Source organism: Phragmites australis, chromosome 8 (assembly GCF_958298935.1).
Source record: "Phragmites australis chromosome 8, lpPhrAust1.1, whole genome shotgun sequence".
NCBI classification, from domain to species: Eukaryota; Viridiplantae; Streptophyta; class Magnoliopsida; order Poales; family Poaceae; genus Phragmites; species Phragmites australis.
Window position 1 is genome coordinate 6,872,435 of NC_084928.1, and position 72,089 is coordinate 6,944,523.

At 41.5% G+C, this 72,089-nt stretch overlaps 4 protein-coding genes across 7 annotated transcripts in view; 1 reads left to right on the plus strand and 3 right to left on the minus strand.

Moving 5' to 3' along the window:
• Positions 1–4,323: 4,323 nt before the first annotated feature.
• On the minus strand, positions 4,324–5,249 carry LOC133925810 (zinc finger protein 8-like). The gene has a single exon (XM_062371560.1). The coding sequence runs from the start codon at positions 5,179–5,181 to the stop codon at positions 4,429–4,431; it is 753 nt and encodes a 250-aa protein (XP_062227544.1). The 5' UTR covers positions 5,182–5,249; the 3' UTR covers positions 4,324–4,428.
• A 22,483-nt stretch (positions 5,250–27,732) lies between these two features.
• LOC133926475 (uncharacterized) lies at positions 27,733–30,658 on the minus strand. The gene is made up of 6 exons (XM_062372438.1): positions 30,319–30,658; positions 30,157–30,207; positions 29,973–30,024; positions 29,821–29,879; positions 28,949–28,994; positions 27,733–28,050 (listed from the first exon to the last, which is right to left on the minus strand). Exons 1-6 carry the CDS (start codon positions 30,445–30,447, stop codon positions 27,911–27,913), a joined length of 477 nt encoding a protein of 158 aa, XP_062228422.1. The 5' UTR covers positions 30,448–30,658; the 3' UTR covers positions 27,733–27,910.
• A 9,063-nt stretch (positions 30,659–39,721) lies between these two features.
• LOC133926474 (uncharacterized) lies at positions 39,722–48,783 on the minus strand. Of its 3 annotated transcripts, XM_062372435.1 has the most exons (12): positions 48,437–48,783; positions 47,429–47,472; positions 46,204–46,330; positions 45,045–45,159; positions 43,759–44,276; positions 42,880–43,192; positions 42,142–42,400; positions 41,831–41,935; positions 41,369–41,467; positions 41,262–41,279; positions 40,706–41,155; positions 39,722–40,367 (listed from the first exon to the last, which is right to left on the minus strand). In XM_062372435.1, exons 1-12 carry the CDS (start codon positions 48,627–48,629, stop codon positions 40,029–40,031), a joined length of 2,580 nt encoding a protein of 859 aa, XP_062228419.1. In that variant the 5' UTR covers positions 48,630–48,783; the 3' UTR covers positions 39,722–40,028. The 3 variants fall into 3 exon arrangements, with proteins under 3 accessions (XP_062228419.1, XP_062228420.1, XP_062228421.1); XM_062372436.1 differs by lacking the exon at positions 41,262–41,279 and having other exon boundaries at positions 48,437–48,782; XM_062372437.1 differs by lacking the exons at positions 41,262–41,279; positions 41,369–41,467.
• A 20,125-nt stretch (positions 48,784–68,908) lies between these two features.
• Positions 68,909–72,089, plus strand: part of LOC133926476 (mechanosensitive ion channel protein 10-like) — a 4,448-nt gene continuing 1,267 nt past the window's right edge. Inside the window, exons 1-4 of one of the 2 annotated variants that reach the window (XM_062372439.1) lie at positions 68,912–70,468; positions 70,559–70,682; positions 71,126–71,419; positions 71,509–71,711. In XM_062372439.1, coding sequence (XP_062228423.1) covers positions 69,204–70,468; positions 70,559–70,682; positions 71,126–71,419; positions 71,509–71,711 — 1,886 coding nt within the window. In that variant the 5' untranslated portion in view covers positions 68,912–69,203. Of the gene's footprint in view, positions 70,469–70,558; positions 70,683–71,125; positions 71,420–71,508; positions 71,712–72,089 lie in introns of both variants that reach the window. The other variant, XM_062372440.1, reaches the window with a different exon arrangement.

Here is a 72,089-nt window from a genome sequence, read left to right on the forward strand (position 1 = left end):
AAGAAATAGCCCTGTAATTAACTTTTTCATGTGTACTATTATTTTTCCTACGTAAATTATAGTATAAATAAACTAATAAAAGTGGTTTCACTAATTTTTGAGGTGTGATAGATCAGTTATGAATTAATCTAGGCGTAACATGTTACAATAACTAATTCATGAGTTCATGTATTTTTTAAAATACATAGGATCATATAAGAAGACTAACAAAATTAGTTTCATAATTTTTGGATTAGCAAAGAGTAAACTATGCATTTAACTTGGTTTAACAAATACATTTTCTCACAGAAAATTTTGAACTTTTTTATGAGTATAAATACTTTTATCATGTAGATCATGTTACAAGAAAACCAACAAAATTTGTTTCACTTGATTTGAAGCTCGGATGAATTAGTTATTGATTTTACAAGATTGAGATAATTTTTAGATTTTTGGTTAAACTTCACTAAAAAAATCAAGAAAATCGCTTGATAAACTGAGAAAACCGAACGGTTACCGATAATGCGAAAAATTCAAGAAAATCGCTCGATAAATCGCAAAAATCGCTCAGTAATCGGTCCAAACCGACCGGTTACCGAGCGACTAAAATCACGATTTTTTTTCCAAATTTCAAATTTTGCTAAATAAATTTTGTTTAATTTTTTTTAAATTTTCGATCGGTTACCACGGTAACCGTGACTTTTCAGTTACATCAGAGCTCTCCGGTCGGTAAGCCGAACAGTGGGCGGATCCACCCCAAATCGCTTCGCAGCCAAGGTAGTCTCTCCTGAGCGCCTTCAATAATTTTTTATCAAGAATGAGTAGAGGAAGAAAAAAAGAGATCGAGAGAAAAAAAAAAAAGAGGGAGAGAGAGGTCCTCTGCATCGGCCCCGGTGCATATACCAGAGGTATGGCCTATGGATGGAGGTGGTACCACGTAGCTAGAGTTTATGGTACATGCCTGCTGAACATGCCTGCACACAGAGACGTCAAGCGGTTCGTGCAAGCAGAGTTAACATCGGCACGCAGAACATGTCAGTGCTTTCGTTGCCTAGGAGTACTACTAGCAGTAGTGTGGTTGCTGCTGCTGACGTACTAGCTAGTAGCAAGCTGAGCAGATCTGTGAACTGTGAAAATTGTGAAGGTGCCAGTCAGTCGATCAGCAGTAAATACTTCTCCCATTATAAATACATATAGCTTTAATTAATATCTAATTCAATTTATAAAATTTTAATTGTTAATAATTTTTAAAATATTTATTTAAAAGTTTAAAAATCACACGTATAAAATTATCTTAAAAAATATTTTTATTAGATATTATAATAATATTCTAATAGAAATGTACAACCCAAACTATGAAAAATAAAAATAATAAGTATTTATGATAGGAGGCGTAGTAACCTAGTGAGATCTGTAGATTTGTAGTGTTGAATATCTAACTATAGAGTATATATGTATAAGAAGTATATCATATATATGAGGATATGTACAACACATATTAGACAGCTCTAGATATCACAGAACCAAATCAGCAGTACTTGATACACCTGAAATCAAAAAAATACATACTAGAAATATTTAGACTGGTTACCCAACTCGATACGATAAGTATTCAAAATAAATCTATTTACTTGGACATCAAGGAAGACAACTCTCTATCGACTATAACTGGATAGGAATCGGTACCTCACCCTATATAACGCGGAAAGGCTGAGGGGAGATAACACGACGAAAACAGAGAGAGGTAAGCATCAAGACCCCAACAGAGGAGCTACTTGGCAACTTTAGCTCTAGATTAGATTAGATCCTATCTACTCCTTGTAATAGTCTTAGCTATATTACTTATACTTAAGATCTTCAATATACAGCAGCAACACCCCCACAGAATGTAGGGTATTACTTTAATCGAAGACCCGAACCTATATACATCGTTTATCTCGTCACATGATTAATCCTTACACTCGAAAGTACCCAATCATTTTACGAATATATTATCAGAAACTAATCTTTAATATATAGGTACGCAGTTGACACGTTGTCACGCATTGATTCACCGATTCATCTTTGTTTATATAGAGGCTTTAACGAACCTTGTTTATATAGATGTAACTAGTACGTACGTAGCTAGCTGTGCAGATGTTGCACAATGTACGCACGTCCATGCCGGCCATGGTGTTGGGCTCTCCAGAGCGTACATCTGGCTGGTTCAGTGGCAGCGGTACGTGGAATGGAAGGTGTGGACTCGCACGATTTCATTGCATGGATTGCCTTTCGATTCATTTCAGCAGATTAAGTCGTACGTTCATCGTGCCGACAATCGATTGATCATCATGATTCTTCATATGGTGTTGTCACTACCGACGATTTCTCTGAAGATCGACGGAGCATTGCCAGTCGCTAGCTTGTTGTGAATGTTATAGATTATGGTCCATGCTAATTTTCAGTCATCTGAGAACAATGTTTCGATCAGACAACTGCTAGTCTCCAGCGGCGGTGATGATATCCTTTCACTACTCTCGTTACATTAACCTCTCCGTTTTAAAACCTTCCCACCCAGCACTAACCCATCAGCTATAGATAGATTGGCCCATGGCTCACTCTCGTCTCCTTCGCTAGGCTGATCTACCTCCTCCAAAACTCTTCTAAACCTAGTAATCATGAAACTCTCTAACTCCGAAACCCTAAACCTCACTAGTGGCGAGAAAGAAAATCGCTTGATTGAAACCAAGAAATCAAGCTCCAACCAAAAAAAAAAAGGTGTGCATAAATTATATATATAAATCAGACGATTGACAAATAGCAGAACCGACAAAGCATGTCAGATTTACTAACGTTCTTCATCTAGGATATTATCAAAATTACACTCTCACTATGCATCTGATGATGACTATCCCGTTCTTATCTCTTTCTTTTTCACTATTTCTAGAGCACAGTTGACTGAAAAATGCAATATTTACAGTCAGCGCCGCAGCCGCGCCGGCAAGATTTGGGGGTGGTGGTTCTCTTTTGGCATAGCTTCTTCATATTATCCACAGCAAAACCTTGAAATGCTGATTCTACGGCAGCTTTTGTGAAAATAGAAGCTAGGATTAAATTAAAGCAGAAGTAACGCTAGACGAAAAATTCGAAGCTCACGAGCTAGCTCAGCTCATGTTTGACTTGAATCGTTCCAAAATCTAACGAGTCTAATTAGAATTTTAGCTTATTTAGATAACAAGTTGACTCAAGCCAGTTCGCAAACCAAATGAGCCAGAAAACAGCCCATATAACATTGTGCAGCCCAATAACCCATTTGCATAACCAAAATATACCACTCACTCCTAGAAACCATAACCTAGCATCCCAATTCTATTCATCTGAAGCCGTTGCAACCGGTGCTCCAAAGTTGAGGGCTCGACCGCTCGAGGTATGGGCACGAGGGCTGCGAGGCCCAGGCACCAAGCTGCCAGTGATTCGGTGAGCGGTGAATCAACAACTACATCCTCAATCCATAGCAGTCTTCAGTCCCTTGTCCACGACGTTCGTGCTATCGGCCACCTAAATCCCTATCCACCTCGGCTGCTCAGCGTCATCGTGGACCTCTGTTCATGTCATCGATAGTCCTCCGACAACCAGACCACGTCGTCCTCCATCCTGAGATACCTTGTAATCCTTTCCGTCCCTTTTTCCGTACAAGTCCTGTAGATCTAATGCAACTGTTGTACTGATTTGAGATACATATGTCTATAGAAAATTGTGACCCCAGCTACGAGTTCGTCGCAAGCTACAGCAACGCCAACATCTAATCAAGTCTAAGTTGAAGCTGCAGTTGTTAGTCGTCTTACTGTCATGGATTAAAACTTATAGTTTGATACAATTAGTTCTGTATGAATCAAATTCTGAACACTTATATACATATATGAATATATATGAATATGGATATATAATGTATATCCGTGTACTGAGATAATTAATTTGCAAAATGGTAAGTTAAATTAAACATGGCTAACGAGCCAATTGAACTAGCTCGAGCTTTTAACTAGCCGATCCAAACTATCATTTTTGCTCGTTATATTAACAAGTCGCTCGACTCGTTATCCAGCTCTAAGCAGAAGAACAACACGTTGATCTTATTTTAACTCTTAAACAATGGAAAGATCAACCAAAAAACGACGATCGAATAATTGCACATTCATGTCCGCTTTTCTAGAGATCAAATATCCCATTAATAAACAACATACTTATTGATATAGTTCAAACCAAACAGTCACTAGCCGTTCTAAAATAACACTAGCCAACTGCATGCACGCTTACCTTGAAATAAAGAAAAGTACAGGTCATTCGAAGTTCCAATGAAATGCCTGTCGCAATTTAGCTAAAGAAACATACGAAAACCCTCTCTTCGAAAGAGGAAATGAAATAAAGAAAGAAAGAAAAAGAGATGAGAAGTAACCTAAACAAGAAGGAAAATTACAAACAGAGGTCCAAGCTTATGACTCCATCCTTCTGTCCCAACTCAGGTCTCCCTAACTCCTCCGGTGACTGGCCGGACAAGCACGACGGCAACTCCGACAGTGACGTCACCACGCTCATCACCAACTTATCATCCTTGCCAGCCATCCCTCCGTGCCCCCTGGAGTCTGCCCCCTCGCGCCGGCCGGCCGCGCCAAAAGCACCACTCCCCACCGGCGACGGCCTCCACATCCCCGGAATCCCCATGCCGCCGTACACGGGAGGCCGCGCCACGGTTCCGACGCCGCCGTACATCCCCGGCACGGCGCCTGCCCATACCTGGTAGTGCGGTGGCAGCGTGGGCATGGCCTGCTGGTGGCCGCCGCTGTAGCCGAACAGACCATACACGTGGCCCGGCAGGTAGGCGGCGCGGCAGTGCGCGGCGAAGAAGGAGGCCTCGAGGTGCACCCTGCGCGCGTGCTGCCGCTCCCGCTTGTGCGCGTTCTGGTGGCCGCCCAGCGCCTGCGATGTCGGGAAGTTGCGGTAGCAGTAGTGGCACTCGAACTTCCTCTCCCCGCCCGCTTCGGGCGCAGCGCTGTCCCCGTCCCCGGCCGCGTCCTCCTTGTAGCGCAGCTGGGCCTGGTCGTTGGAGAAGTCGCGACCGAAGAGACGGATGGTGGAGTCCCTCGCCGGCGTTGGAGGCGCGGCGCCGCGTATGAACGGCAGCTGCGCGAACGAGTCGACGCCGTGCACGTCATGCGGCGCGGCCATGACGACGGCAACTGTTCACGTCGCAGTAAACGATGTGCAGTATTTCTGTCGCCGGCGTGTGCAGTGAGCTAGCCAGTAACCAGTGTTTGCAGGAACCGGGCGTGAGTGTTGGTGTGGTTTTAAGGCGACAGACGAGTCGGCCGGCCATTTGCAATGAGAGGAGGGGGACCGAAGTTCGTAACAGCCGGGGCGTTGATTAAAAGCATGTTTGATAGGACTTTTGCTTTAATTTTTTTTAAAGTTAGGTATTTCTTATTTTAAAATAGAGATGAACTATTTTATGTATATTTTAATTTAAAAATAGAGATTTAAACTATTTTATTTTAAAATACAAACTCAATACGTGACAGGAAGCTGAAAGCTAGAGCAGCCTAAAGGCCAACCGTCTCGTCGCCAAAGTACGCCGAGGCAGCTGCGTACTGCACTGCCGACCAGTGCACATGCCCGACTGCCCGTGCCACGGTTAATGCCATGCCTCAAGACGACTACTCGGAATCACTGATCTATTTTTTTCTAGGGAGGGGCACCTTTCCTTTCAATGGCGCCCCTTTTAAATGTTGATGATTAATATCGGGGGAAGATGATTACAGGATGAACAAGGGCAAACATGCATGTCTGAAGCTAAACTGGTAACTCTTTTTTTAGATGAGCTAAACTAACTCTATGTACCTATTGGCGTGTATAGAGCTAAAGCTACATTTGTTTTGGGTTAGAGGTAGTAATACTGTAATAGTAGTATCTCTAGAATGCCTGCCTTTTGCTGGTTCTGTGTGCAGACTGTGAAGTAGTATGATGTGGCATGCATGTTGCGACTCATGGATGTCTCTATGTCTCACCAGATTAAGGGTTTGGTTGCTCATGGTTTAGTCAGACTCGTATTTAATGAGACATGCTAAGTTGAGTTAATTAAGAGATGTAATATGATCTGTTTGGTTGGTTATATGTATTCAGTCAAGTTAAAAAGAGATGTTGTATGGTTGTCCGTATGAATATATATTACATTAAAAAAACTCATTTTTTCACCAAATAATCTAAGGTTAGAAATATTTTATAAAGTATTACATCACATGATAAGAATATAAGTGATTTTTTCTGATTTTTAGAGAATTTTAATTAAATATTAGCTTAGTCTTTTAGATCAAACTAATTAAAATAGGTTGCTAGTGAGTTCTAATTTACTCATGAAAATTTATAAAATTTTTAAACCATTTATATATATATAAATAAAATCAATAGTTAAATAAAAAATAACATGTACGTCTGAGCGGCAACGAGCGAGCCAGGCCAATCCGTTTCCACTGGACCTGGCTAGCACAGTGATTTTGCATCCGGTTAATCAGGCCTACGTGTGCACCCAGCCAACTAAACACTACTACAGAATCTATACAGACTGATCTATAGAGCCACCTGTACAAATAGTACCATAGACGGCTCCAAACTAGAACCGTATGAGAAAATAGCAACGAGCAGTTGCAACAAAGCAGGACGCTACAGTACAAACGGTTACAAACTACAACCGTCTGTACTAAATGTACAGACGGTTCTAGTTTAGAATATATGTACTGTTCTTTTTTACAGACGGTTCTAGTTTAGAATATATGTACCATTCTTTTTTACAGACGGTTTTGAATTAGAATTGTCTGTACTATTGACTGTAATAGTACAGACTGTTCCAAATTAGAACCGTATGTAAAAAAGAACCAGTATATACGATTCTAGACTAGAACCGTCTGTACTAATAATGTCTCACTCGTTTTGAGTGTATATCTTATATAGATTATTTTCATATAATGGTCAGCAATGAATGACAGGTGAGATGGTAAGTAAGGTTCGTGCGAGGTTATACGTTGTGGGTTCGACTCCTAGAAGATGCACTCGTGGTATTTTACATGAAAAATCGTGTGACTTGCGACCGCGTCTATATAATAATATAGGGGCTAGTGTGGGTAGGAAAAATATTTTTTTAGATTTTTTTAGCTCAGAAAACTTAGTACAAACGATTCCAATAATGAACCATCTGTACAAATCATATGTACAGACGGTTCAAAAACCATCTGTACAAATCATATGTACAGACGGTTCAAAAACCGTCTGTACAAAATTTGATTTGTACAGACTTTTTTTTCATAGACAGTTAAAAAAATTATACATACTTTTTTTTTCCATAGATAGTTAAAAAAGTGTCTCACATAAAATTTCTGAACTATTTGTACAAATTATTTTTCTACTAATAAAACAGTCTGGAGCTGCATCCATGCGTGCGAGCCAGGCTCGGTGCAGCCTACCAAACGCGTCCTAACTGAATTTGTTGCTTGGCCAGCCTTGCATGCTTTTCAGTTTTCAGGGCATGGTGTGAGACAGACTGACTGAACCACAGGTGGTGCTTAGGGATCAAAATGAGCCGGAGCGGTTAGGTGTGAGAAACGGTGACATCTTAAAAGGGATGAATTAGAATACTTAGAAACCTAAAATAATTTGGCTTTAATAACTTCACAAGATAAACCTATATCAGTTTCTATCTAAATATTCTCTAGGTTTATCCAGTATGTCTACTCTGCCGCTCAAGAGGATTTCAATCTACTTTAGCAAGATAAATTGTAAGTATGTAAATACGGAAATGTAAATAAAGTATAGAGATAAACTCAGCATAAAGAATTTTTATCTCGTGATATCGATGATATGAATGTCACCCCTAATCCACGTTGGAGCTCCACAAAGGATATGCTCCTGGTCGCTAAGTTTCTTCCAGTCACAGCTCTTGAGTTACCAAGTCACCAAGACAATATCTCAAGCACGATGAGCAATCAAGCCACCAAGGCAATATCTCATCACTAACCACTATTCCGGTCACTTTTCACCGTGATCACTTCGGGGCATGAGCCACCAAGGCAAGGATTTTCACATCCCCGTACACGTATCTTGTCGCCGCTTCACACCAAGTCGGAGGGCCGACAAGCTTGAGCCACCAAGACCAATATGTCGGTGAGTCACTAAGACTCTAAGGTGCTGAAGTACCATTCGGTATAAACTAGAATCACTCTTTGATCCATTCTTCAAGCTGCAGCATCTAGTTACAACTCATTCTAGACCTATAAGCACTAAACACTCTCTAATCTTATTCTTAATTAACTTGGATGATCACTTTAAGCACTTTAGTAGCTTGAATGTCTTCTCATGTATATGAGCTTTCTTTAGACTCCAGCAGCATACCACACCTTCAAATGACTAAGTAGAGGGGTATTTATAGCCTCAAACACTCCAACTAGCCGTTTTTCCAATTGCTCAGAAAAGCTATTAACACCTGATGATACAGTGAGAATTATAATACTAACATCGGATCATCCGGTGAGTACAACCTTAGAAATGAGCCGTTGGACTTCCACTCAAAATCTATGTGAACACCGGACACTTCTGTGTGCCTTCAAATCCATCACCGGACCTTCTAGTGAGTTATTTTAAACCATCTGAGCCTTTGCAGCCTCTCTATATAAAATGCTCCAATGCATTCATCTGATGTTCATTCCATTCACACCAGACTATCCGGTGAGTTAAACATTATCCTTTTTTTTTCCTGGAAATACTCCGGTGCAACTATCTTTGTGATTACCGAACTATCCGTTGAGTTGATCTTCATTTCTTCAACACTTGCAGTCCGCTATGTAAGAAATGGTTCGGTGCTATATTCCGGTGTGCACAAACCAAGCACTGGACCTTCCGGTGGGTTGATCTTCAGTCTTCTATATTTACATTCTTCTCTACAAGAAATGCTCCTGTGTTACCCAGTACAGATCACCAGACTATCCGATGAGATCCTCAGCCTTCTCCCTCTTTATCAGAAATACTCCGTTGAGTTTAACACATAGAACACCAGACTATCCGGTGAGGCTATCAGCCTTTGTGCATAATACTCCGATGAATGTAAACTCCTCTGCACCGGACCTTCCGATGAGATCAATTCTCTTGGGACTTTTTCAATTCAATCAAACTTTGTCCCGACTGCAGTAGCTTCTTGATGTATTGCATTCATAAGACTTACTAATATATATTCTTAATAAACATATTAGTCCCAATGACTATATTATCATTAATCACTAAAATCACAATCATAACTTAATAGGACTATTTTCGCTACATCAGGAAACCTCTAACTATTTTCATTTTCATATTTTGTCTCAAAAATGTATTAAAAACAAAAAAAATCAGAAATGTTTATGAACTTGTAAATATCAGGATATAAAAAAATAAAACAATCCAAACGGAAACACTCATGTATCGATCGATAACCAATAATTCAAATTGAGAATACTGACCCATAGAACCATGTCTTCAAGCATCGACATGATATATAATTAATTCACACCAACAAAAGTAATTCATAAAATACACCGATAAATCATGTAATGACATAAGTTTCAACTGAAAAAGAGACATCGTATCATAACTCGAGTACTCGATATAACATACAGTCACACAAATATTAGGGTTAGGAGCGGCACAAGGGCATGAGCTTGAACAACATCGGTAGGTCGGCAATTGACAGAGATCGGACCACTAGGATCTGGGTGATACTTAGCTTGTGGGCTATATTGTGATATGTAAAATTTAGTCTTAATTAGAAAAACAGAAAATTCCCAATTAAAAACAAAAAAAATCTGAAAACGGTTAGAGAAACAACAAAACTATTTTTGTCCCGTTTCCGCATAAGTTTTGGAAATTGATCAGAAAAAATATAGAAAACAGATAAAAACAGAATAGAATTTATCTCATCCGTTTTCGTCGCTAGTGGTCCTTCTGTCCTGGAGACGGGGACGTGATTGTGCATGCTTCATTGCCTGTTTGCTTTGCTGCTACATTTTGGCACTAGAATACCTTGTCCCATGATTTCTAGCTAGGCCCCTGTGCTCGCAGGATGTTAAAGGTCTTACCTTTGCATTGCTCTGGGTGACCTCTGAGCTCTGGTAGTTCACTTTGTCCCGGCCTTTGATCGATGTTCATCATCATTCTTGGTGTGTTCGATGGATATGATAAGCTTTTTGTGGGATCTACGTGTTGCATGCATCGATCGTTTCAGTGGATCGATGCATGCTTGAATTGTCTCTCTCGCTTTTCCTGCATGCCCGTAGGCCTTCACTGACTTTTCCCAAACTTTCATGCTGTGGCTCTCATGTGCAATGGTACTATAACCCAATTTCATGAAGGTTCCATTTCAACCCTAATTGAGGCCATTTTTGGATGACCCAGGATTTGCGAGCTTTGTCCGTCATGAGCCCCAAATCATGTGGATCCTGCAAGCATATGAGGAAATTCTCCCGGTGAGCACGTACGGCGGCCAGCATCCGTCCGGACGGCGGGTTTACGTGGGCTGCTGCCCTGCAGGGGTCAAAGCAGCTATAAGCACCGCTTAAGCCAGTACCAACTTGTTACTTAATCGTAACCGCGAGATGACCTAGAGTCCTAGGCTAGGCTGCATGGGTTTCTACTTCTCGCTGGCTGGAAGATCTGGATTGCTCAAAAGAAAAGTAATTACACGCCAGTATGTCATGGTAAGGACTGACGGTAATTTAGGTATGTCACCGTCAGAAAAGGGCAGCTCGTTGCTGAACTGCCGAGTTACCTGTCAACTCCTCCTCCGGTCATCCTCAGCGAGAAGCTCTTGGTTGCTTGCCGTCTTGCCGATGGTACTCGATCGCAGTACGCAATGCAAGTAGTAGCTAGCAGCAGCCGCGTGATAACGCCCAATGACGGACGCAGCGAAGTCACGAAGAAAGCTGATCTTTTCCTTCTCCTACACCTTATCTCCTCTTCTTCTCTTGCAAAAAATGAAGAGGGACTTGGAGGGCAGCCGATGAGGCCGGAAGGAGCAGGTAGTTACAGCAGATATTCAGAGGACAACGGCATGTTCTTCCCGCGGTACGGCGCGAGGGCGGCCGCTGCTCGTGTAGTGCTGTCGCGCGCGCGACGTCCCCTTCTTCTCCTTGATTTCCTCCGATCCCCTCTCCCGGCGGAGGTCGGTCGATCGGCTCTCGCCTCGGTTTCGACACAGCAGAGGCTTGGGCGTACGCACGCATGCAACGGCGCCGCGCCGGAGATGATGATGATGATCGACGATCGCCAACCCCGAGTCTTGAAGACAAGATGCTAATTTTCGGGTTTTGATCCGATCCGGTCTCAGAAACTGTGTTTGGAACGCAGCAATTAATTTCACGGTATCGTGTTCCTGACAAGCTCCTTTCCCTTTGTGTGTTCCCACGTGCCACGTTCCCCGACGCCGGTAGTAATACCGTCAGGAAAAAAGGACTTTGCATAGTCAAGACGCACGTACTAACTAATCCAACGCATGCATCACGACTTGGCTTGGCACCGGTAGAAGCCTCTAGCTGCCGCTGACTAACATATTAACGCACGATCTTTCGTTAGTATTAACTTGGTGCATTTGGTACCTAAACAAGCATTCATGTGTGTACAGATTTGTGGTTTATCAATATGTAGCACTACTATGTTTGGTGAGTTTACCGATGATCAATTTCCCAAGCTCTGGAGCCTCGCAGTAACACGTACTCCCTACGCAAAATACATGAAAAATTGCAAAACCACACCTGCAACTTTGGGGTTTTACCTCCCTTACAACTTGTTTTTTTATCGGTTTCTCTCTGCAACTCTTATTTGATGTCAAATACTTTTGGCACTATTTTACTGCATGATATATTGCTTGTGACTTCCAAAACTGCACGGTAGCTTATAGATTATTTTCATATTATTTTGGACCATCAATTTGGATCTGCTACTCTGATTTTACACACTTAAATAGGATGGATATTAAAAAGTATGTGAATAGGAAGTCAAATAATAAAATGTTAGTCTAGTACTTTAAATGGTCTTCTAGATGCCGAAAGCAGCGCTAGATATCACTATACCACTCTAGGAACCTTATGAACTCACGCATGCACCACATCATAGGTCAACGGTAATAGGGGGTATTCGCCACAATAGAATAGTTGCAGTGGGTGATCGGAGGAAAAATAAAGTGTAGGATGGTTTTTGACAAACTGTTAAAATTGCGTTGATTTTTAAATTTTTTCCTAAAATATAAAAGTGCAGCTTGACTTTGTCTGGTGTCCAATACAAATTTTTGACCACAATTTATCTTACATCGTATTGTTCGTAGCAATAAAATCATAATCGTAGTTTCATATGAAATCAGTGAAATCCTTCTCTTTTTTACAAAATCTGCATATTGTTAAGCACAGCTAGTGTGATGGCGAATCAAACTGCGAGAGGAGTCTGGCTTGATCTACACACCAGAGGAACCCAATTTTTTGCAAAAGATCCTTAAACTCAAAACTCTGTGTGCACCAAAGTGACTCAACAGAATGGACATAAGAGATATGAACTTAAAGCCATACCAACGATTTTTCTGGGATCGGGTTAACGCGCAATGAGTCAGGTGGAAGCAAAGCACCTGACCTGCCGCGTCATTTTCCTCCATGTGTCGTCTTCCTTCCAGTCGCCGCCTTCCTACCACCGCGTTGCCCCCATATAGCCGTCGGTGCCACTGTCGGTGACACAGGAACCAGAGGTCCCCGAGTCCTGAGGCCAGAACAGCAGAGTGCCACGTGGTGCCCTCCCTCGGGGGTTATCTCCTCGAGGTCCGAGAAGACCAAGTGCCAGGAAGAGAGTGCTTGGGGCTGCGAACAGTAGCCCCCGAGCACCCAAGTTCCCTGATGATAAGAAAAGCCAAGTTCCAGGAGAGAATGCCCGGGACCGCGAACAGTAGCTCCCGAGCACTCGGTTCCCCGAGGACCCAAGCAGCCAGTTCCGGGAGAGAGTGCTCGGGGCCATGAGCAGTGGCCCCCGAGCACTCGGTTCCCCGAGGACCCAATCAGCCAGTTCCGGGAGAGAGTATTCGGGGCCACGAGCAGTGGCCCCCGAGCACTCGGTTCCTCGAGGACCAAGAAAGGGTATATCCGGGAGAGAGTGCTCGGGGCTGCGAACAGTGGTCCCCGAGCACTCGGTTCCCCGAGGGCCTGAGAAGTCCTTCGCCGATGGTCCCCACAGAGGCCCAGCGGTGAGGTGTCAACTGGTGAGAGGCCCGATGTTGCATTTAAGAGGGCGCGTGGCCTGTCACTTCCAACTACTCCCCCACGCTTGCTGTCAGCCCCTGTCACGGCCTGTCAGGGAGGCATGGAGACATTTAATGCACGGGTCCCATCGCGCGTCATCCGGCGCACCTCGGGATAACGTCGCAGAGCTCGAGGCACCTCGCCTGCCGCCCTGCTGTGTCAGGCTTGCTTTGACCTGGCGGGCATGCTGGGCTGCTCGGTGGCTGCCCGGTGGGCCCTCCCTGCGGCGCCAGTTGAAAAATGGCATGATGACGAACAAGACCGGACGGGGGCGCGTTTTTAACTCTCCCTGTCATCTCGCGCAGCAGCCCATGATGGTTGCTTTCCATTTATGGCGCATTGGAACTCGCGCCATCCTTTCTGGGTACGCTACCGCCCCAGCGGGTATATAGGCGGGGCGGGCTCCCCGGAGAAAGAGAGGTCCAGTTCAGTACAAGTTGAGGCCAAGTTCAAGCTGAAGACAACGAACGACGAGCACCGAGGAACAAGGAGCACGAAGCTCTAGACTAGATAAATATTCTTGTAACTCAGCAGATACTCAGAGAGGCATTCTCAGAGCATTTGTAGCATACACACAGGAGTAGGGTGTTACGCTCAGTGCGGCCCGAACCTGTCTAAAAATCCCCTGAGCATTTACTACTTCCTGCATCCGATCGCTCCATTCCACCTGCATCTCATTTACTCCCATTTATTTCACCTACGAAGCGGATTCAGAATCATCCCCCCGGCCGAATCTCAAAGGGGGTCCCTCCGGATCCCCGCTTGAGGAGTTCACCCTCTGACATCCACAGTTGCCTGCTACAACCCCGCTTTCCCTGCCACCACCAGTGGCCGACGTTGTTCTCATCGCCGCCTCGACCCCACCCTACCCTAACCTCACCGCCGCGATGCCCTCGCCATGACCTGGCCTAACCATCTCCCACGGCCAACGTCCGCGATTGGCGGTGCCCCACCCACCACCAAGCTGGCCTCCCATAGGGAAATCTAAGCCTAGGGGGAGAGTACAGTGATAGCCTGGTTCGTCTTCGTCGTGGGCATCTCATCAGGTCGCGCGGTCGCTCAGATGAGAACAGGTGGTGTGTTAGAGTTCCTCCTTTTTCTATCTTTAATCGAGCACACATAACGAGTGCTCCTAGACTAATTGTTAGTCAATGATTTTTGGAGTTTATAGAATATAAAAAAGAAATGAGGTAAGTACCGTTCATCAATTGAAATTCACTACTACGGGTCTAAAACTAGCATCACTACTGGTTTTAGAATCAGCAATGAAATAGTAGCAGTTCACTACTACAGAATATGTTATCAATGTCAGTCCAAAACTAGCATCACTACCGGTTTTAGAATCGGCAATAAAATAATGGCAGTGATAATCCATCAACATGTAAAAAATACTCTACTGTAAACTCTTCAGTATGAGGATTTGTCTAAGTTTGATCACCCTATACTAAAATATTCATGGTAGAGTATTTACATCTCAAACTTAGATAAATAGGAACGGATGTTGCAAAGCTACCGTACTAGGAGCTATTCGACTTGCAAATGTCGAAGAGCTTTTGGTACAACCGTCTTGCGCAATCTGTTTTACATCTTGCGCTATCTGAGTGACAATAGTACATCTAAATGAATGACAAAAATATTATCATCTTGAAGCAAATTTATTTTTTAGCACTCATTTAGATCTGCTATTGCTCAACTTGCCACTTCTTTAATTAGGGAGACTGGCTCGAGAGACGGGATGGTAGGCTCGAGAGACGGGGTGACAGGCTCGGGAGATAAGGAGATGGGGCTGCAGGCTAGGAAGATGGGAGATGACGAGCTCGGGAGACGGCGATGAGCATGGAGGACATGGAAGTCGGGCCCAAGGGGTAAAGGCAATCGCAGTGGCGACGGTGACCATCGCATCACTTCGACTGCCATTACCCCTCAGGAGCGGCTTTGGGCTTGGTAGATAGCAATCGCAAGGTGGCTCGGGTGGTCACTAGGTGGCTCAGGGAAACGAGGGTGGTCACGAGGTGACTAGGGCTCAGGAGACAGCGATGAGCTCGGAGGATGTTGAAGTCAGGCACAAGGGGTAGAGACGGCCACAGTTGCGATGATGACCATCACACTACTTCGACCGCCACTCTACTACCCCTCGGGAGCGGCTTTTGTAGATTGGGAGCGAAGTGAGATTAGGCGCGGCTGAGGGAGACGGGTTCGGAATTTATAGAAGAAGTATCACCGCCGGTTTGGAATATGAACCTGTATTGATAATAATTAATATTGTCGGTTCATATTTGCTCAATTATCGCGCAGTCAGTGAGCATATGAATTGGGAGTGATAATATCACTGTCAGTGTAAAATACGAGCCGGCAGAGATAAGTATTATCACTGCCGGTTTGTATTAATTCAATTATTGCTCCATCGGTAAACTTTTGAATTAGCAGTGATAGTTACTATCACTGTCGATTCTAGTTACGAACCAATAATGATATTAACCATCACTATTAGTTCTTAAAAACTCACAATTAGATTTATCGATTCAGCTTATAAACCACCGGTAATAAATCAATGATACTTTATCACTGAAATAACCAGTAGTGAAAAGATAGCAGGAATGATTCCTCGTTTTCCCAGTCTCACAGCTCGAATTCACACAGCAGATCGAGTTCTAGAAGAGCATAAGTAGAGTACACGCATGTACACACATTTTGGTTTCAACTTCCAACAGTAGCAAAAGTTGCATTACCGCCCGCTATGTGGACTGTGGTACGTAGCACGTACACATGCACGTACCGTACTTGATATTATCCTAAATCCTCTCACGCACCTTGCCATCGAATCGATCGAGAGTCGAGACATGGATCGGAGGCGCTCTCCCACTCCGACCGAACCCAGTGCAGTACTATATGAGCTAGGTGCGTGCATGTCGATCGTGGGTAGCGCCGGTAGGACAACCCGGTCCTCGACTATACACGAGCATATATAATAGGGTGTTTAGAGTATGTATTTATGATAAAAATTCTTAACCATAATAGCACAATTACTTAGACGGAGGATAATATGTTTACTTAAGTATTGCTATTTATATTAGTGCTAATAAGATAATTAACTATATTTAAGTATATGTAATCTTATTTGTATTGAAAATTACAATTTTTATATAGATGTTTAACACTCTTTTTCTTTAAGTACCTAAACATAAGCATCTAATATTGTTCATACTCTAAGATCACACTTCCTAAGTTAAAGCATATGAAAGCTCGAAAGTTTGTAGTGACCATATGAACGCGTCTAAACTCTAGGAGTTTAAGAGAGGGAGTTACCACCGGCGGGAGTTGAAGGGGGCTTCCTTCATCGCCAGGCTTAGAAGAGCTATTGGGGAAGGAAGGTCGACTCGGTGGAGGAGTAGGTGTGGGAGTGGAAAGACGGGGTGCTACTGGTCACAGGAGGCGAAGGACCTCCGGTTGACCAGTGCAGGACGGGAAGCACGAAAACAAGTTATTAGCGAGGGAGGGAAGACGGCCATAGATCCAGCAGCGCCACTGCCGTTGGAGACGGTCGATACATGCAGGAGGTGGGGAGCGAGCCGGCATCAATTGAAGAGAGGTTGACGGAGGTCGTTAGCCGGAGGTTGAAGACCGCCGTTGGCTAGAGAAAAAAAAACCCCCGAAAAAAACAGACATACGTTAAATATCAACGCCCATATAAGATCTGATCGGAGTTAGACTACGCGTACATCCAAACCACATGCATGGTCCCTTGAGATCTGACCTTGGCAGGATGTGTGTGGCTACGTACGTGCGTACGTACCTCGATCGCGTACGCCGTACGCGCATGCATCCACATGCTGTGCGTACGAGTACACGTACTGCACGCCAACGGCAACGTGCATGTGCTACCTGCTGCTCCATCGGTCGATCGATCTCGAGCTCGAACCAGGAGTACTACTGGTCTGGAGCAGGGAAATCGTTGTGTCTATGAATAATGCATGCTTGGTTCGGCTGATGTGTATTCGTACGTGGTTGTACTGCAGAACCAGTAGAGCTAGAGCCTGATAATCAATACTATATATTAAAGCTTTAAGAATTAGAGTGACTCTAGGTCCAAGGCACTGTAGCTACTGTTTATATGGGTTATATATATGTATATATAGATATGGATACGTATATGTATGTAAGTATATATATCCGTATATTTACATCAATACTATATATTAAAGCTCTAAGAATTGGAGTGATTCTAGTGTCCAAGGCATTGTAGCTACTGTTCATTTGAGTCCTACGTATGTATACATATATGGATACAGATACGTATATATATGTATATGTGTATATCCTACGTATGTATACATGTATATATATGGATATATGTATGTATATGTATATATATGTGTATGTGTGTATATATATGTATATATGGATATACGTATCCATATATTTACATGTATAATATAATTTTTTAGAAATTTTAGAAAAATAGCAAATGGTATAATAGTTATATTAATAAATCGGTTAAAATAATCTAAAATGCACAGAAAAATATCTAAAACCCAAAAAAATATGAAACAAATTTTGTTATGTTCGTATTACTATCGTCTACATATTAAAATTATATGCATGCATAAAAATAATAATTTTTCCCTATAATTAAATGAATGTGTTAAATATTAATAAATTCATAAATAAATATTGAGATGCCCAAAATTTTGGTGAACATAATTTTGTTAGTCTTCTTTTATTATGTTCTGCGGGAAAAAAGGACGCGGCATAGGCGCGCCGATCCGCCTAGTTATAATAAAAAAGGCAAATCTGTCTTAGGACATTTAAATTGTGCGATTTGTTCCTAGGACATCACAATTTTCAATTTTGCCTGGTGCATACTGCCATTTCATGGTTTCATCTGCAGTACACTGCACCAAATAAAATAATTATTTCTAACCAAAAGATATAGTAAAAAGATCATTTTACCCTCTTCCTTTCCTTTCCTTTCTCTCTCCCGGGCCCAAGCCCGCCCATCATCCTCTTCCCCTCCATTTCATTTATCTCTCCCTCTTTCTTCCTGAAGAAGGCACGGAGGAGCACCATTGCATCGACCACGAGAGGAGCCACCGCTACATAGACCCCAACACGCTGCCTATCTTCAACGACATCTGACGCCTATCTGCGCTGCCCTGCCCTGACATCGGTGGACGCCATTTCCACATCCCCTCATCGATCGTGGTCATCGCTCCACCAGCCGCCACTATCCCTTGCTCCACATCATTGCCCTTGCCTCTAGCTAGCGTTCGCACTGTCCTCTCCACAGCCACTCAGCCTCCCTCCTTCCTAACACTGACATCGCCCCCTCCCCCTAAACCTCGATGCAAGGCCGCCACTAAAGATATCGCCCTAACTCTGGAGCTGAGGAAGGCCACTGTCACCCATGTTCTAGATCTAAGGAAGACGCCCATCTCCCCGCAACAACTTTGCTCTGGCACTGGTGTACCATGTCACCCGCCATTAACCTCTTCCACCAGGATACTAGAGCTAAATCTGGTGGACCTTGTTGCCGGACCTGAAGCTGAAACCACGCCGTTGATCTCAATCCTCGAACCATCGCTAACCAAGCTGGTGCGCTTGCAGCTCTACCTCATTGTCCTGAACCTCCCTAGCTGCTCCCGAACTGCCACCGTGGCCACCACTTGTGCCCTGCTCTATTTTGCCACCGCCGACCAATCCAAAGGGGGGAGAGAGAGAGAGAGGAGAGGGTCACATTGCCAAGGGCACTTGCATCATTTTAAAAATTCTCTCTTTCCTCATCTGTTGAATGATTATTTCATTCTAGGTGTTGTCTTGCAGACAAAACTACAAAACCATAGTGTTCACCAGGCAAAATCGATAGTTGCTGTGTCCTATAGATCAAACCACATAATTTGGATGTCCTACAGACAAATTTGCCCAAAAAAGGCCCCATCTAGCCCGCATTGTGACATTTCTAGAGGGGTACATCAACCTTCTACCGAGCCCTCGACTACGCCCACACCATCTCCATCCTCGCCTTCGGCGAGCTTCTTCTCAGCGATGTCACCTCTACCCCATCCGTCTTCCTTGTCTTCGGTGGCTCCTGGTCACCACTGCCCCTCCCTCGTCAATCTCTCTGTTTCTTGACGCCCCCACTGCCAACCCCACCTATCATCCTGCTGCTGCTACTATCTTGCTGCCACCTGTGACTTCCCCACTAAACCCGCCCCACATCCAAACCCTAAACATAAACCTCAAATCCTAACCTTAATCTCACTGGAGCGTCACCGCACCGGAGTCAGGGTAGAAGGTCCAGAGCTGAATCGCGACAGGACAAAAATTTGTGTGCCAGACTCCAAAATGCCCGGGCACGATATATCAAAGCTTGTGTGTGCCTGTTTGTGAGGAACGGTGACGTCCTAAGAGGGGGGTGAATTAGTACACTTAGAAACCAAAAATAAATTGGCTCCAAAAACTTCACAAGATAAACCTATAACAATTTCTATCTAAATATACTCTAGATTTATATAGTGTGTCTACTCTACCTCTCAAGAAGATTGCAACCTACTCTAGCAAGATAAATTGCAAGTACGTAAATGCAAAAACGTAAATAAGGTAGAGAGACAAACTCGACACAAGGGATTTTTATTCCGTGATATCAATAGCATGAATGTCATCTCTAATCCACCTCCATAAAGGATATGCTCCTAATCGGCACGACTCTTCTGATCATGACTCTTGAGCTACCAAGTCACCAAAGACAAGGTCTCAAACACGATAAGCCACCAAACCACCAAGACAAGGTCTCACTACTAGCCCCTCTTCCAGTCACTAGCCGCCGTTATCACTTTGGAGCTTAAGCCACCAAGGCAAGGGTCTCTGCATCCCCCTACATGTGTCTTGCTGTCGCTCCACACCAAGTCGAAAGGTCAACAAGCTTGAGCCACAAAGACCTAAGATGTCTGCGAGTCACCAAGACTCCAAGGCGCCGACATACCACTCGGTACAAGCTAAGATCACTCTTTGATCCTTTCTTCAAGCCGCAGCACCTAGCTACAACTCACTCTAGGCCTATAAGCACTAAACACTCTCTAGTCATATGCTTAATTACCTTGGATAATCACTTTAAGCACTTTATTGGTTTGGATGTCTTCTCAAGTGTGTATGAGCCTTCTCTAGGCTCCAGAAGCATGCCACACGTCAAATGACTGAGTGAAGGGGTATCTATTGCCTTAAACCCGCCAACTAGCCCTTTTTCTAACGGCTCAGAAAAGCTGTTAACACCAAACTCCGGAACTAGCCGTTGGAACTCCACTTAAAACCTCTATGGACTCCGGACATTCTAATGTGCATTCAAATCCATCACTGGACCTTCCATTGAGTTATCTTGAGCCACATCACGCCGCTTCTTCTCTGTGTAAAATTCTCTAGTGCATTCATCTATGTGATCACCGGACTATCCAGTGAGTTGATCTTCATTCTTCAGCAATTGCAATCGCCTCTGCAAGAAATACTCTGGTGCCATACTCCGTGTGCCAAACCAAGCATCGGATCTTCCGGTGGGTTTATCTTCAGTTTTCTGCACTTGCATTCTTCTCTACAAGAAATGTTCCGATGTTACCTAGTGCAAATCACTAAATTATACGGTGAGGTCCTCAGCCTTCTCCCCCTTTGTCAGAAATACTCTGGTGAGTTCAACACACAGAGCATCGGACTATCCGGTGAGGCTATCAGCCTCTATGCACAGTGCTCCAGTGAGTGCAAACTCTACTGCACCAGACTGTTGGTGAGGTCCATTCTTCTAGGACTTCTCTAATTCAATCAATCTAATTCTTGATGTATTGCATCTACGAGACCTATTAACATATATTTTTGACAAACATGTTAGTCCCAATGACTATGTTATCATTAATCACCAAAATCACAATCATGACCTAATAGGGTTATTTTCGCTACAATCTCCTTTTTTGGTGATTGATGACAACAAAATCAAAGCAAGTGGCAAATAATAAATAATACCAATCATAAAGAACACAAAGTCTTACCACATTGCTTGGATGCACGTTCTTATAGTCCCCTTTGTTTTACCTTCTCCTTTCTCCATTGCTATTATCTCTCTTGATCGACTCATGCAAGAGCTTTTCCCTCTTTGTCAATCTAGGTGCCTCATATTGTTTCTTGTATCTTCTTCTCCTCCTCCTTTGTCAACTCCGGTATTCCTAAACATATGTTAAACTAGAGGAATTGCGTTAGAGAACATGAGAGAGATCTTCATAAATCACGATTTAATGAAATGATACCGATTGAAAAGATACCAATTGAAAAGATATATCAATTGTAAAGGATATAATTCATGATACCAATTGTGAGGATATGAGACATTGATATCAATTAAAAAGAAACTCACATGATATAATCTAAACTCCCCCTTTATGTGTGCATACATATAATGAGACTCACTTGTAAATATCACTTGTAGGAATATAGCAATATATACATATCTAGACAATAAGTACATGTACGAAGTTTAAGTCATATCATGCATGGATGTAGCTTAAATGTAGAAATGAATTGACAATGATACTAATTGATGCATTTAAGCATTGTATATCTTCGCGAACGTGTTGATTTCTCCATGAGACTATAAAATATACATCTAGCAACACATGTTAGTCTCAAAATCACAACTCATATAATATACTCTCCCTAAATATTTACATATAAGTGTTGAATACTTATGAGATATATGCACTTGTTATTAATAACAATGAGAAGGGTACCATATAGATTGATTTATGGCACATAAAAGATACCAATTGTGAAACTAGTGCCATGTAAGGGACTTACAACTAATAAATCATGTAAGTTGCTCATATGAAAGAGAGAAACAGAAACAACCTACCATATAAAAACCTACATTAAGCATTGCAATAAATTAAAATATGCACATACAATCCTAGACAAGGCAATGATTCAAAAATATGAACAAAAGTCTAGCTAACATTACCTCATTACTTTTAGATGGAGATTTGGGTATATGATGATCATGATCTTCATCAAAGTGCTCAATCTTCTGCACTTGGCTTCTTCGATTGAACATTCACTTCATCTGCTGAGCCAAGTCTCCAAATCCCAGAGCCACCTCAGGCTTTAAGTCTTCTTTGAAACCCAAACTGATTGGGACCCCTTCATGTTGGTGATGATTTCCTTGGCACCTAAATATGTCAATTCCACCTCCAATTCTTTCTCCCAACCATATATACAACCACCTTACCATTACTCTTCTTCTTGAGCTTGTAGTGGTTGCTCTTGGTCTTGGTTTTGTAGTTGGGCTTAGTGTAGATGTTGGAGGTCTTGTTGGAGAGATTCGTGGTTTTCTTTTTCTTCTTGGTCTCCTTCATAACTTGCTTACAATGGAAGGACTTGTTGCCTTCTTGATGACATTTGAAGTATGTCACGTTGGACCCATCTGCAAGCTTCTTCACAATGGTTGCACGGTTATCTTGAGGAGGTTGGACATGATTCTTGCCCTTTAATCTTTCCAAGTCCTTCTTGAGCTTTTCAACTTCTTTTTTGAGTTCATCATTTTTTGTGTAATAAATTCATTAGATGGTTCTAAAAAATATTCTCAATGCATATCTCATTGCAAAGGGGTGAGATATATATATCAATTAAATCATTGCAAGAAGTGCAAGCATCTACCTTAGGATTAAAATTAAATAAAGAGGTAGATTGCTTCAAAGGGGTATTAGATTGAGATTCAACGCACTCAAATTTTGCCTTAATATCATCATGCTCCTTGTTTAGCAAATTGAATTTTCTCAATAATTATTTATAATTAGAAATAAAAGTAGCATGAATGTCATTGAGGGCATCAAATTTCTTAAACTCTTTTGATTGTTTCTTAAGGGCCATTTGTTGCTCATTGATCAAAATTAAGGAGTTCATCATAGGAGGGAGAATCTCTATCGGATTCATCATCACTTACACCGCTTTCTATACATTTGGCCATAAGGCACTTGTGTGATGATGGCTTGCGTGATGTCGAACTTGAGGAAGAGCTTCTCTTGGAGGAGTGAGTGACGAAGCTCTCATCACTTGAGATTGAATCTTCATCTCCACTCACCCATCTTCCTATACTTATAAATGATTTTACTCTTCCTCTTGTCTCCCTCTTGCTTTATGTATTTTTCTCCTTCTTAATGTGATCAATTATTTTGACCAAGTCATTCATGGAGATTCAATGATCAATCTTGGCATTGATCTTCTTGATGTTCTTCTCCATTTGAGAGATGAGCTTGGCGACTTTGGGATCCATTTCTACATCACTTGATGTTCTTTGCTCATCATCTCCATTGCTCTTTTCATCTTCATCATCTTCGCTTGAGCTTGAGTCTTGCTATTTCCTCTTCATCTTTGTCTTCATATGTGGGCATGGTGCTTGCTTGCTTGTGAGAGCAATGTTCTTGACGTCGGATGAGGAAGTGGCTTCCACCTCCATGTTCATGGTTATGTCATGGGCGGTGATCCTGCCGAGCACTTGACTTAGAGTCATCTTCTTGATGTCATTGTTATCGTAGATGATGAACACTATCAACTTGTACTTTGGAAGAAAAGTTTGAAGTATTCTTCTCACCACTTGATCATTGTCAATTGGCTCCAAATCTAGCACACTAATCTCATTGACAAGAATATTCAAACGTGAGTACATGTTATTAGCACTTTCATTGGTAAATTGTTTGATGTTATTGAGCTTAGTACATGATATTTCTCATTGCGCATATCTTTTGTGCATTCATATATTTCAATGAGATTATTCCAAATATCATGTCCATTGGTGAAAGAATAAACACGATTAAATGCATCAATATTTAAAGATGATAAAAGAATACTCTTCGTCAATGCATCTAATTGGCTCTCCTTGTTGGTAATGCAAGGTCCCATCCCTTTTTCGATGACTCTCCAAACATCTAGACCCTTAGTTTGCAAAAAAAAATAAGACACTAGAATTTTTCAGCAGGGAAAAAATTATACCATCGAAAAGTGGAACACTATGGGTATCCATTCCAACCCCGGAGGTCACAACTCTAGGATGTTAAGCCTATCAAGAGCACTAGGCTCTAATACCAATTGTGAAGAATGGTGATGTCCTAAGAGGGGGCGGACGTGAATTAGGACACTTAGAAATCGAAAACAAATTGGCTCCAAAAATTTCACAAGATAAACCTATATCAATTTTTATCTCATAATATCGATGGTATGAATACCACCCCTAATCCACGTTGGAGCTTTACAAAGAATATGCTCTCAGTCAGCACGACTCTTTCAGTTATGGCTCTTGAGCTACCAAGTTACCAAGACAAAGTCTCAAGCACGATGAGCCACCAAGACAATGTCTCACCACTAGCCTCTCTTCCGATCACTTATCGTCGTGATCACTTCAGAGCTTGAGCCACGAAGGCAAAGGTCTCCGCATCCCTGTACACTTGTCTTGCCGCCGCTTCACACCAAGTCGGAGGGTCAACACGCTTGAACCACCAAGACCCAAGATGTCGACGAGTCATGAAGATTCCAAGGCGCCAATGTTCCACTTGGTACAAGCTAGGATCACTCTTTAATCCCTTCTTCAAGCTACAGCACCTAGCTACAACTCACTCTAGGCTTATAAGCACTAAACACTCTCTAACATTGTGCTTAATTGCCTTAGATAATCACTTTAAGCACTTTGTTAGCTTAGATGTCTTCTCAAGTGTGTATGAGCCTCCTCTAAACTTAAGCAGCATGCCACATGTCAAATAACCGAGCGGAGGGGTATTTATAGTCTCAAACCCGCCTACTAACCGTTTTTCTAACGACTCAGAAAAGTTGTTAACACTGGATGATCCAGTGAAAACAGTAGTACTAACACCGGATCATTCAGCGAGTACAAACTCAAAAACTAGCCATTAAAACTCCACTCAAAGCCTCTGTAGACACCGGACATTCAGAGGTGCCTTTAAATCCATCGTCGGACCTTCCGGTGAGTTATATTAAACCAAACCGCACCACTTCTTCTCTATATAAAATGCTCTGCATCATTCATGTTTGTGATCACCGGACTATCCGATGATTTGATCTTTATTTTTCAGCAATTGCAGTTACCTCTGTAATAAATGTTCCGGTTCTATACTCTGGTGTGCACAAACTAAGCATCAGAACTTCTGGTGGGTTGATCTTCAATTTTCTGTACTTGCATTCTTCTTTACAAGAAATGCTTCGTTGTTACCCAATACAGATCACCAAACTATACGGTGAGGTCCTTAACCTTCTCCTCATTTGTCAGAAATACTCCAGTGAATTCAATACATAGAGCACCGAACTATTCGGTGAGGCTATCAGCTTTTGCGCATAATGCTCCGGTGAGTGCAAACTCTACTAGATCGAACTATCCGGTGAGTTCAATTCTTCTAAGATTTCTCTAATTCAATCAAACTTTGTCTCGGGTGCGACACTTTTTGATGTATTACATCCATGAGATCTACTAATATATATCTTTGATAAATATATTAGTTTCAATAACTATATTATCATTAATTATAAAATTACAATCATAATTTAATATGTCCATTTTCACTACACTGTTGTATATGTACGGCCTGGCACTGTCGTTTTTGTTGATCTCACTCATAACGCCGTTATGTTGACCTCGACGCGGTGTCGGAGATGATTGATGGGAGAAACAAGTACCGGCGTCGTCATTGCTCGTAACACGTACGCAAGGCGTACGTACGTGTACGTTTATAATCTACGTAATGCTTTCTTGTCTTTTTCACTATTGCAGAGTTACTCCCGTACGTGCGATCGATCCGTCTTCACCGCCGGCATATTGATGGCCTTTATGAAGAAGATGCGGCTAGATCGTACGCATGTGTTGAGTAGTTAAGGAGACAGCCGATTGATGAAAGTGCAAAGACGAATTCCTCAGAGATGATGATGTAGAGTACGAAACGGCGGAGGAAAGCCGTTGTCCGTGTTGCGGATTGATCTTCATTGGCCTAACCACCAAATGGCGGTTGTATGTTGGTGTCTTCTCCTCGACGACACCCTTTCAACTTTTATATAAGGTTGTTGCTATATTTCAACCAAATAATTTTCTTATTTTTCAAGCGACCGTTGTGAACCGTTGGATTCACCACAATCATCTTCAACCTTCCGACACTCCACCTCCTAACATCGGCTCTACTGCCCCACCTCTCGCTCGCCTCCACCCGCCTCCAACGATGCTCCCGTCACTAGATCTCCACCACCACACTAACTTGGCTCCATAACAATTCAACAGTTTTCATTCTCTCTATTCGAATTCTATATTGTCCCAGTTACTTTCAACTTTTCGATCTAGTGAGAAACACAGAGGCGCGCGTAGTTAATCTGCTGAGTCCGGATCGAACATACCTATGCGTACGGACCCTGTAAAATGCGACACCAGTAAATGGACAACGTCGATGGTGGTGACACGGAGGACATGGCAGGAGGCAGCGCACTTGGCGCGTACGTCGATGATCACCACACGGCCGAATAGGGAGACATGCGCCACCGCCGCCGATGGCGGTGGTTGTCGCGAGGGAGAGGCCGCCGAAACTGTGTGGTGTGCTACGATCGAGGCGGTGGTGGTGCCGGGCGTTGTAGGGTCAGGCTACGGGATGCGGTGGACGAAGGCCTTCCTGTTATGGTGGAAGCGGCACCTGGGAGAGGAAGGAGGCGCCGCTGGGCTGCTAAGGCCCATCGTCCTCAACTTCGACGTGGACCTCGATCAATCAAGAACTAGGGTTTGTTCTGGATTTTTATTGGCAAATCCGATCGTGCTAATTGACGAGATCAACCAGCGTTAACTAGCCATTTGGGTTGATGCGCAGAGTAATGCTACACCTACAAAGAGTTTTACAAAAATTCCTTTACGTGCTACGTGGACAACAACCACTATGCATGCTCCACCACGTGAAACCTTTCAATCGGTAAGTGCGAATCAACATGTATGGTTATTGTTATCCACATCAATATGTACGTAGAATTTTTGTAAAACTTTTTGTAAGTGTAGCATTACTCTGTGTGCTGTACACGCAAGCAGTATCCATGCAACGAAAGGCTGGGTAGAATTTTTGTAAAACTTTTTGTATGTGTAGCATTACTCTGTGTACTGTACTCGCAAGCAGTATCCATGCAACGAAAGGCTGGCTGATCCATGAATGCATCATAATCTGACGTGAGTTAGAAGGTGAAGCTCTGTCAAATAGGGTTTTAATGTGCCAGGGCATGTTCTTGATCGCAAATAATGTATTTCTCTCGTAATTTTCTGTTTATTCTTACAAGATCATATCGGTTCTCTGCAGAAAGTAAATTTCTGGTGTACAATTTGAGACGACACAACAATTTATCCAAGATAAATTTGTACTATATAATCAGGCCATGCCAATTTAATATCAACGTGGCATAAGCAAAGCTATATAATTCCCTCTATGATGGTAACAGGTTTGAGTGTCTCGAACACCGCAAAACTACCACTGTACGTACTGCAACATGGCAAAAGCAATAAACGAACTTGTATACCATGTACATGGAATCAATATAATAGAAGACTGACTGCAAAATACTCATCTAGATTTCTCGTCAGTATCTGACAAATGAACGCTTTCGATTTGGCGGGTGATCTTTGAAACTGAGTAGTGAGAGCCACTTGATGCCGCGTAGTAAGACGTCACGGTGAGCTGAGCAAACCTTGGAAGTGCATACGCTGCAACAAATAACAGATCATTATATACTAGGCAGTAGAGATATTTCCAAGTCTGGTGCGTGAATAAGTCTGTAACCACATGCGTGGGATGATGTCAGTTTTAACTCAAGGAAAAAAAAATACGTGTAAGTTAGGATTTGCTATGTCAAATTTGACATGTCAGAATCTCCCAAATTTAAGTTCCTTTGAAGAAGCTAAATGTTTCCCTTGTTCATGTGTTCGCCACAGAGTACAGACCATTGGAGGGAAAGAATTTCTGCACAGAGATGGAAGCCTGGACTGGAGCACTTCCAGTTCATCCCGTGAGGACATTAATTGGACTGCCTACCATGCACAAATCCCTAATTTAACCACCTCTATAAAATCTATCTAAACTCTACAGTATTGTAATTTTCATCCCTCTCCTTTGTTAGAAACACCTAACCTAGTTGTGCTTGTTATGCTAGCAAATGATGGCATAGCACCTGATAATCTGACATGCTGGTTAACAAGCACATGAAAACACTAAATAGAACAGTTCATTGAGGCAAAGGTTTGAAATAGCTTTCACAGGAACTTGACTTCACACTTTATTTGGACTGGAACAACTAGGCGAAAGCTATCTTATAACTTGCTTTGTTTCGACTTGAACAACTAGGACAATTTATTTTATATAACAGTAAACCACGAAGTTTATAGGCGCCTACCAATTTTGCACTATTTCTTATAATACGGCCTAGGAAAAGGAAGGTGGAGAGGTTCATGTAGTGTTTTGACAGGAACAAATTAACTACATCTAATCCGACCCTGATGACATAATCCCTACTTCTGTACCCCTGTTACCCCAAACAAAAATAAAGCACTTCTTATAGTTCAAAAAAGTAAAGCACTTCTTTTCACATATTTATTGATGGCTTACCACCAAATACAGCACTGGCACCTGAGAACAACAGAAGTGGTGGCACCTGCACAAAAATAGCAACTTCCAAAGTGAACAAATCATAACAATGCATCCTTTCACAAACTTCTACAACGACAAAAATCATGAATATCTACAGAATCTATTATCAATTGCCACTGAAACACGGGATAGCAAATGCCCAAAGCAAGTATTTTATCACACAAATGCTACAGTACCAATAATCTCATAGTAAACCAGAATTTGCGCTAAGAAGGTTGACTTCACCAAGGCCTAATGTGTAGTAATACCCTGTTAATGCTCCTAAACTCAGCGTTTTTATTGAAAAACCTATGCAGCCAATCAAAGAGCTGGCTTGGACTACTTCTTTGCCTTAAGCAATACTTTTTTTTCAAGAACCCTACAACTCCCCAAGCATATTATTAAATGCAATGGCACACATCCCAGTTCAGAGTTAAGTTGAGCTTGTTGTCCAGCAACAGATGTTTACCAACTTGATTTTAGTTTTCTTGTCTGGATCAAGCACACGATCATCTTTTTCAATAACCAGTATGCACTGCCAACGTTTCTCTGTTAACTTATCCTTCTTAAATCGGATTCCACATAATTACAAAACAAGTAGAGTTTTTTTTGCAATGATTTGCTTACCAAAGATCATCTTGTTATCTAATGATGGATAATTTTGTGCACTACATCTCCTAGCAATACAGTTGCAAAGGACTGGTTGAGAGTTTAGACTTCACATATGTAAGATATTGGACTAGACTACTAGAGCAGTCTTCTCACCAAACAGAACAAAGCTACAAAGGCAGCAATAAACATGCAAGATTTACTCATACATAAGTATTGCGTGAACAAAAATTAAGCCTTACCCCAAGAAGCAAGTGCAGCCACTTCGGCCCCTTCACGTGCTTCTGGACAAACGGGATCCCTGTCCCAAAAAAAAACACAAAAAAATCTCAATTTCAACGCACCTGGCTACCGATTAAACCCCAAAACCGATACAGAGAACTGTGAGAGGTACCTGTGTTAAACCCCTGCACGGCACTGAGCATCGCCCCGGCAACGGAACCAGCCTAAATCAACAGGGCAGACAGGGTAACCAAAATTGAACACAAGTTAATTAACAACAAATCTCCCCGAGTAGCAAGGAACCACGGCCACGCGGATGTTGGCCGCGCCGCCGCGACTGAGAGGTCGCGTGTTACCACGGCGGTGGCGTCGTGCAGGACGGAGGTGATGGCCCAGTCCCCCTCTCCCTGCGCCGCCCAACAAGAGACGAGAACACGAACAACCGGTCAGAGGATACAAACAAGCATGGCTTTCGAGACGGGGAAGGGGAACGGGGAGGAGGGGGAGACGAGACGCACACCGGTGGGGTTGAGGAGGGAGAGGCGTCGCGGGCAGTGGCGCGAGCCGAGGCCGGGGTTGATGGTGGGGTCGCGGTGGAGGTGCGCGCCGCTGCGGAGCTTCTCCTCGTACACCTCGCGCGTGCCCATGCCGGTTCGCCGGCATTAGTGTCGTAGAAACACTTAACATTCTCGTGCCGTGGATATTATAGCTCCGCCACTATCTTCATCATCATATGCATACAAATGTGGAATGTGGTTCCAGATCCTTTAACCTCTCTGTTTGAGATCGATTTCAACCTGCTGATGTTGATGTGCCCTGCACCCCTAGCCGGAGAACTAGCCAACAAGTAGTTGCACATGGACATAAAAAATTTGGAGAAAAATCCAGCGTTGTTTGGCCAGGCATTGGTTGTCTACCAGCTCCTAAATAGCATTAGTGTTGAAAATAAACATCATATGATCAATTAGTTAACTATAATAGTTATGTTTATTGAAGGGATGTCTTTCCAATATACATGTCCTTTCATCATGTATAAATATGTAAACACCTCAATAATCAATACAAGAGTTCATTCTTTCTACTCTCTAATGTGTTCTACTTTCTACCCGCAACACGTTATCAACATGATGCTCTACGATTGCTACTTGGCCAAACCGATCATCTACGGTGATGGCAGACTCACTAGAGCACTTGCTCGGCTCCGTCCGGCGTCCGGTGTCCGGTGTCCTGCATCCAGGCGACGAATTGGCCTCAATATTCAACCACGGTTAGCACGATGGCATCACCGATTCATGGAATACACGGCAAACCACATGAAAGTGGTGCACGGAACACACACCGTTGACTATGGCAACAAGACGCGTCATCTTCTGCGTCGCCTTCCATACCATCATCAACATGACGACGGCAGTCAGACTTCATCGCTGTCGTGGCCATCCTCCGTGTGCATCAACCGAAGACACAACACTCTAACACTCTAGTCAAGCGAAGACAAACAGTACACGAACAAGAACGGAAGGTGAGCAAAGGAGCATATGAACCTTCATCCTCTTCTTCTCACCCACGACGACGATGGATCCGATTTTATCGGATCAACACACCACCTACACGTGGCTCTTCATGCCATTCATCGTCCACATCTTCACGCCTCGATCATGAACGTCGTCATCCACCATCAGACGCCTCCGCGCTCCCTCGGTTGGTGCTTCACTCACGACATTGCGCCATTCACCTCCGTCGAACGGCGATCGAGGCGGCCTATAGGCACCCCAGCCTTGTGCGCCACCCCTTGATCCCCTCAACTAAGGAGGCCACCCTCCTTCCTCTGGTGACGTCGAGCACCCATGGAGAGGATGATGGCGCCCACTAGCGTCGCTTAGGCGTCCAACCTTGACAGATTTGCTCGAATCTCTTCGAGTCGTGGCTCTACGGCGATGGCCCCCAACGCGGCGCGGTGATGCGCTCGCATCGGAGCTGCTCACCATGCTGGTGCGGCCTCTTTCTCGGTGAACTCAAATGCACGGCGCGACTCTGGGTCAGCTTCACGGCGGTCCTCGGTGGCCGCTCCATCTTTCACCGGCGGCGGCCCTCCATGGCCGCATCAGATCCGATGGTGCGCCGATTGGTCAGAGGCAGCGTCCGGCCTCCACCCGATGGCTCCTTGCCCGCCTGGCAGCGGTGCCTCAGACCGCCCTAGCGGCGGCGGCAGCCCACCACCACCTATTGACAACGCTTGATGCGCCCCTCCACACTCCGGTGATCTCCTTGTTGTCCGCACTCCAGCGCAACTGCCCTCAGATGATCTACTGCCGCACCTCCTTGGGTTGCGATCGCGCCTTTTTGGCATCACCGCCCACCCATCCGACTCTCGCCCCTCTGACGAAGAGCTGCCCCCTCTCTAGCCTCACCACTCTTGGCAACGATCAACTCTCATGCCCGGGCGGTGTCGTGACCCGGCCATCTGGCGGTGGCTGCGCTCTGTGAGGGAGGCCAAGCGGTCAACCCTAACCCGCCGTTCCTTCGTCTTATACATGGGGCAGTGTAGGGGAGCTCGTTGGGCCGAGTGGGCTAGAAAGGTCGCCTGGGCCGCAGCCCAGGTTGGCTGAGCCCACTCGGCCAGGTCAAAATGCACCGAGCCTTAGGCCACATTGCAGTAAACCCCATGGGTTTCAAACATATTACAAGATCGTCCAACCGAATAGTACTTTGTATCTAGTACTTTTCACATTAAGGACCTCGGTGTTTTTAGTAATTACACATTATGTTATTTACTGATGTAAAATTACATTCCAAATCTTGTTTTTCTAGAATATTGTGCAATGTTCAATGTGTTTGCTTCGAGCATTCCCTATAACATGCAGTTGAATTAACAACCGTGTTAATTTGCAATTGATAATTTTCTTGCAGAATTACATATTAATTCACCTTAATCAAGACCAAAGAGATTTTATGCCCAAAAGTGCTTAATTCAAGCAGAATTAATATGCAAAATTTTAGGTGACTACCGTCAAAGTGTTAAACCATTAACATACGGTCTACACCATTTTTGGTGACTACCGTCAAAGGGTTAAATCACTACATTTGAGGTCTACACCATTTTGGTGATTACCTCCATTTAAATATTTGTGAAACATAAGTTAATAGAACTATGACATCTACTACAGATTTGCATATTATCCACTATTACTGCGAGGTCTACATTTTATCATCTTAACTTAATGACTACATTCAACGTGTTCTTCTAAATATTCTAATTAGCACAACACAAGGTAATAGGAATATAGACGTATACTGACAAATGTCATATTATGCCTCATACTACTGTGAGATCTACCCCATATTTGGTGATTATCTTCAATGTGTTAGCTACATAATTTGAGATCTACACTATTTAATTCAAGTCTCAACTTGACATTATAAAATTTTGCGTTATTATTACAATATTACCATGATGATTTTTAATTTACATGCTGTAAATTGATCAAATCTATAGTCAAAATCCATGTATAATACAATGACCAGCAAAGAGTTCGATGAACTCACATTCAATGATCACAATTATCCAACATGGACAATATACGTCAAGATCAGTCTTGTGTCTTACGGAATAGTAGCGGCTCTCCCAATCTCCTTAAGAGGGAGATCCACCGCTAACAGATCATGTTAAATATGGTGCATTATACACAAGATACCATATCTATCCGGATCTCAAATATGAGTATCTAATGGAAGAAAATCCGAGCACTATATGGCTAACTCTCAAAACCAGATATGGACAGTAGTAGGCAGTCATTCTGCCTGATGCAAGTTATGAATTGGCACATCTCTGACTCTAGGACTTTAAGTCTGCTAGAAATCACAGTCATGATGTTCATAAAATCTGCTCAAAATTACGTTTTTTGCAAAAAAGAACCTATAGATACAAAAAAAAAAATTAGATAAAAATATATCTACTATATTTCCCGCTAATAGGATCCAATACCATGCAAGTGAATACCATATTTATTCTAATTTAATACATGTATTACTTCAGGCCGAAAAGCATAACGAACTCCTTCTAAGGAATCATCATTAGTGTCCAATTGACGTTGCTCCTTTACCTGAAGTACATGCTAATGTTCAAAATAGCAATAAGTTCGATGGCTCTATTAAATGACATCCAAAGAACTTTAATGGTAAACGCAAATGCAAAAAGAAGCACAAGCCCTATGCACTGGATCAGGGTCAAGACATTTAGAAACTTGATAAATCTAATATTTGTTACAAGTGTGGATGCTACAAGCACTCCACTAAGAAATGTCGCAACCCGAGACATATAGTTGATCTGTATTAACAATCTGTGGGACGTAGCAGATCTGCTAAAAGGACAAAGATTTGAAGTACACTTCAATCTTTAAACTGACTCAATCGAGGAGGTCACATGTTCACAACAAGTTCAACAAGAACCAAGTAATAACTAGACTCTTCTGCAACTAGAAGATCCCATGAGTATGGAAAACACGTTTGTCAAATTTGCTTCGCACAACATATTTGGAGACCTTATCTAGTCTCTTAATTACTTAGATACCATTTTATCTACGTCCCATTAAGTTTTGTAATACAATATTATATCAGCACTATGATAATACATAAAGTATGTATGTATTCTACATATCTAATAAAGAATTTTATATCAAATTCTTCAATTCTATATATAGATTTCTATAGGAGTCACTCCAATGAAGGAAGAAATATGCCTAGTGAATATATGCACCACAAATTCTATACTTAGAGAAACCAAAATATTTCCAAACTCTTACTAAGAGACAAGAAAATATTTTAACAATCGCTAGACGCGATGCAATAATTATTGGCTCAGATCATGCCATAATTACTTTTCCTATAGATGCATAAATCATAATCGATGATCCTCTATAGTATCCTAATTCCACTCGTACTCTACTAAGTTATAGAGATATCTGTCAGAATAGTTCCATATCGAAACCCATGATAACAACAAAAGAGGAATTTCTCCTCTTCATCAACAGATATGAAAAACTTCCATATATACCATCTGTATTGTACTATATATACATCAAATCTCATACCACATATTGCGTACAAAATATTTTTTTTTTCTATCTTGATCACATCAAGACTTGACATAATTGTCACAATCACTCTACCTTAGAGATGATGAGAAAATTATTAACAATTCTATTGGTCACAGTATTCCCAAAATCTTCAGATTTGTGTGTACCGTATGTGTCACAGGGAATTTAATTTTAAGACACTCTTATCTTAAAATTTAAAATGTGTCATCCAATTTCTTGAACACATTCAAGAATATACATATGGCTCCAATCAACAATTTTATAGATCATCCAGGTACTCTATAATGTTGCTTGATGCATCTACAAATATCTCTGTATGTGTCCCTTATACATAAGGCATCACACTTATGTCAAACTCATTGCTCAAATTTTTAAAATAAGAGCAAATAATCCTGGACGCAGGATCAAATCCGTTCACATGAATAATGATGTTCATTGACGTGCATTCAATTATTGTTTGGTTTTTAGGCACTATTGCATGAAGTATCCTATGTGCACATTCATAATGGTCTTTCTGAATCTCTCATTAAGATAATCAAATTATTTTCATGACCAACCATAGAATTGCAATTTTCCAACATCTTGTCGGTGACATGCAGTTTTACACATGCATCATTAAACTAAATGCATCCAACTGCAATCATACGCCTTTCTATGTTGTAGTTAGTACGTGGAAATTTGACCTCAGCTAAGTATTTTTCACCTGCAATTCGGTAATGTTCTGCACATACCGATATTACCACCCTATAACATACATCAAAAGGCATTTATGATCTATATGAGGTATAATTATCCGTCAATCGTATAATACATCGAGATCTCTCAAATGGGACATATTAATTGCCCATATGCTAATAATATTTTGAGGACAATTTCAGGCATTAGGAGGAGATTAATACCACAAATAATACCAGGAATCATAAAGAGTGTCACACATGTTTACATTCAGTCCTCATATCCACGTACCTGAGATCTGAATCCTCATTCAGAGCATCTTGTATTTGCAATATATTACAAATAATCTGTCAGGTTCGTTTACTCGTCATAAAGGTGTCATCAAATCCTACATTCCTGCTAAGAATATGCCAGAAAGAGTGGATGTACCAAACAAAACCACTCAACTCCTATATCAAAATAAGAGGGGGAGAAATATGATCGTAAAAGATAAAACTTCTTGCAAGCTACCACGGAAAAAGAGGAATCCTCCTCCACGACAGTAAATGTAAATCAATATCAAGTTGATAGACATCTTGTGGATATTCACTATCCAAACGTCTATGGATGTTTAGCATCCAAATACCCAGCACAAATATGTACACAAATTCAGACGCTGGGTCATGGGAACACCCTAACTCCATTGTTTTGGAAAATACATGGAGTTAAATGAGATAATATTTTCACAAAATATATTGATTCCATAGAATCAATTATACCAAAGACTACAAATTATCGACATAAATCTCTCCTCAAAATGGTTGTACATCTTCAATTGGATTCTGACCAAAAGTCCTAGGTATAGTGATTCAGCACTCAACTTGGTCAAACCAAAGGTGGTAATTAAGGAGAATCGCTTACGCTCAATACAATGTCTTCCCTATGGAAGCAAAATGGATTTTATTTTATAAGGTAGTGAAATAGCGAGGCTTATAGCACAAGAGTTCACGCAGAGACCTGACATCAATTATAATGCTACATACCCTATGGTATGTGTGGAAAGTATGTTTATATTCAATATCATTGGCAGATCAAATAAATTGGATAGATTCGGATATATAAGTCTCTAATGGACTTTGCATTCTGAATCTAAATACAAATTGTAATATATATTGTGTACAGCTTAAAGTCATTCCATAACTTCAAGCAGTTAAGTTGATTATGATACAACTGATTAAATAAGTTCCTTCCATAGAAGGGTTACTCCAACGATTGCATATGTGTGTTCCTAATGAAATCCCAATTAGATTTTATATCATCTCCAAACTATATACGATAAAATATGTAATTATCTTAAGACAGAATTTGAGATGAATAATTTGGTTGAAACCAAATTTTGCTTAAGTCTGTAACTTAAGCATATTCCTTCAGAAATATTTATCCATCAGTCCACCAATATCCAAATGATATTGAACAAACATATCCATCAAAATACTTATGATCATTCAATCCCTAAATATGAATCAAGATCAATTTATATATTGGATTGACGATGAAAAGATATTAATCATACAGTTCTATATCTTAGTGCCATTAGAGTGCTCATACATCTTGCAAATTGCAACAGGCCTGATATTACATTTACAGATAACTTACTAGCTTAAATAGCGCAGCTCTAACAAATGCCATTAGGCGAGAGTCAAAAAGGATATCCACAAATATCTTTATAGCACCAAAGATTTAGGTTTTTTATAAGAAAAATCAAGATATAACCATAGTAGGATATCAAGATTCTGGCTATATATTTTATCCTCGTAACGTTAGATCATAGACTGATTTTATGGTGATATAGCTTTTTTATAGGAGTCATTAAAACAGATTCTAGTGGCTGCTTATACCTATCATTCTGAAACATCATATATATGTGTATTGTTTCATAGAATGATAATTCATATACAACTATCATATGGTATTAGTTCCATTGAATCATTAGCCATTATCTACAATGATAATTCAGTATGCTGCTCAAATGCAAAAATGTTACCTAAAGAGCAATATAACCAAACCTATTACTCATAAATTGTTCTATCCTCATAATAGGAAGAAAGAAATCTTGCAAACTAAATCATGTAATAACATCACTGATTTATTCACTAAGTCCTTACTAACTTTCACATTCCAAAAATGTATTCACGGAGTTGGTATGCAATGACTATGTATTTGCAAGGTTCAGACGGAGTTGATCCCTAAATAATAACATGTTGATATTATATTGCACTATTTTCTTTATGAGTTTTTCCTATACGGTTTCTCATATAAGGTTTTTAATAAGACAATATCTACACAAGATCATATGTCATATCTCTTATTTTTCTTTTAAATGAGATATCAACGACATATCTATTGTTTTTTAAACTCGCTTATGGGTTTTTCCTTTTAAAGGTTTTCTTATATGAGTTTAAAAAGAGACAATAATCAATATATGTTATACATTTTCTCTTTATTTTTTTACTGGGTTTAAAAGAAGTTTTAACAGCATATCACTATTTTTTCTTCTATTTTCCTAAAAGGTTTTCAAAGGCTTTAATATGATCCATAGATCATAATTATTATTCTCTAACCTTAGCAATGAGTTTTCCCTTTCCTAAGTTTCTCATATGAGCTTATAATGAAACAATAACCAATATATGACATATCATTTTCTCCTTATTTTTTTCTATTAGATTTTAAAGGAGTTCTAATGTCATATCAACATATTATTCTCTCTCCATATTTTTCCATAAGGTTTTAGAGGAGTTTTCAACAAAAAATTTACATTACAGATAATTGATCAAGGAAGAGTATTAAAAATAAACATCATGTGATTAATTAGTCAACTATAATAGTTATCTATTGGAAAGGGATATCTTCCCAATATATATGTCCTTTCATCATGTTTTTTATCATGTGTAAATATATAAACACATAAAAAATCAATACAAAAGTTCATTCTTTTTACTATTTACTGTGTTCTATTTTCTACCCGCAACAATTAGCTCCAGTTCTTCACCGGCAGCTCCACATCATAGATAAGCTTGTAGCGGACATCATAGATAAGCTTGTAGCGGACACTGACTCGGGAATTAATGCTCCGTTTACGATGGCATTGGTAGATTTTGTCACGAAATGGCTTCATATCATTGACATTGTAGTTTTAATAGCTTTTCATAAGTAATGGTCAGTCCAACCACAATTATCCTCGTAACATAAAATAAACTATAGGGCAATATAAACTGGTGATGTCTTTGTAAAAACCATTGAACTTAGGCAGTTAATCGTGCGACAAAAGGCAGAAATAGCAGATTGTTAGACATGTAATAAACCACACAAGTTTTTATTTATTAAAAAAAGTGTAGTCCTCACAAGTCACAAGCACACGGATTGGTATCAACACGTTGAAATTCTAACCATAACAGAATAATATACTGGACAGTGCATCTTCACTTTTGAACACAACTTCAGCATGTAGGGGTTGAAGGGACCAGCAAAACCGAAAAGCTGAACAGCCAAAAAAATTATGCCTGCAATGTTCACATGTAAGATATGCAACTTACTTGTACAGCAAGGATTTGCCAAGATGAACAGTCTTTTTTTCCTCATACACTGAACAACAAATGTACCAAAAAGAAAGAGGTGAAAACATGTAACAAGCATCAAACAACGAAAAGACAACAAAAGTAAAATGCAGTTCACTGCAAATACAAAGGAAAAATTTAGGCACAGATGCAACAGCATGCTGAATTGCATCATGCCCGTTTGTACATCAAATTCTAGTTCAATTCATCCATCACCAAGACAATACCCCAGGGAGCTAAATCAGTGTAGTTATACAACAGTTTCAACTACAGACTAAACAGCCCCAAACTAATAGTAATGTCTTCAGCTGCCAGAGCAAAAGTAATTTCCATTATTCTCTAGGAATGTCTATTACAACTCTTCAGCATAGTATCAAACCATGTTTGCTGCGCCACTTAAGCAAGACAACAAAAAATAGAGATTCCATCATGCATTGAAATGGCAATTTGAATTCAGAATGGGCCTGGTCATTCATATCGTGGTCGACCCCAATTACAGCCAAGAACCCCAACCAAGTAAACATTTTGCATTCAATAGAAGAACACACCAGAATGCTGCATGCGCTGATAAAATCCCCAACCCAATTAGTACGTACAACAGAATGGGAAAAGAACAAAACGGAAAGTACTCAACCTCTGCTGGTTCGAGAACTTGCCCAAAGTTTAACTCATAATCTACATCATACCAGTTCAGATGGGGTACTGAATTCACCTGGGGGAAGGAAAAGCTAACAAAACCTTGTTGTAGCTTAAATAGATCAGAAAGAGCTGCACTAAAAACAAAGGTGCTTCCTGTTAAAAGGAGCCTACTGTTGTTACATAAAGGCTCTTGTGACCCCCTAATTACAGATAATTAAGAAACCTTCTTTAAAAGCTGGGTCTCCAATTCATATGACCAAGCTGTTGTTGCTGATAAGCCCCAACTTGGGGGCCTGGTGCCGCCACACCAACCCCAACATTGGGACCAATCGCCGATGGCACCTGCTGATGCACCATGGGGTGTGGACTTACAATAGAGGGAGGCTGTTGTGGATGGTACAAGCCTGGGAACTGTGCATGAGATGATTGTGCCGCAGCATTGAAAGATGCATTCGCGGGATTTGGCACAAAAGCACCAGGTGTTGCTTGAGCTGATAAGTTGTAATACGGAGGGTGCAAAGTTGGAATCTCTCTAGGTGTCTGAATCCAGATGTCAGAAGTCTCAACCTGTGGAAGATATTCAAATTAGTTAAAGGGGGGAGGCGAAGCTCAGAAGCAATATTGTAAGGCGCCACCTTAAATTCATCAAAAGGAATCATCCGCTATTGGCCTAAAGCTGTTTTCATTATCAAACTTTCATATTAGAGATATGATTGTCCCACTTCTCCCATCTGGTTTACAAGGCAAATGATGGGGCACTTCAGAGCTTAAGTACACAACTCAGTAACAAACAAAGCTGAGCTAACAGTAATACTAATGCACCATCAAGTACTGTGTAGCAAAAAGAATAAGATAGCTAATCCTCTCTATTTTCAGACCTAGCATCCCAAAATTGTAAATTGTACCTGTGGGGTTGAGGCATAAATGCTGTTGTCCTTGTACTTCATCCTATTGACATCATCAACACCAACTGCAGCTCCAATAACACCAGGAGAACTAATTGTAAAACCAGCTGGATGAGTGTAATTTCCATAACCAGAAGGGTTACCAGCTGGGACTGGTTTATACTGTGAAACTCCATACTTCATGCCTCCTGCAGTTAAATGTGAACCTCCACCAGGCATCTGAAGGTAATTATTTCCATTTGATGGGTAAGGGACATTTGTTGAATAGTTTGGCATAGGCATGGGTGGGACATAAACTGGAGAATAGAGTTGTCGATATGACATGAAATTCGGAAAATGTTGCACATGCATTGGAGGGTACATCTGTGCTGCCGCTTGTTGCTGAGACATATGTTGCTGCTGTGAAGAGATTGCAACAGGGTTGTTGCTCACAATCTGTGGATTTAGGGCCTGCAAAGGCACAACAGGTGTCATGATTTGATTATGAGGTATACTAAGACATAGCATTTACACTAAAGATTAGAAAAAAAACAGCAAAGGTGGCAATAGCTCAAGCCTCACAATGTTGTTCAGCCTGAGATAAAACATAAAAACAAAAACTGGCATTTCAAATTCTATCTTACAGTAAGCATAGACTAATGTTGCTTAGGTAAAAAGTGCAACCTCAGATGTGGAAGGGAGTACTTGAGAATGAACGTTAGATTCTGGCATCCTGAACACTTGCACAGCATTATCTGCTTCCGGATTTTCTGAAGGGTACCCCTGATGAGAGAGAGTGAGAAATTGTAAGCGGCAAAGGTAACATGTCCGGATATCCCTTCCATATTGCTCCCTCCAGTCAAGATAACACTTGTTTTCGGATACATGCAGTCAAACTTTTAATATTTGGCTGCCAATAGCTTTACAAATATTTGCAATGGGTGTATGGAAATTATGTGCAGACTGGTTTCAAGTAGTACTCCAGAATGATACAACTTAAATAGTCTCACAAATATATTATAGTAGAAACTAGTGGTTAAAGTTGCATTATGAAAACAGAGTCGATGTCCAAAAAGACATTTTTCGTGAATGAAGATTGAAGAGTGTATGTAACCAATGTCCAACAGAGTTCAATAGCACATTTACCTGAGAAGAGGAAGCCAATACTTGTGGATGTACATTAGCCTCCACCAGTCCGTATAACTGCGCCTCGTTATTTGAATGTATATTAGGGTCTTCATGGCCATATGTCTGGAAAAAAAATCAAGTTCTACTTATCATTAAAGATACCAAGAAATTTTCCAAGAAAAAATGAATTGCAACTTTTCTATCTAACAAATAACCTAAAAGATAAATGAGAAACAAAAAAAAAAACATTCAACCATGTCAAGAACTCAAGCATCAGCAAAAAGAACTACAGTGTCTGGGCCTTATACGAATCTTCCTCATTAACTTACAGAAAAAGCAGTCAAAGTTGAGGTTATCTGGGTACTTTCCCCATCTGCTGCTCCAACTGGAGTGTCGCTCTGAACTAACCCAAGGCCATCATCATTCTCTAGTTCTCCATTCATTCTGTCACTATCCTCGGATGGTGGTAAGGAAATCTCAGCCGTTGATGTGGAGAGGTGCTGTGAAGATCTTGCTTGCTCATCCACCTCATCATGCCCAGCACCCGAAGTATCCTCTTCACTAACCTGTTGAACTGGATCTTGTACACTACATATAACAAGAGGATTATCAGAGAATGGCATATTCTCCAAACTACCCACACCTCACACCAGAGTGGGGCACATAGCGTAAAGAAATGACAAGCTAGAATTATCAAAAGGAAACATAAATAAAAAATATTATTAGGATTTGTCAAATGCCATGCAATAAGTTATAAATGTATACAAGAATCTAACGACACAAATGACTAGTCCTATCAAACTGGTTCTATGTGTTGCAGGTTTGGAAAACATTCACCGTGATGACATTTCTAAAAGAATAAATGCTAAGGTAAAGCAAACAGTATAATAACTATAGATGTAATAAGAACTGCATATTCTAATTCAGTTTTATTCAATAATGAAGTACTTCTAAGAAATCAGCTTCATGCCACAAAATTTGGGATTAAATTACCCCCTTTTATGGGGCAAAATTGTCAAGTTCTTATGGAATGATTGATTCAAAGAATTGGAAAAGGTTCACCTAACTGTTCTGGTTGTTCAGAGTCTGGAGAGGTTGAACCAGGTACATGGTCCGCATCAAACCCAGATGTGAAACTGCCAAACCTTAATTTTGTCTGCTCATATTCTGGTACACGGAGATGTTCTGGGATAATAACATGCTCCATCTCATGTAAGTTAGCTTGCGAAATTTTATCAGACAAGCTGTTTACAGCTGGTGCATCAGCATTTTCACTGTAGCTGGCTGAAGGAGATAAAGCATCAGCTATACTGTTATCTACATCAGTGGATGGCAACTTCTTTGTCGATTTTGGCTTCCACTCCTTAGTCGGATGTATGGCTGCAGAGACAGAATTTATCATTTTACAAGACTATTTGACTAAACATTAGATAACAGTTGAAAAACTTCCGAAGCTAAACATCACATGACAAGTCTAACTTCTGTTCAAGCTAGCAACTGTGGTAACATGGAACATTTCCAGAAATACCATCATAAATTATATACTCATGTGTAACAGTTAACAAGCATTTGAATCATTTTTTACATGAGAATAAATCTTTTAAACAAGAGAACTAATATAGATCTAAAAAACTGACAGTAAAAAATACAGTAAGCATGAATTTTCAAGTGAGAGCCACACATCTATAAGAAAACATAAAAAAGAAGCACTATATGTGGTTCACAGGAACACAGAGTAGACGCTACTCGACCCAGTAAAAATTGATCAAAACCAGTTAAATAAATTATTCTCTATATAATATTTACAATACGGTTGTTTTTAAAGTTAAGAGATGAGGCACGTCACAAATTTAAATATTTTTCTTAGACAGTTGCTGCTGACAAAACTAGATATCAACATTGCTGCTGACCAAAATTATAACATAAACGTCACTGGAGAATGTTACCTTTTTGGTTGCCAGTAGGACCCTGGTGATACCTGTTGACGTTTTGGGCAACAAAAGATCTACCACCAGATCTGCCATGAAATACTGTTTCAGGTCTCTGGTTTGGCTGAATGTTTCTAGACATAAAAGCCGAGTGACGCCCAGATGCCCCAGCTGAGGTAAAACTTCCCCTCTGAATATTTGCATGAGAAGCACTTGGCACATGCAACTGAGAACCTGAACGGCCAGAAAGTTGCCTAGTGGAATTCACTACTCCAACTTGACGTCGAGCAGGTCCAAAGGTTCCACCAGCAGCTCTGAAATTGGATGGCACACGAGCTGGGTCGGAAGCTGGAAACTGTTGCTCATTCTGATAATTCTTTAAATATGGCTTTGCATGCTTCTGCGTAGTACCCTGTGCGTCCCTCTTCACTTGAAGTGTGTCAGAGTTAGAGTTTTGCTTAGCATTTTGATGTGTGATCTGGCCTTCTGATGTTGTAGTTGGTGAGCGGTTTCGACCAGACTGAACAAAAGCCGCACTGGACATAGACAATCGAGTAAGGAAAGTATTAGTTTGTTTAATTATAAGATGTGCATATGCAAAACAGCTAACAGTGAGAAACTTAGAAGAGAGCACTTTTCATAATATATTTGTTATTAAGGGCTCTAATGATTAGTTCTTAACTGATTATTTAACGGTTCTAATATTTTCTGTTTGAGATATAAAATCAGGGTTCTTAGTCAGGTGTATCAAAGATAGCAAAGGAAGTGCTATTAAAAAAAGCCACCATAATGTCATTCTAGCATTGTTATAACTTTGCAAATAAACCATAAAATTACTGTAACCCAGGCGTAAACTAACGTTCTGTGTGGACAAACTAGAAAGAAAAAAATACAGGTTTCAGTCAACACAGCTATCTGTCTAACCGCATGTGTTCCACTTATCTCAAGATATGTAACCCCTCCATTTCATAAAATCTGTCCAAACACATCATACGTATAGAATAAAGAAACATCAAACCTCAACCACTACTTCATTTTCACAGCATACAGATAGGGTTAGAGAGTAGAGGTGTTGCAATAACTACACTCTAGATTATTTCAATGGGCAATCGATGAGAGACAACCCTTAGCAAGAAAATGGAGAAATATTATGAAATGGAAGATAGTATTTTTTGGTGTTCATTACAATCATTATGCAACACACGCCTGAACTACAAAAGATTATGATACAACACAGCATTGTTAGACAAACAAATGAGCACACAAATGAGTAGCCACGGCAGAAATTGTCAAACAAATAATACCTCCTATCAGACATTTGTACATTTTGTGAAACTTTGTGCCCTAGTTCTGGTCTGTTCTCCACCACACCATGCTGAAATCTGTTGTCCCTCACGACCCAAAATTCCCGACTAGGACCTGCATCAAGCAATGTGTTACCAGTTAGGTGCAAACGTACCAGATACAAAATTGCAATGATGCAAACATGTCATGTACTCATGTTAAAAGTGAAAACACTTCCAACATATGGATAACTGATTACAAGTGAACATGGTGCAATCTGAAAAGAATAGATGGTGAGAAAACAGAATATTTCATAGTAACAAAGCTCATTTTATCTGCAGAACAGGAAGGGAAACAAAAAAGAAGTAGGCATTCAATATCTGACTGTTCAAAATTTTAAAAGGCTTTTAGTATGGAACCATCATATCCAAGTCAAGAAAACCAAAATATTATCCAAAACAACCAAATAATGTGAGTAGAAGAATGCGTAGAAAGGTTAAATCAGATAGAAAAATGCACATTTCATGAACTGGTTAATAAAAGAATTTATTTTGATGAATTTAATCTAGAGCTCTGTTTCAACTGGGCTAAACACTTATATGACAGGAAGAGATGGACTGCCAGATCAATTCCTTTTTATCATTTTGTTAATTCCCATTGACAACACCTAAACAAATATGTTGTTTGTCCACTTAAGGCTGAAATCCACATACCAGGAAAAAAAAACTACCGCGTCATTTGAGAGTGCCATTACAAAATCCAATTTTCTTGTGGAGTGGGACTGATAAAAAGGTGCACACATCATATGTCACATGAGGTACAATGAAAATCATAAATGATTTTACATGATCCCAGAATGGTAATGATACGAGATGTTGCAAAGAGCCGAAGAGGATAATAACCTTAAAGATATCGAAAGTTAACAATAACCAACAAATGTAACAGAAGCTACGGCCTTACAGCATGCAATGGGGAGTTGGGAACAAATACAAGCAAACTGGCAGCAAACAGGGTTGCAACAGAAAATAGGAAGTTATATGTTTTCATAGTCTGAAAGCAGGTTGGCTAAAAGTATGCCATAATGCTGATTCGAACTATCTTGATAGCAAAGAAACATATCTCCTCTACGTATCTAAACATACGATTAGAATTATAAATGGTGGCCTTTGATTATGTTACCTGACATCTGACCCTGATTGGGAGTTCTTCTTCGATCATTTTCAATCATTTGTGTGTGTGGCTTCACCAATTGTGAGTTCTGCTCAACTTGTGCTGTACTATCAACAAAGCTCTTCTGGCCAGCACTCTAAGCAACAAATTTGTTTCATCATAAGAGGATATAAGAATGCCAATGCATGGTTTAAGCAGTGGATTTAAAACAGATGCTTTGTTCAAAACCTCCCAGGCAAAAGCATTAGAAATGCTTCAAAACACAAACTTTGACAGCAATAGATAGAAGCAACCAACTTAACATGTTTATTCAACTAATGGAAGATATTGGGAACTGATTCCGATACACATGTCAGTGCACATACAGTATCCATACCAAATACTAAAAAGTTAGATTGCCATATGACATATTGCAGAATATACATAATTAACAAGAGCTAGGGCCTGTTTGGTCAAATGACTCACGCGGCCACATGTCCACACCAATGTTTGGCGCACAGCACCTCCTCAAGCTACTTCTCTCTATTCATAACCACAATTTTGGTGCGCCTAACCTTTTAGCCACATAACCCCACCGGTGATGCCATTTTTATGCCTAAGTTGTCAAAGGTCAACTTCACTACAGTCAAAGGTCCAGAAAGAGTATGCATAGGCAATTGAGTAGCACGAAGGCACAACAAAACACCTCAAATAGCTCAGGCGCAGCACATTAGGTGACAAGCACTTCAGAGCTTTGTGGTGTTTAGGCTAGAAACAGAGAAGCATGAAAGGTAAAACATATTTTCATAAGCAAGTTCTGACAAGGCAACAGGGCATAAACTCTCTAGATCTAGAGTTTCATTCATCAGTAAGCTACAAAACTGGAAAAAAAAAAGGAAAAGAAAAGGAGGGGCATATACTGTGGGTTGCATATCTTACACAGGAGAGACATATACATTGTTATTATGCTTGCACCTAGTGTTTCTCAGGGGCAGGTTTCTTTCTCTTTTTTTGGCATATCGTGACCTGCGTATAATACGATTTAAGGGCATAGCACCCCAAGTTTCTTTGCCTTTAACTATGTTTTGACAATTTAGCCACCAAAAAATCATGGCAAGCCTAACATTGTGACAAAAACATGTATCAAGTACGCTATGAACAAAAGGCAAGAATAATACAAAAAGGAAACAATTTTGTATTTTAATGCTTCATTTTGCGATTACATTCAAAAGTTACCAAAACTGCAAACGTATACCTCTTTCTTCTTGTCCCTCTTTCTTTTCACTTCGTGAAATGGATCTGCAAGTGCAAACATGAGAAAAATCACAACCACAAAAGACAAGGATTACACACAATGGTATCCCGCATACATAAACTGACTCAATAAATAAGTTGGATGCTACATGGTGGCGAGATCCACCCACCCTAGACACTACAAGATCCTTTTTACAAACCTGCTCTGCTCCCATTCCGAGTCAAGAGATAGATAAATAGCCAAATCCCATAACAATGATCGGAGACCGCTCATAGTCTTGCGAGGTCAAAGTGGCTTATTTATAATAAGCATTCCTCTTATGGCTAGATCAATATCTTGCTCCCCACCCCCACCCAAAATGAAGAAACATGATGTGCTTGCACCAACGAATGCAATGTTCATGGCAAAAAAAAAAAAAAAAGGTGCAACATATTACCACCTAACAAAAATCTCAAAACTCATTTACTTCCAAAAACAATTCCTGAAGATCATCAATATCTAACCCTTACGTGGGTTAAAACTCAAACCCTACGACATTAAGCGCTACCTCATATTTTTTCCTTCTCCAACCACATAAATCTGAAACTACAGCAACTAAAGTCAACAATTTGGCACAGCAGAGTATCAAAGTCACCCCAACAACAAACCATTGACATACCGAAATGCTTGATTAACAAAAATCACATGCTAATCCAAAGCCCTCGTGATTACCATTATCCTATAAACCATCACACACTGACCCACCCTACGAACATCCCACTAAGCTGTAAGCACCTCAAATCGTGAGCAAATCACCACCACACAACCGCAGCCTACCCAAATCGCCTCAGCTCGAAAACCCTAGCCGTACATAGCAATACCACGCGCCGCCGCAGACCACGCGTGCAGCGGCAGCGCCGACCCAATGCGGGTCGGCGCATGCGCCCACAACCCTAGCTTCCAGCGCGGCGCGAGATCGAAGCGACCCCAGATCCAGGGGGGGGGGGGGGCAAGGGGGGAGAGAGAGACCTTGGTTTAGCAGCTTCTGCGCCGTCTCGTTGGGGTCCATGTTGGACTCCCGAAGGGCATCGAAGATGTCGGCGTCGGAGTGGCCGACGACGACCTCCTTGATGGACTGTATGGTGGATTGGATCGCCGTCGAAGGGCGCGCCGCCGCCGCTGCCCTGTCGGAGGCGCGGGCCCCGCCGCCGCCGCCAGCCATGTAGATCGCCGAACGGAAGCACGCTAGGCCGGGGGAGCGTGTGGTGATGGAGGCGCTCGCGATCGCCGCCGGAATCGCATCAAACGACGCGATGCCCTCGGTTCCGGGGTGGGTCTGGGTTTTGGTTTGGTTGGGGTCGTTGGGGCCGGCTGGGCTCGTTGGGTGTTTTCCAAAGGGAAGGGAAGGGAAGGGGTGGCCAAAAAAAATGGAAATTACGTGAAAGGGTTTGGGGCTGCCACGCACCGTGCACGAGTTCTACGGCAGCGATACTTTAAAACACCCATTTTTCATTTTTGATTTTCTAAAAAAAATTCTTAAACTTTTTGTGAGTAAACTTTTTTGGTAATTTTACTTAAAACTTTTATCGTCAATCTTGTCCGAAAAACTTATCTGTACATCTTCGCACAAGTTATCTGAGAAACTTTTTCAAAAAAAATTGTGAGAGAAAAGAATTTCTAAAAACAAAAAATAGGAGGGGCTATTTGAAAATTGCTACTTCTATAACGGTTACGCGTGAATTAGAATCCCGACAGGCTGGTGAGAGTGTGAATGCTAGGACGGGTTAAGGTGAAAATGATGAGTATGCCCCTAGGTAGGGAGAGGGTAAGGTGGGGTTCCACGTTTGGTGGCCTAGGGATACAGGGGGTGAAACGTCATTTTGGAGGTGTAAAGGACTAGGGTTATTCTTTTTATTTTTTACTATACGAATAACGTTCTTGTTTATATGTTAGATTGATTTTGTGGGCCGGGTCTACTTTCATAGTGCCTGTCCATTGGACTTTCTAATAGCATCGTCTTGCTGAACCGAAAAGATGGATTTTTTATTTATATATATTTCTTAAAATTTGCAAATATGAACATCTGTTTTGAAAAGTTATAGATCTCTACGCATGTCGCTCACTTGGCACAAATACATATCTCTGTCGCTCGTTGATAGGCGATAGGCGTACAGATTTGCAAATTTTCAAACACAGACACACGTAATTACTAATTCTAGACGTAAAAAATATATAAATTAAAAAAAGCTCGTGCTTGTCCCTTTCTTTCAAGAAATATTCTATTTGTTTAATCTTTGGACACTTTTTTCTTTGTGACTGGAATTTTTTTTATACAGATGCACATATACTACAGGAATGTTATGCGGCGCCCAGGTTGGACGAAACCCACTGTCATATATAGAGATGACAATCGGGTATGACGGGTATAAGTAATGCTCACCCATAATTGTACCCGCCGGTTTTTTATCCGACCGCAAATATACCTGCGAACGCTCACAGGCAAAGGGCTGGCATGAAACCCGTCGTCCACGAGTATACATATGGGGCTGCGAGGTGGGGCGGGTATACGGGTTTTACGGGTATGGGTACGCCTTACTCATACCTACACCCGTATACCCGTCGGGTAATATTTTTGCTCACGAACGTACGTGTGGGTACCGAATGCTACTCATATCATATTTTATTCGGGTATTTACCCGTAGATAAACGGGTAATTAGAATAAATTACCATCCCTAGTCGCACAACCTTCCCGGTAGTCATTCCCGTTGCCATCGACCCCATCGCTCTCGTTCTCCTGCCGCGCCACCAAGGTCTTTCGTGCTTCTCTCTCACACCCGAACGGTATCGTCACCTCTGCTTGGCACACCTTCTCCCTGGTGACCCACCACCGGCCCGACGCCATTTCTCAATCGTCTCCTCTCCAAACCCCACCTACGCCCTCCTCCATCTTCCTCGTGCCCGAGCTTGCGTCGGCACCGTGAGGGAGGAAGAAGACTGGAGCTGCATATCTAGCCTTACCAAGCTAGAACAGATCAAATCTTAGTCTCGAATAATTTCTCTTGGAATATGTTTTTCTAGTTGCTTGGAACAATTTCAGTTTTTCACCTGAACATTTTCTAGTTGCAGCGGTCAAACGAGCTAAGCCATTGAGGTAATTGAATTTTGGACTCCCAAGTCCCAACACAAGTTATTTGATTGCAGTCAAACAGTATATGCTAAGCACGGTACATTTCGAATTTATCTTGCTGCCCAACAATTTTACCGTGCATTCTTTGGTTGGATCCAGTAGCATACACCAACCATGGCAACGGTCGTACATGTCAGTATTACACTAGGGACTAGGAAGGCATCTCGCGGCACAGCTCAGCGCAGTATCATTGGCTAGAGCCTCTTCGGTGTTCAGACTTCAATTCTTCACCCTCACCCATTTGCAATTTCCTCAAACACCGCTGCTTGCGTAGAGATACACAAGGAATCAACGGGGACGTGACCTGCATTTCAGCGGGCGTGTAATAACCGTGCAGTATGTTAGAGGATCCCGTTCCTCCAACTGGAGGTTTTCTCTCCACATGTTTTCTTCCTTGGTCAGATCACAAAGCATGATCACAGAATCAATCACAATCGAAGAGTGAATCTTAACATCTTAGACAGTGTTTGGTTCAAGGAGTGATAACGCTAATGTAAATGGAATCAGACTAAACGGAATCCGGTTAGGATAAGTGATTATTGTATTTGTTTGGTTTCATAATGTAACGGTATTAGATACCAATTTGACAAAAAATATCAACCACAAGAATGACTTGTGCATGAGTCCTACTGCTCCCGACGCCAGAGCGTGAGGCGGCCGCATGCATTGGCCTGCGCAAGCAACAGCGACGTGGCCAGTGGCCACTTGGGGTACCACTTCATGTCAAAGACACCAGCGACCTCCATCGAGTGCAGCAGCTGGAGCCACCGCGAAGTGTCAAACATACCAACATCGACTGAGAGAATGGTGACACAGTGCTGCCCAATCTTGCTCCTACCCTGCTAGGGAAGTATCCCCACCAAGTAGCAGGACACCAAGTCCATCCCAATCCATCCCCTATGGCATGGCGACAAGAGTCGATCTCATCATCCTAAGATCCTTGCATCGTCATCCCAAATATTAGCCTTGTAGTACTGAGAGGCAGCGCGCCAGTCACCAGCAGAGCTCCTCACACAGGGAAGGCAGAGGGGCGGGCTGCTTGCGTGTAAGAGGAGGGGGATTAGAATAATCAAAGGGAGCGATTGATGAGGCTCTCGCCGGAGAGAGGTAGTGCACCGATAGTTGGTGGAGCTCCCCGTGTAGGGGAACAAGGAGTGTGAAGCTGCTCACACTCAGGAAGAGGAGGGGGAATCAGAGGGGGTGGGTGTTCAAGTCTTCTATCAGTGGCGGTATCGTGAAGCGATTACAATGATAGGCGGGGATCAAATATGAACAGTCCAGTATCCAATTACACTATAACAGATTACAGGCCACATTGAACCAAACACATTTAACTTTATCACTTAGCCTCTTTGACCTGATTATGTTACAAAATGGTGAACCAACGCTACCTTATACCATGTACATTATATGTAGAGAGGTAGATTTCCCCGATGACATTCGCTTCCTCATGCCCTACTGATGCAAGCACTTCACTAAACTGTGAAGTTCGGAACACAAGTTTAGCTTCCAATCTGGTGTAAACCAAATTGTCAAGAGGGGGAAGTATGACCAATAGCTTCACTTCGCGGTGTTCTTACCGGTCCAACTAGAAATATAGCACGCCATTTGGCGCGCCTGATAACCCCCGTTCATGGTAGGCTGCCGATGATCTTCAAGAGTACTTTTAGTGCTTGCACGCAGTCTAATTGCTTGTGTATCATCCTTCATCATGTCCATCAACGAAGTCTAATGAGTTCAGTGCATACTAAATGAGAACTTTGCTAGTGCGCATAAATGCCGGTAGAACATGGATTTTTTAGTTTTGGAGGAAGTTTCGTCAGTTTACAAAGGGTACCGAATATTTCAACTCTCACTTTTGTACACGTCCCTAGCCATGGAGCTAAGCTAGATAGAGCAACAAGGAAAGAGAAAGGAAGCGGTAAGCATTAAAGTGAAACAAACTTGTTATTTACAAATAAGAGATGTGCATAGATGTTTCAGTTCATCCATTTTTTATGTGTAAAAGTATAAAATGTACTTCGATAATAAATATTTTGGAAATTTACTTAAGTTTTAGTTACCTTTTGATGTTGTAAAGCTTTCAGGGGTGGGAGGGTGTAGCGAAAATGATCCTATTAGGTTATGATTGTGATTTTTATGATAAATGATAACATAATTAATTGGACTAACATATTTGTTAAGAATATATGTTAGCAGGTCTTATAGATGCAATACATGAAGAAGCCACCACAACCGAAATAAAGTTTGGTCAAATTGAAGAAGTCTCATGAAGATTTACCTCACTTGATGGTCTGATACTCTGGATGTTGAACTCACCAGAGCATATTTTGACAAAGGGGTAGAGAGGCTTGAAGACCTCACCGAAAGGTCCGGTGATTAGCAAATGTGCTCACCGGAGCAATTCTTCCAGAGAAGGGTGTCGTGCTGAAAAATAAAGGCTAAGCCTCACCGGATAGTCCGGTAATCAAAGCATGGCAACACCGGAGTGCTTCTGTCCAGAAGGCTGAATCGAACAACCCAACAGAAAGTCCAGTGATCAGAGGAAGGTACACACCGAAGTATTTCCACTAGAGAAAGTTGTAGCCGTGGAAGATTAAAGATCAACACGTTGGAAGGTACGGTGATGTAGCAAGACTATACTAGACAATACACCGGATAATGAACAGTGCAAAGAGTCAGAACGAAGTTCAAGACATCGGATAGTCCAGTGCTGAAGTGATGTGCACCAGATGCTAATACCGGAGCAATTTACACAGAGAGGATGCAATTGGCTCGGATGGCTAAGAATAACTCACCGGATAGTACAATGGTGGATATCAAGTATACACCGGAGTGTCTGGTGTTCACAGAGGCTTGAGTGAGGTTCTAACGACTATTTTATGAGTGTACTCACCGGATGATCCTGTGTTAGTACTATTGTTCTCACCGGATCATCCAGTGTTAACAAATTTTTTGAGCCGTTGGGTTAACGGATAGTGCACAGGTTTGAGACTATAAATACCCTTTCACTTAGTTAGTTAAAGAGTGATATGCTGCTAGAGTTTAGAGAAAACCCATACACACTTGAGAAAATATCCAAGCCACTAAAGTGCTTAATGTGATTATCCAAGGTGATTAAGCATAAGATTAGTGAGTGATTAGTGCTTATATACTTAGACAGTGTTGCTATGTGATTGCTGCCTAGAGAGTGGATAAAGGAGTGATCCAACCTTGTACCAAATGATACGTTGGCATCTTAGAGTCTTAGTGACTCACCAGTAAGCTTGTTGACCCTCCAAAGTGATCACGGCGGCGACAAGGTGATTGTGCGGGGACGCGAAGATCCTTGCTTTTTGGCTCAAGCTCCGAAGTGATCACGGCGGCAAAGAATCAAAAGAGAGGCTAGTGGTGAGACATTGCCTTGGTGGCTTGGTAGCTCATCCTGGTGGAGATCTTGTCTTGATGACTTGATGACTCAAGAGCCATGATCGGGTGCCGATCGGAAGCATATCCTTTGTGGAGTTCTAACATAGATTAGAAGTGGAATTTATATCATCGATATCACATGATTAAAATCTCGTGTCGAGTTTGCTTTTTCTACCTTATTTACGTTTTCACATTTATACTTTTGCAATTTACCTTTTTAGATAGGTTGCAAGCGATTTGATCGGTAGAGTAGACACTAAATAAACCCAGAGCACATTTAGATACAAATTGATATAGATTTATCTTGTGTAGTTTTTTTGAGCCAAATAGATTTAAATGTCCTAATTCATCTCCTCTTAAGATATTATCGATTCCTTCAGAGGGGCCGTTTGTACGGAGGATCATGGATGAAAACCTGACACATTAGATCTATCTCATAAGAAACTGAAATATTGAATTATGTAAAATATTAAAAAAAAAACTATGATAAAATACATACTTCGATAATAATGACAGAAAGAGTTTTGTCTCATGACAGAAAGAGTTCTCTCACAACATCTTCTAATCACATTTTGGATGCTAGTAATACCCATGCAATGTATAATATATCCTACCTTAGCCAACAAAAATTAGTGTGTACGATATATCCATCCTTAGCCGATAAAAAAATAGTGTGGTGCCTATGTTAATTAAACTCCACAACAAATTTGTGTTTTGAACTAATCAAACGGGGCGTTCTTTAGTCTGTCCACCAGTTCACATGATCAAGTGGCAACTGATTACAGCAACATCAAATTACAGCGCACTATCTATCGGTCACGATATACTGGAGTAAATGTAACAATGAAGCGTACTGTTTAAAAATTAGTTCCAATAAGCGCAATATCCTAGCTGATCATGACAGTGTAACAATTGTATGACAAGTTTCACTTGATCACAGCAATAGTACCACAACTAAGGCAACATGAACATGATCCAGTGGCAATTGTTTTAGATGTTTGATCAGTTACCTGGCGTGCTTATCTTTTGCGGAAGGGACTTTGTTTTACCACTGTGGTCAAGGGGCGTCCAATGGTTTCCAAAACGTATCTTCATAAGTTTTGTTTCCCTTCCCGTAAGAGAGAAAAGTACTAGCCGGATTTTCAAGTCTTCGCCACGCTCATTTTTTTTTGCACAGAGCATGGTAAGAAAGACTAAAAAAAATTAGACTGATCATTTTTTATCTCAATATTTATTTATATTTAACACATTCATTTAATTATAGAGAAAATAGTAGTACTTTCATGCATGCAAATAATTTTAATATGTAGATGACACTAATATGAACCTAAATAAATTTGTTTCATATTTTTGAGTTTTAGATATTTTGCTATGTATTTTAGATTATTTCAACCGATTTATCAATATAACTAGTATTCCTTTTGCTATTTTTCTTGAATTTCGAAAAAACTATGTGTATGTATATATATATATATGGATATATACGTATGCGTATATATACATACAATATGTACATATATATGCATATATATATACATATTCATATATATATACAAACCATATGAACAGTATCCACAATAACTTAGCCCTAGAATTGCTTCAATTTTTGTCCCTTTAATATATGTAATAGATTAGTGCATATGAAAAATAGGATGAAAGAAGTTGCAGAATTAAAGGTAGGGGTTATGATAAGTATTAATGTTATCAAATTGGTTATGATATACATTGTTCTATGCTGCATACAAAATCAAGGGCTATAGTGCAGGATCCTTGGATAAGGAACGCAACAAAACAGAACATTGTAGTACCCAGCTCTTGTGGCTACAGGAGAAGTCACATAGGAGTGTTTATCTAAGATTATTATCAGAATTGAATCTGCACATGCAACGTCTAATCTATTATAGAACATCATCCGTATACCGTTATGAAACATTGCTAACAGCCCTAATCTATTAAACCCCTCTAAGTTTAATGGTGTATAACATCAAAATTATGAATGCAATGTCCATTGAGTTTTGGGCAGAATTCCTTTGTCCTTATTGCAAGCTTTCAACAGGTCTCCAACTGGAAAGGGCAAGAGTCCTATTGGCATGTCTTCGCTAATGTCAAATGCTGCAAAGATTGCACCTATTGGCAAAGATAGCAATCAGTCTAAATATGATTAAGTATTCTCAAACGGCAACCAGTCTATTGCAGCTGCATTTCAGCATTCTCACTCATACCCAATCTGCTTAGCCTTGTTTAAGGTCAGGAAATTGATGTGCTGTAGTTCGCAGAACCATAGCAACCTCAACAAACAATATCATTTACAGAGGTCATACAACCTGACTACGCACTGTATCAAAAAGGCCCGCGCGAAGCTAATTATGTACAGATAATATGATGCCCAAAATAAACTACAAGCACAGATGTAGAGTACACTTACAGATATTCCTCACTGAAGTACACAGCGGCGGGTGAGAATCAGGAGCGGCAACAAAGCCATGCGATGATGTTGCAAGTCACTAATTTTACAGTGACGCGGTAAAGTATCCTGTAATCTTAACAACTCTCTGTTGCCGCTCGGCAATCCTTGTACAAGCAGAGGAGCAATTTGCTCCGTCTTACAGACGCACTGGCTCACAAGCAAAATTGCCAGCGACTCATTGACCCCGAAAGATTATCTACAGCTACAGCTCAGAGAATTCAGCATTACAGTACGCTTGTTTAGATTTGTGCACACCGAGCTGGATGGGCCAAGGACACTTTTTAGCATTTCTTTCTCCACCACAGGTATATATATACCTGCACCTGAGCATTTCTCTGCACATGGTCCAAAAAGCAATGCCTTAAGCTAATCTCCAGGATGGAATTCATCCAAAAAATAAAACTTAATGAGATTGAGCATGAGAAAAATAATGTTAGAGCTATGCTCGAATTGGTTCATACCATATTCCATTCATGCAATACTATGGATTTTTTTTTTTTTTGGTTTGTATTTGGTTGTCTTCCCTGTTGTTTGATTAACTTAGAGGAGGGAGGGAGAGTTCAGGTTAGCTATCTATCAATTAGCAATTGGTAGTACAGCACATATGATTGCTGAGATCACTGAATACAGGCCAACTGCTGTTTTATCTACTTTAAGCCATGCAGTTAGATTGAAGTCTTTCTACCCAATTTGAACTATATTGGCAAAGTTGTATAGTTCAATATTTCGATCTACTGAGAATGGGAACCATTTTATCAAGCTTCTGCACAGAAGTGCAGTTTTTTGGATCAGGGTTTTTTTTGTCACCTAGGTAGACTATAGGTGTTAAAACAATTCGAATTAACGCGCTCTCGGTTATAATTATGTTTCTATCATCCGCATCGGTAGTACAGTCACGAATGTGGAATGATGTGGTACGGCATGTTGAGATGTGGTTGAGATGGTTCTATTCGCAGATATGTTTATGATGGTTTCGTACAGATATTTATGATGTTGATAATTACAGGATTGGAGGGGTATATGTGTATGGTTAAGTATAGATGCTCATATTACTATGTCCAAATTTGATTTCGCTTATGAATTTACCTAACCATGTGATCGTCTCTTTGCTAACATCCAAATGCATGATCCTTGGAGTCTCACATTGCTCTTTCAGTGCTACCGGCGCGGAGGAGGTAGTGTCCGGCTACTTCACGCCTGTTGATGTAGGTGGCGGGGATGAGTAGTGCAAACTACTTGGATGACGCTTTGGGGGTAGAGCTTAAGGGCATATGGTTCCACCTATCTTTTGTTGTTGATACATGTTTTTTTTCTCGTGCGTAATTTCTCTTTTGGCTAGGTGATATATGTTTTATTGTCCTTCAAGCTCTCTTTTATTGTAAATTGTCAGAAATTGTTAATGTTCAAAGACTTGTAATATATTTTCAATTACTCGCTCTTTATTAAACTTTGTTGTGATGATGTACTTTGGAAAGATGTGTGTTTCAATATTAGGCACAAAACATATGTCGGGACTACCAGAATGGTATTCTGGTTAATCATTGTAGTCGTGATTATAGACATGATCGACTTAATGATTAATTAGAATACTATTTGGATGGTTCCTCACAGCGTGGTATCAGAGTTTGGTTTAATGCAGTAGCCTAAAAATGCTTAGGACGTCGGTTAGCAAAATGTGTTAACTCCACTAAAGCAACCCACTGAAGTTTCTTTTCGTATCTCCTCTCACTAATATGCTTAAACTTGCTATACTATATCCCTAAGTGTATTGTATGCGTAAACATATCGTAGCGAGGATGGTGGATGTAGGGTTGAGTTGTTTCCACTGTTGAGAGGTTTTGTCGTGTGTGGAAAGTGGTGGCGGGACTACTGCTGGCGCCAGACTCCCAACAATCTGACTGCTACGGTGCCTATGGTCTGACCGCCAGATGGCAGTTTGGCTGCTGACACTTGTACAGAACGTTATGAGAATTATGAGCTAGGCTACGTTTCTGCATATGTTGCACTGTATCTTTGATCATGCATTCTCCTTCTTATATGATGCTCTAGTGTGCATCACTCGCTCGGATCCGATTGATGTCATTTTTATCAAGTTGGAGTTTAACCTTTTGCCTCTTTTCCATTTTGCCATTATCAACAGGATGAGAACCCGTCAGGATCTCGAAGATCTTCTTGAGGGTTCCAATTAGAACAATCCAGTACCCCCTTAACCGCTGAGTATGATGGACGTCTTAATGCAAATTGAGCAAAATCGACAATCTCAAAGTGCTCTTCTCGAGGCTCTCGTGCGCAACATGGCCCCTCACGGAGGAGGTGGAGTCGGGCGCCGAGATGACTTCACAGACTTTCTTCGAACTCAGTCGCTCACCTTCACACATGCGGAGGATCCTCTCGACACAGACCATTGGCTTCGCACCATCGAGCAAAAGCTCGCTCTTCTTCGGTGCGAGGACAACGAAAAGGCTCTCTTCGCCACCCATCAACCCCAAGACGCGGTCGGTGCATGGTGGATCAACTACCTTGCCATGCACATCGCCGATCATCACATCTCTTGGGCGGAGTTCCGCTAAGCCTTCCGTGAAATGGAACGCAAGACTCGACACTGCTCCATCAATTTCATCAAAGTGCAATGGAGCAATCATTTGGAAGAGGAGGCGACTTGGTAGCGCGAGGATCGAATCCTCTCCGAGTTCCTGATCTTTTCGAAAACTTCTAAGTATCGTTTCAATTCTGCTTATGTTAAGCATCTCACAAGTGTTATATTCATCATCATGTTGGTTGAAAATTTTGTTCCCAAAGGATTCCCGCTTAGAAACCATTTTAGCCGAGACAAAAACCTTCCTGACAGTCTGACCGTCCAAAAACTCGTGGTCTGACCATAGGAACCCAAAACTCTATGTATAGATTTTTGTCTAACAACCATACCCGAGGTCCAACCGTCATGCAGTTTGACCGAGCCTAGCTTCGGTCTAACTGCCAAGACACAAGAGGGTCCAGTGGATACCTTTCGTCCTGTCGCTGTATTTTGACAAATTTTTTTACCATCCATGAGAGAATCATTCCCACTCCATCAGCATTACCTTCTCCCTAAGTTGTCAAATCTCGGGACGAGATTCCATTTTAAGGAGGGAGGATTGTCATGTCTCGAAATCTTAATTACGTAATTAAGCATGTATAATCATCATGATATAATGTTTTTGCATATTTATTTATTAAATCTAGTTAAACTTGTTTCAAAAATACTTTGGAGATGGTTTATAGTTCTTTAGGAAAATCCTAAATGCTTTGGAGAAGAATAAGAATAGAAAAAGGAATAAAAAAGGGAAAATACCGTTCCAGCGGCCGCCACGTGAGCTTCTCGTGGTCTGACTGAGATCTCCCGCAATCTGACCGCTAGAGCGCAGTGGCACTTATAGGAATTGATCACTCTTTCTCTCTTACTCTCTCACTTCTCACTCACTCTCTTCACACAAACTGAGGGAGAGACCATATTGACGACCCCCAACGACCGGAGATCAACGGAAGGGACTTTTCCGAGTTTTCTAAAGGCTTTCCTGAGCTCATCCACCTCTTCTCAATTGTAGGAGGCACTTTTCTCGGGACCTCTCTATCTCAAGCTCATACGCCATCTTAGAACCTGATCTCCAAATCGGAGCTTCCCCGGAGTGGGTTGATCCACTAGAAAGCTTTCCTAAGCCAAGGTGAGCCTTCCTCTACTGTTTTCCCATTGTTTCCAAGCTCTAATCGATCCCCATTCCATTTAGACCTGAGTTTAGCCCTATCCTAGGGCTTATCCATGGGGTATTCTGAGTTTAGCTTGGTAAATATTGTCCAAATTACCTTAGAAGCACTCCACTAGTCCCATAGAATACTTTGGTACCTTCATAGCCTAAGGCTTAGCTGAATCCTTCGCAGGCGTCCCAGCAAAGGTGCTGTCGGCAAGGTCTCACGGTATGACCACCGATCGGGCCGATCTAATCGCCAGTTGAGTCCAAAACATCCGATTAAAACCCCATAGTCAAGAGTTAGACCACCAGTAGGACCGGTTTGATCGCCCAAGGGTTCAGCCTGACCGTCAGACCTCAAATCTCTCTGCACAGCGGCAGTTTGATCGCCAGCTATGCAAAGCTATATGACCTTAGAACGTCTTATTCGAGGTTCAAAACTTTTTCAACCTGAATTATTTAGCGTTCCTTTGCAAATGTTTTTGAAACACGATGCTTCAATATTGTTCAAGCATGCACCTTCGTACTCACACTGCTCTTTCAGTGCTACTGGCACGAAGGAGGTAGTGTTCGGCTACTTCATGCCCGCCAATGTAGGTGACGGAGATGAATAGTGAAAATACTTGGATGACGTTATTTTGAGGTGGAGCCAAATGGCATATGGCTCCGCCTATCTTTTGTTGTTGTAGATGTTTTCTTTCGATGCGTAGTTTCTCTTTTAGCTAGGTGATGATCTGTTTTATTGTCATCGTAGCTCTTTTTTGTTGTAAATTGTCAAAAATTATTAATACTCAAAGACTTATAATATATTTTCAATTACTCATTCTTTATTAAGCTTTTTTTATGATGTACGTTGGAAAGGCGTGTGTTCTGATCTTGGGAACAAAACACATGTTGGGACTACCGGAATGATATTCTCGTTAATTATTGCAGTCGTGATTATGGAAATGATCGACTTAATAATTAATTAGAATACTATTTGGACAGTTCCCCACAAGCCTAGAGTTGTATATAATCTCATATATCATGCGAATTAGTCTGAATTTCCTCTAAGTTTCTCCTTCAATTGAAGAACGCTAGGTCTGTTCATGGAATTTAGGATTGGGTTTTGTTAATTCTCTGTTAGTTGCTTCGTTTATTCACACTAAATGGAACTTAATTGGGGTAGAAAGGCATTAGAAGAGGATCCAAACCCTAAGATTTTGGTCGCACTATTTCCCCCTATTTTAGCTAAATCCTAATTCTTGAATGAATGGGATTCAGCCAAGTTTAGTACCTTAATTGGGAGAACTGAGATCGTATTAGCCTCCCTCACGCTCATACCATCACACGCACCTCCGCTGTCACCGCGTTTGCCTTGCTCCGCCTCACACACTCTGCATCACATCGCCGTTGTGCGCCTACCGCTGTTGTCGCTGTTGAAATCACCTGGGTCATCACCCCACTAGGGTTCACATTTTTTGTGGATCGGTGGCGATGGTTTCGAGTGGGCAGTTAGAGTTATGGATAAGGGGTGTCGGTGGATCAGTTTTGGGTTGGATCAAGTATTATTGTGCGTGTTTGGGCCTATTTTCGGGTAAGGTAAGGACACGTAGCGTATAGGCTCAGTGGGCTGTGGTTGCTAAGTTCGGCCACTGATCAGGCTTTTGGAGCTAGGCCGCAAATTGATATTCTGGCGTTTTCCCGGGATGGCAGTAGCGAACGTTTTTTGGGCCGTTTTGCGTTTTAGGCTGATTTTATATTTATTTCCTTTCTGTAATTTGTTAAAATTCCATATTTAATTATTGTTTAATAATTCTGATTATACAATTAATCCAGTTTATTTTTCGAGCATTGTTTTTCTCAAGTTAAAATGGAACCAACCGTAAATTTTAATTTAGGACTAGAGCTAATTTTGAAAAAATAATGTAATTGATTTTAATGGTCCATGGTTGTATCCTGACAAAAGTTGTTTGTAATCATGAATTGTTAAAATTAATTCCCAACTAATAAGATAATTATGTTCTTTTTTGTTTCTGCCCAACAATAATGTGAATTAGTATGGTTATTTTTTTTTATGTCATTAGCATGCTATTAATAGAACCAACATCAGCTTAATTTTATGCCGGATAATTATTTATTGATTTTATGGATGTTTACATAATTTCTAGTTTAATATTTAAATTCAACCATGAGTCTTTCAGCTACTTCTTGGTACCTTAATGGTGTACAAGAACTCATTGGGACAAACTTTCCTGCTTGGAAAGAGTGTACTCTCGTTGTTATAGGGTTATGGATCTTGATTACGCACTTCGAGAAGATGCTCCCCTTGCACCAGCTTCTGATGCTCATAACCTTGCTGAGAAAACCATGGTCTATGAGGATGCTAAGGAAAAGTGGAGCGGTCCAACCGCATGTCTCCGATGATCATGAAGAGCACGATATCAATTATGATTAGGGATGACAATTTAGCCTGATTACCCGTTTACCTACGGGTAAATACCCTAATAGGGTTGGGTATATGTAGCATTTGGTACCCACAGGTACGTTCGTGGGTGAAAAATACTACCTAACAGGTAAACAGATACGGGTATGGGTAAAGCATACCTATACTTGTGAAACCTAACCCTCCAAACCCTAATTTCCCACCGGCCACATGCCCGCCACACATTTGCCGAGGCGCCCGCATCATGTCACCCCCATTGGTGGATAGCCACAGGCGTAGTGGGCGGGGTGTCCGTCCCCCTCGCCCAACCGCACAACACCCATCCTTAAATTTCACATCCCTCCTTACTCATTTCCCTTCCCCACCAACTTCACCCCGTGCAAATCCGCAGCTAGAGCAAGAGTGAAGGGGGAGCAGATTGGATCACCATAGATTGGTGGGTGGTTGCAGTGCAGCCCGGTGTGGGGCAGCTCGGCTGCCCTGATTAGCAGCAAGGGTGAGGACGGGGAGTGGCAGTTGGTGCAGGTGATGAGCTACGGGATCCTGGACACATCGCTGGTGTTGGTGATGGGATGCGTGGAGGACCCCTGGGATTGCGATGCCATCTCACTGGTGTGCCGCCCCTGGTATCGTGTCGACGCGCTCAACCGCAAGCACATCACAGTCGCCATGGCACACCCCACCCACCCACGGCCCCTGCCCCAGCACCGCGCCCCTGCCACCTCCAGCTCCAAATCGGCCACCGCCTCCGCCTAGCAGGTAAACGAGTATACCTACATGCAACAGGTTGGGGGGGCACTCTTTGCCCGCAAGCAGGTAAAAACTGACAGGTACGATTATGGGTGAGTACTACATGTACCCATCGTACTCGATTGCCATCAGTGGCCATCAGTGCCATCAGCAACCCTTGAGTCTGATTGTGCTAAGACACACCTGTCATCAGTGGAGGAGTAGTTCAGGGACTCCTCAAAAGTTTATGCCAGAAAATTGATCATGAAAATGCTCACCACTAAGTATGATGATTCAAGCGGCGTTAGAGAAAAGATCATAACTATGACTGATATGGTCGCAAAATTAAAGGGCATGAATATGGAGATTTCTATGTAGTTTTTAGTTTACTTCATTATGACATCCCTTCATGCGGAGTTTGGTCCATTCAAGATCAACTATAACATGTAGAAGGAGAAGTGGACTACGACTGAGTTCACATCTATGTGCATTCAGGAAGAGGAGTGGCTGAAGGTTGGGAAAACGGATTACGCTCATCTCACCACCATGAATCTAAGGAAGAGAAAGTTCAAGGGTGAAGTTAAGTCTATGAAGAAATTATGCTTTTCACCCAAGACTAATGCAATCAAGTCAAGGCCTTTAGGGTCCAAGCCAGATACTCCTAAAGGCCCCAAATGTCGTATTTGTAAGGCAGATGGGCATGTGATGAAGAATTGCAACATGTTTAAGGAATGGTTTGCCTAGAAGGGTAATGATACAATTTCTATGGTTGATGAATCTTTTTTTTTTAGTTTTCCCCTAATACTTAATGGATTGACTATGGTGCTACCGTGTATGTTACTATTTCCTTACATAGATTCCTTACCGTGAAGATGCTCCAAAGAGGGAGCGAAGTCTTAGAGTTGTAAATAAACAATAGGCTGGTGTTTAAGTTGTTGGGATTCTTCCATTAGTGTATAGAGCGGCTTGACCCTCTAACTTAATAATATCAATTATGTTCCTAGCATAAGGGAGAAACCTTATTTTTGTTTCTCTGTTAGATGATGATGGATTTGAATGTAATTTTGGGAACTATAAATATGTTATTAGGTTTGATTCCAATAATGTTGATCTCGCAATTCGATAAAACAAACTATATATGCTTCCTTTAAATGACTCATCTGAATTAATGAATGTGTGCGATATCACATATAAGCGTAAGAGAAGTGATGAGATTCCATTAAAATTATGTCACCGTTGTTTATGGCATATTACAAGGGGAGAATAAAATGTCTAATTGGAGAATAAACACTTCACCCCCTTGACTTCTCTAACTTAGACCACTATATTGATTGTATTAAAGTAAAGTATGTAAAGCAAATTAAGAAAGGAGCTATCGACAGCACGTGACTATTAGAATTAATCCACACTGATATTTGTGGATCTTTTTATGTTACAGTTGTGGATGGATATGACTAATTTATCACTTTCACTAATGATTTTTCCGTCGTAGATATATTTTCCTAATGTATGCTAGATATGAATCGCTCGATGAATTTAAGATCTTTAAATTTGAACTAGAAAATCAGCATGATAGTCACTATGAAAGGTGAAATGTTTGATGTGAAGTTCACGAATGCATCCTTGGCCTGGTGACTAAGGGCACGTTCGATTGATGGATATACCTTACCACACTTTATTCCACCAGTGCGGCACACCATAGTTTTTGTGGTGAACAAAATGTGCACCACAGCTGCAAATTTTGATGATAAAACTAGTCTATGAAAAATAGGCCTAACCAGAAAAAAAATCAGCATGCTATAATTATAACAGCTAAGCAAACCTTATCTCAACCGGTAAATTTGATCGCCTAAGGTTTGGCCAACTATGGCAATTGACCAAAGCCCCTAAGAAACCGAAGAAAGACCGACAAAAGGGACCCATTAGTCAAAGACTGCTCCATACTCTACAGTCAAATCATCGAAAACTAGCGAGAGAGCGTGGGTACCCGTGCAGGTGCCGTGCGCGATTGTGCGACTGCAGCAGTCAGGATCAGGACCAGCTGCTGCCCAGGCTACGCTCATCTCATCCGCTCAACCACAAGCCGCTGTCGACCCGCAGCAGAGCACTCGGCGGGCGTTCGGCCGCCGGCTCTCGCCAGTCGCCACGAGCGCACGCAGCTGCACATGCGCGCCCACCAAAGGGCCCTGCGCGCAGGTTTCGCTTTACACGACGCCGCGCAGCGCCCGCTAGCTCGTGAACGGAATCACTTGCATTTCGCACGCCACAGGCAATTCCGCCTGCGGGCGCATGAGCCCCAAGAGGTTTTGTACATTACTCAGCTCCAACCGGCTGGTTATTCGGCTCGCCATGGTAAAAACTAATGAGTCGGCAAAAAAATTCTCAACCCGACTCTCTAACTGCCTCGTCATTTCCGCTCGATCGCTGGATGTGGCGAACGGGAGAGGCTAGCTAGTTACCCGCGAACGGTACTCGACGACTTTAATTTTCCTTTTATCTTCTCTATTATTTTAAAAATTCTAATTTTTTTTATATCTGTTTTATAATTTATGTGTAATTCATTTTAATTGGATTTATCCTAAAAATATATGTAAAATTTAAACTAAAATCCTCCAAAATAGATTAATTTTATAACTTCTAGCAATTGTTAGTGCTCAAATAAATTCTAAAAATATGGAAAATTCACTAATATTTCTTATGTGATGACTAATTTCTAAAATTATTTTCAACCTTAGCTTATATGGTGAAAAAAAAAACGAGTTACTTTGTAATACTTATATATATATATATTTATTTATTTTTATCCTTTTAATTCAATTTAAATTCAAATAAAATTTAAACATATAACAAAATTTAGTCGTTGGAAATATAATCACTGTAAATATTTTTTATTTATAGGATATTAAAAAAAATATAGTTGAGTGAAATTTAAAAAACGAGATTTAGAGAATCGGTTCGAGCATGTAAAAAATTAGAAGGAATGTTTTGAAGAGACTTTCTGTAAAAAAATATTAGAAACAAGATTTAGGAGTCAGATTGTAGATGCAAGATCGCATGACGGCCGTCGTTTTGCCTGTCGAAGTATGGAGCATGTCAGTCACATGCTCTAGTTTAGATGCGTGATCACCTACCTCCGCTTGGACTAATTATCGTTCTCTCTCGACTCTCGCTCCTGCCGCTGCGTACCCATTGGGTCCAAAGCGTGATCAGAGCAGTGTCCGAGCAAAGTGTTAGCTCTTCCATGATCGAGTACATGTACCCGCGTTAGATCGTACGCTTGGAAGTGTCGTACAACGTGCCTTCATCCAAATGTTCAAAATTTGAAAGCGCTCGGCTCGGTGCTCGTTGGATCGTGTGGATATGAAACGCATGCCGTGATATTTCAGTTTCCATTCGCTTCCACATTATTGTCCACACACCAGTCTCCATCAGTTTGCCGGAGCAGTCCTTGCTTCAGCGCCGTAACTCTGAACCCATTCGCTGCCATACACAAAAATCTGATCACACGTGAAAAAAAAAATTCTATAATACCCGATCTTATAAAAGACTCTCTTCCTTAGAATAACATGTATTCATTTTCTCTCTGTTCTCTTTAGCTTAGTTATTGGTTCACGAGATAAATAATATAGATAGAATCTTACGAGAACCTTTATAGACAGTATTTTATAGAATTTGCTTTTAAAAGGACCAACATTTTATAGCTAACGTGCATCCTATAAAAAAGTTGTTTTACTGTTTGCACTTAGTGCTTCAGAGAAAGGGATATTTGTGGAGAAAATTCTCTTGGCTGGCTAAAGTTTAGATTAAAAGCAGTGTCTGAACTTTCACAACTTTTTTTTCTCCAATCAGCCACCAACAACATCACCAGCAGCGGCACGGCAGTCTCAAACACGAATTGTAGCGCCGTGGTGGTGGAAAATGTGTTTGATAGCTAACGGGATAAAAGCTACGAAGATGTTGACAAAAGCATGTGGAGAGATCAGTTGGTGAGAAATGTATTGTTACTGGTGAGCCAGGAGATATTTGGTTTGGCAATACTACTTCAATCTTCGAACTAAGTATTTCTTATATTCAATAGATACTACGTGAGTTTATGTTAGTAGTGATGTGAGCGTTTATATATGTCTACGAATTATATTGGTATTTATTTAAAAAAATAGCTAAGTGCTAATACGTTACAAATCTAAAGTACGAAGATATAGATGTGTTATGGAGCACCCCTAAACAAATACGTCAGAAGATATATGTGGTAATATGAAATACAAATCTAAAGTATGAAGATATAGATGTGTTATGGAGCGCCGCTAAACAAATACGTCGGAAGCGATGTTGTAGTTTGATTTCTGATAAGATTTAAAAAAAGATGAGAAGATTATTCACTAATTTTTCTTCTAATTTCTTTATTTATTTTTATTAGTAAAACAGATTCTATGTCCGTAGCCTATAACGAGACGGTGAGACTGAATGATGAAGTTAGATGATAAAAATAAATAATTTATTTGAATTTTAATGATTTTATTAGATAAAAAAAATGTAGAGAAAAATATGATATGAGAATTAACTAGCGTTTTATACCATAGAGACAAGACCAATGGCTACTATCAGAAGACTTGGGTTTTATATTACTACTCTTTTTTTTTCCACCCGACGAGGAAGAAACATACCCAGTTCCTCTAACTTCGTCGGGAGGAATAATATTTTGTGAAAGTATTAACAATGTCTCTGACGGTGAACACTAGCAAATCCGTTAGTTACTATAGTAACTATTTATTATTTATAACACTATATTATTAAATCTGATCCGTTTATCTTAAATTAACCATTCACAGCTAGTTGAAATCACACGATCTCACTCTGGAAGAAACACGAGCCATGAAGCATCAAGCCCGCCCCTAGACACGGCTAGGGATGAAAACAGATCAAATACGCATGGAATCGAATTCGGATAGTATGATTTACCATATTTTATTCCGAATGCGAAAACGAATTCGGATATCCTCGAATACGAATACGAATCAGATAGTTCGAATACGAACCCGTATTTGGATATCTACTTGATCTTCGAAATTCAGGTCGGAAATTTAAATTTTTGAAAAAAATTGATTGAAATTTGATAAAATTCGACTGCAATTTGTTCTAATTTGATTGAGCCGGAATTTTAGAAATTTTGTTCAAAATTCATGTTGGAAATTTAAATTTTTGATCAAATTTAACTGAAATTTGATGAAATTTGACTAAAATTTGTTCCAATTTAATTGGGTTGGAATTTCGTTTATATCTGAAAATTTTAAAACGTTAGCAAAATTTGGTTCCCTAGTTGACGGATACGGATACGAATTGGATATATCTCAAATTCGAATATCCACATTTGAATCCGAATCTCGAAAACGAATTCGGATATATCCATTTTAGTACCTATTTTAAAAACAAATACAAATACGAATATCTATATTTATATTTTAACAAATACAAAATTAAATAATTCAGATTTCTATCATTCATTTCTAACCCTAGTCACGGCACTGCACGGCAAACCGAGCGAACCAGATCAGACCCACGGCAGAAAGCACGACCCAGCCGCGCGAAACCGGGCCCGAGCGTGGGGTGCGTGCCAGCTTCACTTTTGGACTCCTCACGCTCGAGCTTCGAAAAACTGCCTCCGCCCTCCGCCCTCCGCCCGCCCATCTCCCCGTTTCCCACCACGTACGCGGCGCCTGCACTCTGCACCACCCCATCGACTCACTCATCCATTCACTCCCGCCGCCACCGCCTGGGCGCCTGGCCTCCCCGGTTCCGCCTCCGCCGAAAGCCCAAACACCGCTGCGTACGTCCGCCGCCGCGCGGCGGGCGCGCCATGGACCCATCCACCGCCAAGGCGGCCGCCCCCTCCAATGCCGACCTAGTCCTCCTCATCCCGCCCGACCATCCCCCGCCGGCGCCCCACCCAAGCAACCACCATCACCAGCAGCAGCCGAACCCCGCGGCGGAGCCCCCCAAACCCTCCCAAAACCCCGAGAAGCCGCCGGCCTCGAGCCCCTCTCGCCCGCCGCTGCCTCCCGCCCTCCTCCGCCGCCGCTCCTCCATCACCAAGCCCAAGTCCCGCTTCGTCGAGCCGCCCACCCCGTCTTACCCCTCCGCCGCCTCCTCCCCGGGCCATCCCGCCGCTTCGCAGACCCAGACCCCTCGCCCGCCCGCCGACGCCGAGGACGACGAGGACATCTTCCGCAAGGAAGGCGCGCCCCTCTCCGCCTCCGAGGCGCGGTGCCGCCGCAGGGCCCTCCTTGGGCTCGAGCTAGCTGTGCTAGTCCTCTTCCTCGCGCTCCTTGTCGTCAGCCTCGTCGTGCGCCCGCTGCAGAGGCGCGTCGTGTGGGGGCTGGAGATCTGGATGTGGTGCGTCATGGTCATCGCCGTCTTCTCCGGCCACCTCGTCAGCCGGTGGCTCGTCACGCTCCTCGTCTTCGTCGTCGAGCGCAACTTCCTGCTCCGCACCAAGGTGCTCTACTTCGTCTTCGGGCTCAAGAAGAGCTTCCAGGTCTGCCTCTGGCTCGCGCTCGTGCTCATCGCGTGGTCGCAGCTCTTCGATCGCGAGGTCGGTCGCCCGCCCAAGACCGCCAGGATCCTCAACTACGTCTCCAGGTTCCTCGCCTCCATGCTCATCGGCTCGGTCATCTGGCTGGTCAAGACATTCCTCATGAAGGTGATCGCGTCCACGTTCCACCGGAAGACCTTCTTTGATCGGATCCAGGAGAGCTTGTTCCACCAGTACGTGCTTCAGACGCTGTCAGGCCCGCCGGTGATGGAGCTGGCGGAGAATGTGGGGAGGGAGGGTAGTGGGCTTGGGCGGGTGAGCTTCAGCAGAGCAAAGGAGGAGAAAGGTGCGCCAGAGGTGATCGATGTCGCCAAGCTCAGGAGGATGAGCCAGGAGAAGGTGTCAGCATGGACGATGAAAGGGTTGATCACAGCAATACGAAGCTCTAGGCTGTCAACCATATCTCAAACTATCGAGAGCTTCGATGACGTTGATGGCATGGAACAGAAGGATAAAGAGATCAATAGCGAGTGGGAGGCGAAGGCAGCGGCAAATGTCATATTCAAGAATGTAGCAAGGCCTGGCTATAAGTGAGGACGACTCTGATTAATTGTTCAGTAGCCATTTCTTATCTGCAGGCATGCCTCAACATGTGTAATTTGTTTCAATTGTTTACATAGGAACATTGAGGAGGTGGATCTGCTGAGATTTTTCACCAAGGAGGAGGTGGACTTGGTGATTCCGATGTTTGAGGGAGCATCAGAAACGGGAAAGATAAAAAAGTCTGCTCTGAAGAATTGGGTGGTAATGGAAAACTTGACTTGATTTTTCATTTTCATATTTCTTCCATTTCAGAATCTATGGGGCCATTTATCTAATGACATAGGTTGGTTTAAATGTCTCTTGTCTTGCTTGAGGTTTGTGTGTCAATGCAGCCATAATTGTAGGTACTGCGTCCTGTTTAATAGCAAAATGTTCATGCAAACATAACTAAAGATGCAGCTTGAGCATTACCATTGTTGCTTTATGATCATTTTGCATGGGTTTTTTGGCATCTAAAAAGTCATATTTCATTTTGTACTCCCTTGCAAATTATTTAATTCCTTTAAAAGGAAAACAATGCATGCTGATCAGAAATAGCAAAATATGTTGTGTCTTGTAAATTTTGATGCTCTGACATGGATAAACTTGATTTGTATATGAAGATTATCAGTTTGGTTGCCTGATTATTGTTGTTGTACTACCAGGTAAAAGCATACATCGACCGTAAAGCCCTAGCTCATTCTCTGAATGACACAAAAACCGCTGTTATGCAACTTCACAACCTCATCAGTGTTATAGTTGTCATTGTAATCATCATCGTCACACTAGTGTTGATGGGCATTGCGACAACCAGGATCCTTGTTGTCATCTCATCTCAGCTTCTAGTTGTGGTATTCATATTTGGGAATGCCTGCAAGACTGTATTTGAGGCCCTTATATTTGTATTCATCATGCATCCGTATGATGTTGGTGACCGCTGCGTTGTCGATGGAATACAGGTGACTTCTAGACCACCCTTTTTGGTACTTGTTTCCATTGATTTTTCATGTTAAATTATGTTGCTGAGATGACCCTATTCTGATGATAGATGGTTGTCGAAGAAATGAATATATTAACTACAGTTTTCTTGAAGAATGACAATGAGAAGATATATTATCCAAACTCTGTATTGTCCACAAAGGCAATCAGCAACTTTTACCGAAGTCCAAATATGTATGACACGATCGATTTTGCTATTGATGTTTCAACTTCAGTTGAGAGCATTGGAGCTTTGAGGTCCAAAATTAAAGGGTAAATTCTCATAGTTCGTCTTAATATAAATACTTATCAAGTGAATCGACTGCCAATGCTATATATATATTTTAACTTAGCCTATTTCTTATACTATATCTCTATCCCGTGAAATTCTCGAGCCGAAAGATGGATGCATATGCTGTGTTTCATTTTGCTAAATGATATCAATTAAATGGTGTATCAATTCTATAAATTGGATATAGCAATAAATAAATCAGCAAAATTCTTTTATTTTAGATAGAAGAAATGTTTCTTCTATCTAAAATAAAAGAATGTACCCTTCTATCCAAATCCAATTTGCATCGATAAAATAAATCCAAATTCCAGATTCCAGCAGTAGATGAATAATTGCAAATTTTTATGTGTACGAGATTC

Coding starts and splice junctions, on each gene's coding strand:
- LOC133925810 (XM_062371560.1), bottom strand. CDS start 5,181: ATGGCCGCGCCGCATGACGTGCACGGCGTCGACTCGTTCGCGCAGCTG.
- LOC133926475 (XM_062372438.1), bottom strand. CDS start 30,447: ATGGGCACGCGCGAGGTGTACGAGGAGAAGCTCCGCAGCGGCGCGCAC. Junction 30,208..30,318: donor CCCTCCTCAACCCCACCGGT/GTGCGTCTCGTC, acceptor TGGGCGGCGCAG/GGAGAGGGGGACTGGGCCAT. Junction 28,051..28,948: donor TGCCAGTGCTGTATTTGGTG/GTAAGCCATCAA, acceptor TATTTGTTGCAG/CGTATGCACTTCCAAGGTTT.
- LOC133926474 (XM_062372435.1), bottom strand. CDS start 48,629: ATGGCTGGCGGCGGCGGCGGGGCCCGCGCCTCCGACAGGGCAGCGGCG. Junction 44,277..45,044: donor GTACAAATGTCTGATAGGAG/GTATTATTTGTT, acceptor GTCTATGTCCAG/TGCGGCTTTTGTTCAGTCTG. Junction 43,193..43,758: donor TCCTACTGGCAACCAAAAAG/GTAACATTCTCC, acceptor CTGTCTCTGCAG/CCATACATCCGACTAAGGAG.